The 60,948-nt window shown below is 37.4% G+C and overlaps 3 protein-coding genes across 3 annotated transcripts; all 3 read right to left on the bottom strand.

Moving 5' to 3' along the window:
* Positions 1-5,237: 5,237 nt before the first annotated feature.
* bcl2l10 (BCL2 like 10) lies at positions 5,238-11,241 on the bottom strand. Its single transcript, XM_081373063.1, has 3 exons — positions 11,053-11,241; positions 9,374-9,784; positions 5,238-6,140 (listed from the first exon to the last, which is right to left on the bottom strand). Exons 2-3 carry the CDS (start codon positions 9,779-9,781, stop codon positions 6,018-6,020), a joined length of 531 nt encoding a protein of 176 aa, XP_081229189.1. The 5' UTR covers positions 9,782-9,784; positions 11,053-11,241; the 3' UTR covers positions 5,238-6,017.
* Positions 11,242-12,420: 1,179 nt separating this feature from the next.
* gnb5b (guanine nucleotide binding protein (G protein), beta 5b) lies at positions 12,421-34,352 on the bottom strand. The gene is made up of 13 exons (XM_081372186.1): positions 34,223-34,352; positions 32,034-32,183; positions 28,884-28,995; positions 27,330-27,466; positions 27,113-27,154; positions 25,484-25,560; positions 25,098-25,230; positions 22,816-22,959; positions 22,310-22,401; positions 15,583-15,631; positions 15,061-15,157; positions 13,051-13,217; positions 12,421-12,703 (listed from the first exon to the last, which is right to left on the bottom strand). The coding sequence occupies exons 2-13, from the start codon at positions 32,157-32,159 to the stop codon at positions 12,692-12,694; spliced, it is 1,188 nt and encodes a 395-aa protein (XP_081228312.1). The 5' UTR covers positions 32,160-32,183; positions 34,223-34,352; the 3' UTR covers positions 12,421-12,691.
* An 18,291-nt stretch (positions 34,353-52,643) lies between these two features.
* Positions 52,644-57,561, bottom strand: LOC308694842 (trypsin-2-like). Its single transcript, XM_081372607.1, has 5 exons — positions 57,475-57,561; positions 56,109-56,259; positions 55,520-55,770; positions 55,278-55,414; positions 52,644-55,182 (listed from the first exon to the last, which is right to left on the bottom strand). The coding sequence occupies exons 1-5, from the start codon at positions 57,512-57,514 to the stop codon at positions 55,033-55,035; spliced, it is 729 nt and encodes a 242-aa protein (XP_081228733.1). The 5' UTR covers positions 57,515-57,561; the 3' UTR covers positions 52,644-55,032.
* Between the last annotated feature and the right edge of the window lie 3,387 nt (positions 57,562-60,948).

Here is a 60,948-nt window from a genome sequence, read left to right as displayed (position 1 = left end):
TTGAAGCATGATGCGGAACGATACACAACTGAATAAGGATGAATGCTTTGATGAGGGAGAGTTCTGCAAGAGTATGCAGACAAGCTATGAGCAATATATGTATATATATACACATATATATATATATATGTAAGGGATAATGTAGAGCGAGGCGGTTGTTATAGCGAATACAACCCCGACAGGCTGATCAGGACTTGAATCAGCCTGAAAGGGGTTTTATTCGCTATAACAACCGCCTCGCTCTACATTATCCCGCTTATTACATGGCTACATACCAAATAAATCAATAATTTGACACAAAATATTGATTTAAAAAGTAGTTTATTGATTTAAAAAGGAGTTTATTGATTTAGAAACGATTGTATTGCTTCCGCTAAAGAAAATAGTCTGTTCCGTCTCTACGGTTAGAATCCTGCGTCCATAGCAACGCTCTGTTTTTCATGGCAACGGTGTGTTATACTTAGCAGCGGTCTGCTATCAAGAAATAACAGACCGCATTCTACATTAGAATTCAAACAAGCCATGTAATAAATATATATATATATATATATATAAATATATATATATATATATATATATATATATATATATATATATATATATATATATACACTCACCTAAAGGATTATTAGGAACACCATACTAATACTGTGTTTGACCCCCTTTCGCCTTCAGAACTGCCTTAATTCTACGTGGCATTGATTCAACAAGGTGCTGAAAGCATTCTTTAGAAATGTTGGCCCATATTGATAGGATAGCATCTTGCAGTTGATGGAGATTTGTGGGATGCACATCCAGGGCACGAAGCTCCCGTTCCACCACATCCCAAGGATGCTCTATTGGGTTGAGATCTGGTGACTGTGGGGGCCATTTTCGTACAGTGAACTCATTGTCATGTTCAAGAAACCAATTTGAAATGATTCGAGCTTTGTGACATGGTGCATTATCCTGCTGGAAGTAGCCATCAGAGGACGGGTACATGGTGGTCATAAAGGGAAGGACATGGTCAGAAACAATGCTCAGGTAGGCCGTGGCATTTAAACGATGCCCAATTGGCACTAAGGGGCCTAAAGTGTGCCAAGAAAACATCCCCCACACCATTACACCACCACCACCAGCCTGCACAGTGGTAACAAGGCATGATGGATCCATGTTCTCATTCTGTTTACGCCAAATTCTGACTCTACCATCTGAATGTCTCAACAGTATCGAGACTCATCAGACCAGGCAACATTTTTCCAGTCTTCAACTGTCCAATTTTGGTGAGCTTGTGCAAATTGTAGCCTCTTTTTCCTATTTGTAGTGGAGATGAGTGGTACCCGGTGGGGTCTTCTGCTGTTGTAGCCCATCCGCCTTAAGGTTTGTCCGTGTTGTGGCTTCACAAATGCTTTGCTGCATACCTCGGTTGTAACGAGTGGTTATTTCAGTCAAAGTTGCTCTTCTATCAGCTTGAATCAGTCGGCCCATTCTCCTCTGACTTCTAGCATCAACAAGGCATTTTCGCCCACAGGACTGCCGCATACTGGATGTTTTTCCCTTTTCACACCATTCTTTGTAAACCCTAGAAATGGTTGTGCGTGAAAATCCTAGTAACTGAGCAGATTGTGAAATACTCAGACCGGCCCGTCTGGCACCAACAACCATGCCACGCTCAAAATTGTTTAAATCACCTTTCTTTCCCATTCTGACATTCAGTTTGGAGTTCAGGAGATTGTCTTGACCAGGACCACACCCCTAAATGCATTGAAGCAACTGCCATGTGATTGGTTGATTAGATAATTGCATTAATGAGAAATTGAACAGGTGTTCCTAATAATCCTTTAGGTGAGTATATATATATATATATATATATATATATATATATATATATATATATATATATATATATATATATATATACTGTGAAACTCATGAAACTCTTCCGAGCAGCTGTTTGGTTCTCTTAAAGCTGATCGTTCTTTATGTTTTTTTTTATATCGGAACAATTCAGTGCAGTGCTCAATGGGAATTTTGCTAGCCCTCCACCTTCCCTAGCACCACCTGCCTAGATCTGCCAAGGGGGTTCACTCTACTTTCCTTGCAGCAGCTCAAATTCTATTCACCGTATTCATGTGCATCTTTTGGCAGAATCCTTCACTCATGCAGCAGGAGCAGCTACGAAGCAGTAGCTAGTCCGCCAAGATTAAGCCTAAATACATTCCATGCTTATTAATAAATGCTGTTTAAATATATTCTCAGAGCTGTCATGATTCAAATTTTTATTAATTCTTATTTGTTGTCCATGCTACCTGCAAAACAAATTCTTTTTTAAAATTTTGTTTCACTATGCTGATATTGCAGAATAACATACTAAATGTCTAATTGTGAACTGTTGTTTCTTGGAGCCCAGCCGAAGAGCAGTGTAGTATACAAAAAAGATAAAGAGCAGGATAAAGTCTAGACCAGCTGTGAATGAAGAAAATACATCTTTGTTCTAGTTCCCACATCAGATCTGTGAATGAGGGATAAGGCCTAAATCGGAAGAGCGCATGCAAAACACTGACAAATTCAGCCCATCAATGCAAACTAAAGGAGTGAGATAATGTAAATACAGACACGTCATGTTTTAGACAGGGCTGTGTGGCATTCAGAAATGAATTGAGAAAGTCTTTACCATTGCTAACTTTAAACTGCAGCTCTATTATGGAATGGATGATGACATTACTGTTTCCTGCAGAGCTGCATCATTTGAGGTTATTTCTTAATTGATGAACACACAACATTTGAAGTATTAACAGAAATCTGCTCATAAAAAATTTAGTTAAACTGAATAAATGAACATTTAAATTAACGTTTGCTGAAAAATAACGAAGATGCAGTTCAGTCAATTCCTCTTCCTGCCATTCCAATTCTGTAGGACGTGGACAAATCAATCGAACTCAAGAACTAAAAAAGAGTAGAACATTTGTTTCTGTATTTCTCTTTTGTAACGTCAGCATCTGGTAATTGGAATAGCCAGAATGTACTGCTGAGTCAGATGTACTGGAAACCAACATAGCTGGGTTTAAAAGAGCAGAAAGAGAAAGGAAAACATGTAATCTTGACCGTAACAATGTGTTTTGCTCTGTTGGCAGATACATTTCTGCACAACATTTCTGCTCACAGATGAGCTCTAAATGTTCCTGACCTACACTGAACAGTCCTATATAAAATGTTTCTCCGAAACCTTGTTGTGAGCTAATGGAGATATTTGCAAAAGTCCTCTACTTCTCAGATGCACGTTCTGAAGAAAAAGGACTCAAGTAATCTCGCATGAATATCTTTCAGAAGAAATCTCAAAAAGATTTGCCAATATCAAATTCTGCGAATCAAAAGTCAGAGTTTTCACAATGTACACAAACATTTCTCTTCAAATGTTTGGTTCTTCCAAAGACCAAAAAGATCAGAGCTGTGACATCCACATGAATTGTATAGCTCTATAAAGTGAATACATTTTAGGAGAAACATCTAAGGCAATGTTGATACTAACTTGATTGAGAACTCTAGTAAGACTCCCAAGCAATCTGAGCAAAAACTTTTTCCACTGTGATGCTGCATTCTTTCAGACTATATGACATCTGCTACCAGCATTGGCTTCTCTTTCAAAACATTTCATGTATGATCGCAGCTGTACACTAAACGCTCACCAGAATTTGACTCTCGCAGCTTGTGTGCTGCAGAAGGGTTCACAACATGTTTGGAAATATGATAATCAGTGGAATGTTGTTGTTCAGTGGGAGAAATGTGTTTGTTTTTAATAGTTTTTTTTTTTTTTTTTAAAGTACTTTACGAAAGTATTCAAAGGCAGACATGAACGCTAGACCAATGTATTGCAAGTGGGCAGTCACGTTTTTTCGTTTCTGAAGCAGTAACAAGGGGAGGCAAATGAATTACAAACTGAAGAGGATGTTGAATTATTCAGGTAGCAAGCTATAAACAATGTCAACAAGTGTTGACCTGGGAGCAGTGCTGGGTAGTAGCTGAATACATGTAATCTCGATTACGTAATCAGATTCCAAAAATGATATACTTGTAATTATATAATATTCTAAAATACCCGTAATCAGACTACAGTTACTTTATTGATTACATGTAGGGTTGGGAATCAAAAATCGATTCCAATTCTGGAATCGGGTATTTGTAATACAATTTTAATTTTGATTCTGCTTATCGGTTTCTGTGTGCATTTTAATGTGATTTCAAACCCTTTTCAAATACAAGACGCGAAAGAGAACTCAGTTCGTTTTTTTTATTAGTTAGTCCAGTTGTTTTTGCTGTGGTATTTTTGTTAAAACCATTGGAAAATGTCTGTTCTTTAGGCTGCTGATTTTTTTCATGGAAATCAACTCTTGCGGTACTTTGACCTCAAACACCGATCGGTCTGCACAGCGCTGCTTCAACTCGAACACACCTAACCTGTTCTGGTTTCAGGGTTAGTTTACATCAGAGGTATTCAGTGCTTGCATGTGTGGCCCTATTTATGAAGCTTCAGTGAGTGACATTTTTCCTTCATTTTAAAGCATTGTTGCAAATTTGTACAATAAAAAAACCACATGTGATACATCTCACAAGAAAAAATACTAAAAACATTAATACTTTCACAACCATATTTGCGAGCAGTTTTCTTTAGAATTTCAAAACAAACAATATAATTCTTGTTTACTAAAGATTAAAAAAACTGATTTTATATGTATGTATGTATGTATGTATGTAATGATACAAATGTAAACATATCATTATTCAAGTTGAAACACAAAATGTACATTTAAACGTGTAATCCGGCAATTGCTCACATAAAATATTCGTCTCTGATGCCGCGATGAATTTTGGGGTAGGGTAGGACGTAAAGGATCGATCTATTGCATCCTTCATTTCACAGGAAACGAAGGATGCATTTCGAGTCGGGACAGCCTTCGTTGCGCCGCGGCGACACAATCGCCCTTCGAAGAACGCAGCCTCTGAATTGGGATGCAGATTTTGAATGTTTCCTTTGTCTGACACACTCAATTCAGTTCATGTAGCTCTTTTCTAACAAGTTGATAATCTGAATCATGTGTTAAATGAAGATGACATACAAAATGTGCAGAACCATGGGTCCCCAGGGCCAGAGTTAAGAACTGCTGGTTTGATTTGAATTGTGCTCTGAAATTTTTGGTCACAATGAGCCGTGGCCACTTACACAGAGGAGCAATCAGAAATATTCGACATCTGATACAGTCTTCACAGTAAAATTATTTTATTAAGAAAGAAGTCAATAAATAAAACAATGCAAAAATATAATGTTTTGTCAATTGTTGGGAATTGCCTAAATAGTAATAATTTGTTCTTAAGAGGTAAATAAATAAATTTACAACGTAAACTTACAAGTGGGCAGAATATCACATCCTTGGAATTAAACAAGCTAGCACCTTTAAAACAAACAATTTCCAGGATGAAACAGAGACATTGGAAAGGTGTAAATGATCAAAAGTAAACCACTAGTAAAGGCAAAAAGTGGTCCAAAAAAGAAAAGAAAAAAAGACTCATGAATAACTGTCATTACAAAATATTTGCACTTTGTCTCTTTTGCGTTCCAATGGTTTCTGACACAACTGCGATCGGTGAAGCGTCATGTTTTCGGGCGGAAAGAAACATTACAAACAATAAACTGTGGTTTCATATCATTTTCACAAAATAAACTGTAAATACTAACTAAACTAACAAGATTTACACAAGGACAAGTGACAAAAGCAATTATAAAATAAAAAGCACCATGTTAGATATGCAAAGAATTAGAACTTCCATCCTTTTTCTCCAGAAGGCCATGTGAAGAGTGTACAATCAACAGGAATGACTGTTTGCTGTAATTACAGGCAAGGACATGGAACGAAGTGTGCAAAAACGTTCGGCTGAGAACGCAAAGACCAGTTAAGAATGGTTTTGACTTAGCCTTATGACAGAAAACAGAGAGCAGGTGTGTTGTGTGTGAAAGAGAAAAAGAGCGAGAGAATCTAAAATCATCAGCGTACTAAGAGAAAGGTTAGACCAGCTAAACCCACTCCTGCTGCTGCAAACAGTGCCGTCTTCATCGAGGACTCTTGGTTCAGCTGTTTTGCGTTGTGGAAAAACCTGCAGAACCCCTCCTACAAAAGACAGGACAAATCAAGATAAGATTCACATTTTGTTCCCTACGCCCATATGATTCAGTTAGAGCAGTATTTCAGACCTTATTAGTCACAGTAGCTAAAATATCAACAATGAACAGAGGTATTACATAATAGCACACCCTACTTACTCACTTTGAACATATGAGAGGATGACATAACCCTGCCCTCAGGAGGAACGGCACATACATCTTTAACAATAACTCAAATGAAATAATCCTCTGAGCTGTGGAGTAATGGATAACGTATGCTTGATACTCACGTTTGCTCGGCTCAAAATCTAATGATCTGCCAACCAAGCAAGCATATAGTTTGGGCCAAATTCAGAGTTAATTTAGAGTATTTCTGAGAAGCTGTTCTATCCAATTAAAAATAAGAGTTAATATAATTAGAAATCAAACTTTTCTTAATCTTTTGACATATAAGATGTTTTGTACCATTCAAAAATGGCTTTGACGAACACTAGCATTCAGTCAACACCCCGGCCAATAGCATTCAGTTGCTTAACGGCTACCATGGGTCTAAAAGTGAATAGAGTATACAGCCGCCTTTTCTGACGTACTCTGACGTGTTTGAGCCACTCCTGACTACAGGACAAATTAGAAGAGTACAATTTTTCGCTTCTGTTCAGCCTTCAGAAGGACCCCAACATTAGGAGCAAATGGATGGTTATTTTTAAAGGGTTCCCAGTCCCAATCACATTGGATGATTATGTTTGTTTGGAGCATTTGACTGCAGATTGTTTAGTAAACGAAGCACAGTAATAGAGAGTTAAAAAAACTTTTGTTGAAAGATGAAGCAGCCAACTGTATCGGACCTGACAGCAGCAAACATTAAGTAAACAATTTTATAATGCTTTGTAAATGACGATTTTATATGGATGTTTTCAAAACACTTGCAGTAGTGAGGGGGCACTGATACTTTTGCCTATACAATAAATGACGTTAGCCAATCATAACAGTGGCCGTTTACGGACAACCCTTAAAGAAGCTGGCCCCTTAAAACCGAATCATTTTAGACGGAGGGTTGAAAATAAATATATGTATATATCATTTTTAGTACAAGTATGCATTTTTGTGCCTAAAACTTTATTAACGCAAGTCAACCTTGAAGATTATATTAAAATAATGCCATGACCCCTTTAAATTTGGGCTTTCTGTGACGAAGTGTGCAGGTTTCAGGATCTAACTGACATTTTAAGGGTTAAATGTAGATATGACAATTTCAGAAGCAGCAGGCAAAAGGCACAGGCAGCCGTAACCGCCCGAGGACCCGAACAAACAGCAGAAGGCTTGAGGAGTCGGGCAGAGCAGCTGTCTTCAGACAGACACCTGCTGTACTGGTCAGAGTGAGTCCAGGTGCTCTAGCCCACAATCATATGCTGCACAAACTCTGAGTGAAGCATAGAGATCAACCGTGTGGTAAACACAATACACTAAATGGCTGACTGGCCTTCGGCTCTGCTTTCAACAGCTGCCAAATAAAAGAGAAAGAGAAAATAGGGAGAGAGAAAAGACTGCAGCAGGCCTCTCAAACTCTTTATTCATGCAAATACAAGCTGCTATTTGCCTCAAGCCAGAAGTGACCGGATTTTTGATTTTAAAACTTAGCAATAAATGGCACTAATGATGTTATAAAAGTGTAAATTAGACAAGTTTTTTTCAATTCTGGTCCCGGGGACTCACCACTCTGCACATTTTCTCTGTCTCTCTAATCTGACACTCTCAGTTCAGTTCATGGAGCTCTTTCGTAATCAGCTGATGATCATAATCAGGTGTGTTAAATAAAGGAGACATACAAAATTTACAAAGCGTTGGGTCACTAGGAACAAAATTGAAAACCACTGAATTAGACCAACATGAAACTAACTTGGTTTCAAGGGCCAGTTCTTCCTTTCTGTCATTTACTATTTGGAACGCCCTTGTGACGTTCCAAATCCACGTGACTTTCCTTTGCTGAACACAAAAGGAGAAGTCCAGCAGGTACTTCTTTTTCGATAGTCTGATTTACTCGGATGTACGATTCAATTGAGAAAAGATCTGCAATTACTTCAGTTTGGTATTTTTTAAGCCATTGGAAGTACATTCATTAGAAATGAATCTTTTAAACAAAAGTTCAGTGATGAAGGCCTGGCCACAATTCAATGGGAGCTACAGCTTAAACATTTGCATTTGACTGTTGACTAACATGTTCCTCAAAATCCCGTGTGTAATTACAGCAGATATCAGTCTGCATAAGTAAACAATGTCTCCTGGGGTTACTTAGGGTATTTAGAGTTGGAAAAAGTATTGCTTTCATAGGTCATTGCCTGGGAGACTGAAAAACTGGATGCCCACACAGAAAAAGTCCTTGGTGAGACATTTGAGAGCCTGTTTAAAAGCGTTTTCCCCACAAGCATTCCTAGGATTCTTTGGCTTGTGTCACTCTCTAATTGACAAAAATAGGGCAGCCACAAGAAGGTATACGCTGCTCTACTCCAAAAACTAGACCAGCATATCACTGCAGTGCAGTATGTACCTTCCAATTACACTTCAAAAGGTGCACATTGAAGTATACAGGTAGGAAAGACTCAAAGAGATTGAGGCATCAAACACTGTGCAAAATAGGCTGGCTTTCTGAGAGCACACATGAAGGATCAAACACGATGTACTTTGAGCACCCACGCAGTTTCATATCAACCAGAACTGGTCTGGAAAAACCCCTCACTTAACACTCAAGTTGAAACCTGACGTTTAGAAAAGGTGCTCCTACTACTCACACGTCAAGGGTCTACCGCACAAGCACAATGGCTATAAAACCATCATTCACCAGCTTATAGGCCGAAATGTGATGTTATATCGAAAGTCCTTTTGGTTTTCTTTTTTAAAGGTCGGAGTTTCCCAGAGCAAACTTTTTCTAAAAAAGTTTGAGCCAATTGGTAAACAAATTCGAACAATCAATGCTCCGTGGCGATTACGTAATCGTTAGCTTGGCTGTGCTCTCATGCGTGTCGCCTTCTTGAGATGAAGCCCGCAGCACATAATTAGATATTCATCTAATCATCGCTTCTCAGCAGCATTGGCATTTTTGGGGGATGTTCGCTAACAGTATACTGCAGCAAAAGTATTTCGAACTTCTTTTTACCCCTAAACGAAGAACACAAAAGTACTTTGTAGTAGCCTATATCAGGGCCTTAAATGTCATCTGTACCAGTCTACATTGCCAATGCTTACCCATCCTCCATTTTCCACCAGCCAGTCTTGCTTTTCCCCTCCTAGGTAGTCAGCTATGGTCTCAGCCAGTCTCTTGGGGCACTCAGAGTTCTCTCCTCTGGACAGTAGCTCACTGGTCAGCACTCCAGTGAAAGTAAAGATGGAGACCACCCTTCCCCAGTTCAGTTTTCCATCTCCAACCAGTTCCCTCATGACGCTCTGCAGACACTTGCTGGGATCGGATCTACAGGTGTCCAGGAACTCCTGGGAGAGGGATCGGAATTTGGTTCTGTGCTGTTGTTCCATCTCTTTGGCCAGGTATCTCATGGCCTCTGCTGACTCGCTGGGAGGCGTCTGTTGGATCCCGCTGCAGAAACTGATGTAATCTTCTGCCAGCAACAAAGTCTGTTCCCTCAACCAACAGGACATTTTCTAAATGAAAAAGTCAAGGTCAAAATACTTTATAGGGTTTATATAGAAAATCAACTTTTATCTAGGCTAATTCTTGTTTAATTCTTGTTAACATTATTAACTCTTTGCCCAACCTTGACATAATTTCGTCATTTATGAGACCACGCTTCCTCGCATTTTGCTATTTTGCTTTTTATTTTATTTATACACCTTACCCACATCCAAGTATTGATAAAAAAAGAATGCATGAATGCATATTAAAAGCAGAGGCTCTGTTCTTTCTTTTCATACATTGCACGTTCAGATATTCATACAACAAAATATTCTGGGGGCCAAAACGATCATAAATGCTGGCGGTGGCTGGAAACATTTTTTTTAAACACTGGCGGAAAGGAGTTAAGAAACTATATATAATAGAATATTTGCATTTTTGAAATAAATTTGTCACACTGCATTATTTAAATGAACTGCAAAGCTAAAGCTAAATTAAGAAAATGTAACATCTAAAATAATCATTAGCATTCTAACCTATAGACAAATAAAAGTTTTCTTTTTTGTCCATGTTTTGACAACTACCCTTAACGTTACATGGTTTGATGTAATCATCCCTACAAAAAAAAAAGACCATGGTAACAGCTATTTCCAACTAAACATGGTGTCAAATCATAATTACTACATTGTATATTGTATTTATCATTCAGGGTAATGAGAGCTCAGTATGTGTTAATTTGTATTTTCTTGTGAAGTCAGATACAAGTAAAATCAAGTTACCACCGTTTTTATTATTCATGTCACTTCATCTCAACTGTATGGTATTTTAGGCTAGTTCAAGCAAGCGTCTTTGTTGTATGTCTATGCAGCTAACACAGAACTGAACGCAGATCAGCCCATAAATGGGTTAATGATTCATAACGGCTTGTTATAATCAGCGGCTGTTTCTCTAGGTCCAGGCCTTATATTAAATAATGACATTCAGATTCAACAATGTCGAGCGTCAACCTGCTTAAGTCTATTTTGCTGGTAGTATGAACATATGCTCCAGATATGAATGAGCTTCATTGGATAAAACACAGCAGCATAGAGAAATGAAAGCTAGTGTAAGCTATGCTGCGAAACACAAAGCCGGTTGCGCCATTGCTCAGGAGAACACAAAGACGCCAACCAACCGCACGCGTTTCAAATATACGTATTCATTAATATATGTATATAAAAAATAGGATTTGACAGCCATTTTAGAAATAAAATGAACAGTTTCTAAACATAAAAGTGAAAATAATAAAGCAACTCACCCTCCCAGCGATGTCAGACTGCGCTCTCCACCGACAGTTGCGAAAACAGCAGTCAGTAATATATCTCTCGTAGCAGAGCAGACCGACCTTCCGTCACTCCTTATCAACGTAAAGCACGCTACACGCCCCTTCACTAACGTCTCCTGCGTCAGCATGACGCGTTGGCATTGTGTGTAATCCTTCAAGTGTAAGTTTTCGAACAAAAAGCCCCTTTTTCTCAGTATTCCTTAAATAATTTTAAAATTACTTTTCTACTCTTCAATCTAGTAATAATGGAAAAGCTATTAAGACTGTTCATTTGTGTACTGTCTTCAAAATCTTTGATTGATACAAAGGTCTTGTCTTTTTGTGATTTATTATAGTTTTGATGACTGGAAAAAGAAATAATTCTGCATTTATTTTATCATTGTATTTACTCAAAATGACATTTTGGAATGTAAAAATCAATACATTATGCAACGATTTATTTTATAAAAAGAAGTGGGCTTCTTGAAAACCAAATGCCTTACATTTTATAAATGATTTAAAATTATATATAAACCTCTAGGAACCAGCTAAAAACCAAAAAGCACTGAAAACATGTAATGTTAACATTTTGTATAAGCACTGACAATTATGTAAATTATTTATCTTCTTTTTCTGGCAGCATTAATATTAATGTGACTGTTTAACACCTCTCGTTTTTGTGGCATTGAATGATAATAATACAAAAGTGGATCAATTGAATCAAAATGGATCATTATACTCAAATAATAATAATAATAATTAGATTTATAAATAAATGTAATAATCAGATTTACATTTTTGACTAGATTTTCTAGTTGTTTTGATGTATTTTTTGATGTATACATGTATTTATTTATATATATATATATATATATATATATATATATATATATATATATATATATATATATATATATATATATAAACGGTTGTTCACACATTTTGACATTTTAACCACCTCTACCACACAGTATAAACACAAAGACAGGAAATTACCTTTAATTCTCCTAAATAAAGAGACAATCAACAGTAAACAGAGTGTATATTAATGTACAATACTGATGTGGACAGACAAAGAAATCAGCTAATTGTGATCAGCTTCTGATTTGATCAACTACATAACACTCTAGATGAAAAACACTTAGGCTACATTAAACACTTGTCTACATTTTTGACATTCTAGTGCAAGCAAAACTCATTCATGATAATATATATATATATATATATATATATATACATATATATATATATTATAAATAAATTTCAAATTTCTAGATATATACCTGTTTGATAAGCCAGATGCACAAGCAATGAAATCAACTGTTCAAATCATTACCATAAAATATATACCTACAAAAGTATGGCTGCTTATATTAAAACACTTAGGTTTTTAATATTAAAAAAATATTTTACAAACTAATACTTGAACAGCAATCCTTTTCAAATTGTGTATTGTATATATTATTATTGTATATATTTTGGTGAGAAGCCAAGAAAGAGAGACATTTAATTGCGCTAAGATAATAGAAAAGTCAGGAAGTCTAGATAAGAATCCCTACAGTCCCACTGTGTGCTGTGATATTGAGAAGCAGAAGTACAAATATATCTTCTCATACTGGTTCAGGACAACTCCTCAAGCCCAGATCTGCAACAAAGAAATGAGATGAAATTAGGAGATAAACGAGTTCTTTATTTATTCAAAATACAAACCAAGATGATCCTCACAACATATGCGAATTCACAAAAGAGGAACAAAGAAGTTTCTTATCTTTACTTCTTATTAAGGATAGAAAGAGTACAGATCACAAGAAACCTATAACCTTTGTTGCGTAATTCCCCTGTTCCTCTCAGGGGACAGACCCCACAGAAGGATGTGAAACACCTATAACCACTACCAGTCCCTTTACTATAATCTAAAGGCAGTCCCTGATGCCAGTAAAGGGCAAAGCCAAAAAAGTCACTTTCCCTAAATGACCTGAAGCGGACACTCACCCGCAAAGTGTTATCCCATGACCCCGAGCAGAACGCGGTGCCATCTGGGGACACTCTGACAGTGCTGACCCGGTTTTCATGGCCAAAGAGAATTGCCACTCTGGTACCTTTCAGGACGTCCCAGACGTTAATGGTATAGTCATTGTGTCCTGCAAACAGCAATCGCCCTGTGGAAAAGAGTGAAATATGGATGCGATTATTGTTTGGTACGATATTATGAAGTCAAGTCTAGTCACATTTGTTTATATAGTGCTTTATACAATACAGACTGATTCATAGCAGCTTCACAGTAATAAACAGGAAACAAAATTAATCAATTTCAGCTGTCTTTCATGTATTTAATTGTGTATTTAGTATAATGTTGTTCAGTATAAATGGATGTTTTACTTGTCTGAGATCACAGATACATTTATTAATTTAGCTGACGCTTTTATCCAAAGCGACTTACAATTGCTATACATGTCAGAGGTCGCACGCCTCTGGAGCAACTAGGGGTTAAGTGTCTTGCTCAGGGACACATTGGTGTCTCACAGTGGATTCGAACCCGGGTCTCTCCCGCCAAAGGCACGTGTCTTATTCACTGCGCCATCACCACCCACCAGATAGTTTTAATCTTCTTTCAATCACTCTTGTTTGTTATTCGAAAGCTATAACACAGGGGCATTTTATCAAAAAATAAGTGAAATGTGTCTAATTGTGCTTGTCACTGTCCATCCCCTTTCGTTGGATGACAAAAAGAGATTTGGCTAAACTTCTCCTTTTGGGTTCCACAGAAGAAAGAAATACAGGTTTGGAGCAACATGAAAGTGATGATGACACAATTGTTCAAATCTTCATTTGTCAGCAGCACTGAGCATTATCTAGTAAACTTATCCAGTATAGGCCTATAGTACATTATCAATAATACTAATCTTTAGCAATATAACTGCCACAGGTCTGTATTCACTAGTGATGCACAAGCTATCATGGTAAGTGTGGGCGTCACAGCTGTGACATTTGCCTGTTCTGTCATCTGATTCCTTTAACCCTGGGTTTAATTACAGCAGATATCTGTCAGTATTAACCATGTGGCCTGTACACCAAAATAAGAAGCGAAACTTCTGTCATCATTTACTCACCCTCATGCTGTTTCAAACCAGCACGACTTTCTTTCATGAATCACAAAAGGAGAATTGTGGCTCTCTAAAAATAAATGCCATTTCTAGCTTTAAAAAAGCACAAAAAGTACCATAAATGTATCAGTTAAGAATAGGCCCTATATAAGTATTATGGTGACATATTATAGCTTTTAAATCTCATTCTCAGAAATTCAATTATATTGCACAAAACATGCCACATCGTGTTTGGCATCAATGGCGAAACACTCAACAATGTCTGATATCAAACCTGGCATGACATTTTAAACGGATAGTTTACTTCCTTTATGATTTTCTTCTGTGGAACACAAATATTTTGAGGAACTGTTTTTGCCTACTGTATACAATGGAAGTCAATGGGGTCCAAAACAATATGGTATCCCACTGACTTGTATGGAGGATAAAAGCATTATTTTTCATCTTTCATCTCATGTATTCAAAGAAAGGCATACAGCTTTGGATTGTTATAATGGTGCGTAAATGATGACAACATTTACATTTTTGTGTGAACTATCCCTTTAACGCATCATATTTAAAAGTACACATCCACAAATGAGATTTGAGAGTTGTAAAGATTTTCATTGAATGATTATCTAGTTTTGGTCTGTCACCACACAAAGCAAAGATATGGCTTTAAATGGCATGGAAGAGCACATTTATAATACTTCTGTGATTTATTTTTTTATGGTGAAGTACACATTTTCTTTCACTGTATGGAAAAGAACACATGGGACATTCTACTGAATGTCTCCTTTTATGTTCAATGGAGAGAAAAATTTTAATTGGAAAGACATGCTAATATCTGACATATGATTACATTTATTGATATATATTTTCATCACTCTGCTTGAAGGGTCAAAGCCTACTTTCTTACCACTGAGGGAAAAGTCCACACTAGAGGCTCCAAAAATGATACTTTCTTTGGAATAAATGGCCACCTCACGGTCAGCTCGCAGGTCAAACAGACGACACTGAAATAACAAGAAAGGTCACGGTGAGATGGAGCTCAGTATGGACTCGCAGAGTTTGACACATCGCATTTCATTGATCATTGGGTGATTTGAAGACAAAGACACATTGCATGGACCTTGACCAGGAATAAACATTAACAACATTAGATAAACTAAATACACACATACACTTAAAATTCTAATATACTCTCACACATAATCAGCCAACTGAGCTAACTAAACCTAATTTCATCAACTCAACATTATTAAAACATCATTAACTCAAGAGGGTGTTAGTGTTTTTGAAGGGGTGTATTAATCAGGGCAACAGGTTTTACATTATTGATTGTGACTCTATTGGCAATCCTTTGTAATCTTCGAGAAGCCTATTGACTGTTTTAAAATAACATGGGGTAACTGGTGTGTTGTAATGTGGAAAAACTTACCGTAGCGTCATCAGATCCAGATGCAAAAGCATCTCCGCTGGGGTAATACCTGCATTCAGATATAAGGTTAAAATTTCCATAGACACTTCGAACATATAGACATACTGGTTACGTTCACAGAGCAAATTCAAATTCCAACTCTCTGTTAAGATCTGATTTGTTTGTGGGGTCACATGACATTTAACCATTTTATCATCAAAGTATATACAGTCCATACATGGCCAAAATGATGTTGACATTCCTTTCCAATAAACAGGTTTGACTATTTCAGCTTCGAACATTTTTAAAAGGTATCAGGCATATAGGCATACCCTCTCCCAATACAAGCATTTTAAGTACAATTGGAACATATTGTGTTCCAGTATGACATTGGTCAGCTGACATGTCCTCAATAAGGGAGCTCGATTTAAAAATTCGATTTAAAAAAAGTAATTTTTTAAAAATTACAATAAGGTCCCATTTATTTATTAGTAACGTTAGTAAAAAAAAAATTCAACTGTTCATGTTTACTTCATGTTAGCTCAAGTCCATTAAATAATAACAGATACAACTTTTGATTTTAATAATGTAAATGTTGAAAATAACATTCACTAAGTATTTATTTGTATTTATTTCTGAACACAGCCACTGCAACGTCACCAGCTGGAGTGCCCTTGACAGCCACCAGAGGGCACTCCACATCAGACTATTGTCATTCCCTCACAAACTACATTTCCCATAACTCACTGCCCAGACTCATCATCCCTGATTGCATCCACCTGTGTCTCATTACCTTGTCAGTCTAATTTAATTTAAACCATGTACACATATTCATTCCCTGCGAAGTCTTGTATGTTGTTGTGCTTCATGTATGAGCATTTCTCTGGTTCCATGTATTTCGGTTTTTGGATTCTCTGCCTGCCTTTGGATTACCCGTTTGCATTGTTCCCAACCTTGTGTGTTTTGTTTGTTTGGACTGCCTACCTTGTGTTTTGACCTGTTGCCTGTGCATTGGATTACGTGTCTGGATTGTCCCATTATTAAAAGCTGCATTTGGGTCTCAACCTTGTCTCAGAGCAGTTCGTAACAACCACATACGCATACCCAATTACAAAAAGCACTACTCAGAGTGGGATTTGAACAGAGGTGGGTAGAGTTTATTTAAGTTCAGTAATTTCACTTTAATGACAATTAAAGGAGAACTCCGGTCAATTTTAACATTGAGCTCATTTTTTTGTACATTTGGAGTGCTGTCAATACAGAGAACAACGACAAAAATCGGTGTTGAAAATGAAAATGATGTTATTTAAGCCAGTGCAAATACCTCTAGTATTTGCGCTGGCTTAAATAACATCATTTTTATACATTTCTTTCACATCTACTGCAGTCAGATTCACTCGTGTTCACTCTGAAGGAATCACTCACATGGCTGGGCACTTGTAATGACACATCAAGGATGTTAAGAGGCTAAAAGCAGGTTTAGTACTTGCCCCATTGAAGTCAAAAGGGTGCACATTTTTAAAATAGAATAACTCGGTGTAGGCAACACCGATTTTTGTCGTTGTTCTCTGTATTGACAGCACTCCAAATGTACAAAAAAATGAGCTCAATGTTAAAATTGACCGGAGTTCTCCTTAAATAGGTAGGCTACTTTTCATTGCCATTTAAGTGTGAACATAAACATACAAGCTTGATTAAAAATGCTCTTTTAGAAGAAAATTTCAGATGGTACTTAGAGGCTTTTGCCTCTGAAGTCGTCATATATATAAAATGATATTATTTAGATTTTGTTTATTTAAATTACTATTATTATCAGCTATCTTTGCAACAAAAACAGAAGAGAGTATTATTTCTGCCATCTGTATAGCTCGAAAATCATTGCCTGTCCTCTGGTTTGTATAATAGTAACTTATACAACTACATTTGGATTATTAGACAATGTCGAAATAAAGTGAATCTGCAGAGTGTTGCATTCAAAGGTATTTACAGAGAAGAGTTAAAAACTTCACATACGTACGCGCTCTCGACTGCTACTGAACATCTGAACACACACACACACACACACACACACACACACACACACACACACACACACACACACAAAAAAAAGTACATCGACGGTTCTTCTTCTGACTGTTCTCCAAAATATAATCAAATGCAGGGCCGTGCACAGACCTTTTGAGGGGCATGTGCTGAAACTGAAAAAGGGCACCCCCCTCCCTTTTTTATATCAAGATTATTTAGTAAGCCTACATAAAAGGAAGAAATGGTCACATCTTCCTGACAAATTCAATAACACAAAATAATAGTCTCAAAAGCTTTAGATTTATTCACGATTAATAACAACCATAATTCAGCTTTGATCACAGAAATAAATTACATTTTAAAATATATTTAAATAGAGAACAGTTATTTTAAATTGTTAAAATATTTCACAATATTACTGTTTTTGCTGTATTTTGGATCAAATAAATGAAGCCTTGGAATTAATTAAATCATGAATTACATTCTGCATGATAAAATATAAAGATTTCAGTGATCTTCAGTTTTTAGTTACTACTACAACATTACTGTAGTAAAACTATGTTTACTACATTTTATACATGTGAGGACGAGCGGAGAGTATAGAATACTATAGATTAAAAAAATAGCTAAGTTCCAGTACGAAACAGCGCGGGGGCGCACCTGTTATGATTTTCCGATGGTAAAAACAAATTATATGTTGTCGTATTACTTATCAATATATAGTTTTTGACCAGCGAATGTGTGCAAATGTGCTTTTTTTTGTCCGTCATTAAAACGGCGCCGGCGACTGCCGGCATCACATTACATTTTCATCAACAGGTTACAAACTAGTTTGTTGTAGCTATATAGGCGGGGCGCTCAGTTTTTCCTGTTGTAAAATACATTTGGCCAAAATCGCATTTTATAAAAGATGAAATGCTAAGTGTAGGCTATGTATTGCCTATGAGATGGCAAATGCTAGCCTAGACCTCTCTCAGGCGACGTCCCACATGTCTCAGTCAGTGAGTCAGACATCAAATAAATAAAATATGAGCCTTTATAGACATAGTGTTTAGTAGTACTTATTCAAACAACAAGATATTTATTTACCCTTCGCAAAACTTCGTTTAGCTGCTGTCTTCTGTGCGGCTGCTGGGGAACTTCAGTTGATTCGGTGAATAGAGGGGGCGGAGTTATCAGCTTACTGACAGCTTGAGAATCGAATAAGATTTACACAAGCTAATTTTAAGAACTTTCATTGCCTAGATATTTGTATAACAGACAGACGTAAAGGGTGACCAATAGCATTGAGCAAAAAAAAAAAAAAAAAAAAAACACCACCAAAAAAAGGGCACTTCGGAGTGTATGGGCAAAAAGGGCATGTGCTCTGCACAGGTTGAGCCCTACCTGTGCACGTGCCTGATCAAATGTACATTTCTGCAAGCATGTTTAAACTGGTTAACTGTGTCTACGGCAGGCAAAGGCATTCGTTTACAAGTCGAGTTCGCACGCCACTGCACAACAATACACACAAACTACCGCGGGATGGCGGGTGTTCATAAACTGTGAACAATGGTAGCTTTATTTAATGTAAATTAATTTATATGTCCAAAAAACGGGTAATGTCATACTTTCTAGTATCGTGGCGTAGTAATCTGTTTGGTTGTAAAATGTATTACCTGAGTGAAATGAAATCGAATATCGTCCTGACTCCTGTGGAATCATTAATTCACAGACAGCTTACGAAGATGTTCAAGTTCAACTAATAAAGATCTTCATCGCTGGCAAAAAAAAAAATGATGCATTTGAAGATTTGCTCTCACTTGACTGTACTAGGTCCACTGCCACTTCATCCAACGCTCTTGATGTCCTTAAATCTTCCTTTTACGACTCCGAGTCGTGTAAATTGAAAGGATCATTCAAACTGATTCGCGAACCGATTTAGACAGATCTGCCAACTTGTTTGATGAAGTCTTTGAACAGAATCGACTCAAGAGTCACTCATTTGTGAATTGAGCATCGCTCAAGTCCAGAAAAAATATACAGCACGCTTGGAATAAACTACGCATTTAACAGTATATTGCATTAAAATAAAGTAATGAGAGGAACGTCGCCCAATGTAACGAAGTAAAAGTACAGTTTTTTTCATTAGAAATGTACTCGAGTAAAAGTAGTAAGTACCCACATTCAAATCTACTCTTAAAAGTACAATTTTTCTAAAAAAGTACTCAAGTAAATGTAACGAAGTAAATGTACTTCGTTACTACCCACCTCTGGATTTGAACCTGTGTTTCCAGCATGGGAGGTGAAAGGTGTCACTTTGCTTTTCAGTGGCATTGAATTGGTTGTCATTTTTAAATTAAACGTGAAAAAGTTCTAATATGATTTGTCTTTGTTTAATTTTCTACATTACAAAAACCAGCTGTTTTAACTGGGATGTGTAGTCTTTCTATATTCACTGTAATTGACAAATAAAATTATTGTAAGATGTTACCAGAAATGCTTTACTGAATCTGATGTGGAAGAGCTGGCCTGCACATAACCCAGACCTGAACACCGATGGTATAAACTGAAATGGCAACTGAGCCTAAACTCATCCTCCAACATCAGCGCCTGACCTCACTAATACTCTTGAGTAGGAGCAAATCCCTTACAGGCATGATGCAACATCTAGTGGAAATCCTTCCCAGATGAGTGGAAGCTGTTATAGCAGCAGAAGGAGGACCAACTGGTGCCAACGGTTTTAAAATAAAATGAACAACACTCATATGGATGTATTGTTTGGATGTCAACAACACAGAATCTATATTTCAATTGCATTGTGTGTTTGCTGCTTACTTGCAGTTTCCCAACGTTCTTTTCACTCACATTTGTAGAAATGACTTTGTTTTAAGTGAAGTGATTTAAATAAATACAATTATATTACATTGTTTATTAAATTTATGTAATTACATACTTTATATTTTAAAATGTAATTTGTTCCTGTCATGGTAAAGCTGAATTTTCAGCATCATTACTCCAGTCTTCAGTGTCACATGATCCTTCAGAAATCATTCTAATATGCTGATTTGGTGCTCAGTTATTATCAATTAGTATTGGAGCTCAATTATTGATGGCTCTTATTATTATCAAATTTGAAAACAGTTTTTGCAGCTTAATATATTTTTTTGGAAACAGTGATACATTTTTATTTTTAACTTTTCTTTGATGACTATAAAGTTCAGCATTTATTTGAAATGGAAATCTTTTGTAACATTATAAATGTCTTTACTGTCAATTTTGGACAACTTAATGTTTTTTTTTTGTTGTTGAATAAAAGTTAAAAATAAAATAAAACAAACAAGCCTTTGAATGGTAGTGCGCAGCACAACTGTTTTCAACATTGATAATAATAAATGTTTTCTGAGCAACAAGTCAGCATTTTAGAATGATTTCTGAAGGATCATGTGACACTAAGACTGGAGTAATAATGATGAAAATTCAGCTTTTGCAACCTTGCTGAGCATAAGAGACTTCTTAAAAACTTTTGACAGGTCCGGTAGAGTACATATACAGTATACAGTATATGAATGTCCTAGCCTGGGTGCCAGCCCGAACCCCGCCCACAACATATTTTGGTCGGGAAGTTCGGTCTGGACTCGATCCATTGAGGAGTAGTTATGCTCGGCTCCTAGAAGGCCGAGCCAATCAAATTGCCAGGGCGGGCTTTAATCGATGATGGACAGATGGTCTGCGGTTACGTCACCAAAGAGCGCTTTATTTGAATTAGTTTACAACAAAGACGACTGCAGCTGGAGAATTGAGATTTCACGAGTTCACATTTACAAATAAGTCAGATAGAATAAATGCGTAGGCTATATGAGATGTCAATGAGTTCACACAAATAAGTAAGATAGAATAAATGCGTATATGACGTGCTGTCCGAGAGGGCTGTGGGCTCGGTAGCCATACTCCCAATCCCCCCGTGTTCCTGGTTGTGAGAGAACCAGACAAGAGTGAGGATTCGGGGTGGTGGAGGGACCGTGGGATGCTGAAAAACTGTCAAGGAGTGTTAGGTAAGTTGACAGAGTGAATATGCTTCCTCGGTAACGTTAGACATGGTATTGTTTGATGACAAGTTGATATTGGATTGATTATTTGTACGTGCTCCTCCCGAACTTTGTTTATGAAACATCATGTGTAGATTCCGCCATCGCGTCTGTTATAGAAGATATCGACAGCGCATTCATTTTAAAAGAGGAACAGAGAGCCGCGGCCGCAACATTTTGTTGGTTGAAAATATGAATGAAGGACATGAGTCATTTACTCCGTTGCTCTGATTGGTTGTAGGTCTATCCAATTGAGTGCAGAGTTTTTTTTTTTCCTAGTTCGGTTGAGACACGCCCCATAATCAAATCTCTATGGAGCGGTATCAGACTCACATTCTGACTAGAATATGAGTATGACGAAGTCAGGCTATGAATGTGCCTAACTATATAACAACTCAACATCGTGCCAATGGCTGTTTTGTTGCCCTTAAGCTTCTTCATGCTAAGTGAGCAATTACAATGAATGTCATTAGATTGACAAAAATCATGTGGACTCTAACCTGACTGTATACACTGAAGTCAGATTGTGAACATTTTTACATTTTTGATGTTCACAATGTCATGCAGTGAGGGAAAATAATTGAATTTGGGCAACATTTAACTGTATTGTGAACGTAACTTCATTATCAGCAAATGCCAGGCTGTGGCTCACTCACTTCACACTGTTGATGTCAGACTCATGGGTCTCAAAGGACTGAACATTCTGTCCCGAGCGCATGTCCCACACATTCGCCTTCTTATCACAGCCCTGAAACACACACACACACACACACACACACACACACACACACACACACACACACACACACACACACACACACACACACACACAGCACTTTAGAGACCTGCGGAACAACACTCGCTTACAACAGGGTGAATCTCAGGAGAATGATGTCCTAAAAATAGTTGCACATAACCCGAAACTGACATTGTGACTGAACAACATCCTAACAGGTCAAATCAATCAACATGAGTAATGACTTTAGGAAATTATTTTTTAATCCAGTGCTTTCTTTCACCTTTATAAAATGAAATGAGTATTTCGCTGATTCAGCTGTAATGATAGTAATCTCACGTGTTACAGTGAACACGAGAGTGAGGTTGGGATGTGTGCGTGTCAAATTGGTGAGTATATGTGGAAATGATGTTTTGAGGATCTGACCCCTGATACAAAGGTGTTTCCTGTCTCAGAGGGGGCGAGGTCCAATGTGAGAACATCAGCCGAGTGACCATGGAAACTCTGCAGCAGCTGCCCACTCTCAACATCCCATAATGCACATGTCCCATCACCACTTGATGTCAGAATCTGAAACACACACACATAAAGGTTCCAAAAGGGAGGTCTGCAGCAATGCCATAAATGAACCATTTTTGGCTCCCCAAAGAACTATGAAATGAATTCATTTTAACATTTTAAAAACCTTTTTCCACAATAAAGAAACGTTTGTGCAATAGAAAGGTTCCAATAGGATGCCAATAAAGAACCTTTGTTTTTAAGAGAGTAACCAAGTACAAATCACATTAAATTCGTCCAGACATTTTACATTGACCTAGAAGACTGATTAAAATTCACAGAGAGAAATATAACCCCTGTATCACCCTCTAGTGGAGGTATTGATCATTAGCTCATTATGGAAGTAAAGTAATGCCAAATGTATTTCAAACAAAAATAAATTGCACTAATTGAAAAAAAATTATGCATTGCATTAAACGTGCTTGCATTTTAATGCATTGCATTTTTAGGGCTTCAATTTTTATGGGCTGAAATTCAACATGGTTGAACATTTAAGCTGTGAATACTTCAATTCAAAACATTTCACACACATTTTCATTATTAAAAATTCAATAATCCATATTCACCTTTCAGATTTCACTTCCAAAATGTTCATTCTGTTTAAAAATACAACCTATAATATTCGACAGGCAATTTTCGGGCCATTTTATTTCACTTTACAAATTCGCTTCCACAAATTCAGTGGTTCAAATTCGATAAAAAATTCAATATTTCACATGATCCGGGAACAGCAGGAATGTCAATAGATTGGCGATTCATAATCTCTATCTGCTGTTAGAGTCAGCAAATAACAGTCTGTTATTTGCAGAAATGGAGCAAGCGGTATGTACTTGTGAATTATAAGGGCCAGTAGCTATATATGGAAAAGCTGATAAAGACAGAAAAGCTAAGTTTACATTATATCAAAAAAGTCGTCACTGTTGTTTGTACATGCAAGCAGCCTTCTCTGCTGTGAACGAGATTATAATGTTATTCCCCGATGCTGACGTATAGATCAAACATTAAATCTGTACCACAGAATTTTCACTTTCCATGCTCTATTAATAGATGTGTTGAATCCCCTGCCTTGACGTAACAAAATCTTTCACTTCATCTTTTTCAATCTTTATTGTCACTGACAGGAACATAATCAAGAAAGAGGAACAATCTGTGATGTGATGGAGCAGAGAGGGAAAACCCCGACCCTTTTCTCAAAACACACTAATGATACACACAAACCCGGTCAGGAAACTGTAGAGATTATTTTTCTTAAATTATTATTGACTGTTACACTCACAGAACAGACCAATACACAGGATTCATTCTGAAAAGGTACACAAATTTGCATTCAATAAAGAAAAAAGCTTTTGAATAACAAGGTTATTTTTAAAAGCATAAATCCCATCAGGGGAACTTCAGGGGGACTGCTGTGATATTTGCTCACGAGTAATGTGTGTGTGTTCTATAAATATCAGCCGAATCATTACAGATTCATCACTGCCACAGACACACTGAATTAATAAACTATGAATTAATACAATTTGACCATCTCCACACACAGCGCACTGCAGTGTCTACACTCAGCTGTACTGATCCCAGCAGATAAAATAAAAATGTCAATGCAACATCACACAGTGTCTGATGCCAATGCAGAAACAGTCTGTTTAGCACTAAAATGAATGCATTAGGAATGAACACAGCACTCACTATAAATAGAAACTATTTATGTTGTATATTTCCTACATAGATGATGGTAAGTTCTGACCAGGTTTGGGTCCAAATACCATCATTGAGCTGTCTAGTACATATATACATGATATACTGATATTATGTACATATGATGTACTGATATATACTAAATACTGATATATTTTTATATTTTCTGGAGAAAAGAATCTTAAAATAAACAAGTAGCTGAAATAAAATAAATTTAATTTTTTTTATTTTTGGTTAACGTTCACACACACTGTATAGTTGCAATAGTAATCAGGATATTTGTTAAACTAGTTTTAAAAATAGTGAGGTACACTTCAAATTTCCTCACAGGTTGGTGTTTGACATGTTTTCCTATATTTGCGAGGGTTTTTCTAAATCAAAGCCTTCTCAAGCACAACCAAACCTGCGCACACACACGCACGCACGCACGTACGTACGCACACACACACACACACCTGCATATCAGAGTTGGTGAAGCTGCAGGAAGACACATAATTGGTGTGCATGGCCACAGATTTCTTCTTAGATGACAAGTTCTCGTTTTTATCCAAAGAGAGTGGATAAACGGAGCATTTATTATCCAAACCACTGAATGGAAGACAAAGAGAGATTTGACCACTTTGCACAAATGCACAGCAAATAATAAGTTATATTTTGACTAGATATATCAATTTCATTACAATCTCAGAGCTGCACTTTAGTTGCTTTTAATTATTACCTGAAGAGAGGACTCTGTTTAGGACTCTCATATAATACAGTATACAACAGTAATACAATCTATTCTCAGTTAAGATCAGAGTTGACCAATCATTATTACACTGATGAAACTCTCATGACTTACCCACAAGCCACAGCACAGCCAGAGGGGGCATAAGCACAGGCCATGACCCAGGTGCAGGGCATAGTGACCGCATGCTCCTGCACAGTACACAACACATCACAAAAAAATCATTACAAATCTGACCAAAAAATTGAGGATGCATTAATCTGCCACTTCAATATAGTGAACTCATTGTCATGTTAAAGAAACCAGTTTGAGATGATCTGAGCTTTGTGACATGGCGTGTTATCCTGCTAGCCATCAGATGTCAACTGTGGTCATAAAGCAACAATATTCAGGTAGGCTGTGGCGTTTAAACAAAACTCAATTGGCACTAGGGGCCCAAAGTGTGCCAAGAAAATTTCCCCAACATCATTACAACCACCAGCAGCAACCTGAACTGTTGAGACAAGGCAGGATGGATCCATGCTTTCATGTTGTTATTGCCAAATTCTGACCCTACCATCTGAATGTCACAGCAGAAGTCGAGACTCATCAGACCAGGCAACATTTTTCCAATCTCATTTTGTCTAATTTTGGTGAGCCAATGCAAAATGTAGCCTGTTTCTTGTTTTCAGCTGACAGGAGTGGCACTCGGTTGGAAGTGCGTTCAGAGATGCTCTTCTGCGGACTTCGGTTGTAATGAGTGGTGGTTTGAGTTGCCGTTGCCTTTCTATCAGCTCCGACCAGTCTGGCCGTTCTCCTTTGACCTCTGGCATCAACAAAGCATTTTCACCCACATAACTGCCATTTTCTGGATATGTTCTCTTTGTCTGACAGTTCTCTGTAAACACTATAGATGGTTGTGCTTTAAAATCCTAGTAGAACTGCAGTTTCTGAAATACTCAGACCAGCCCGTCTGGCACCAACAACCATGCCATGTTCAAAGTCACTTAAATCCCATTTCTTCCCCATTCTGATGCTCAGTTTGATCTTCAGCAAATCATCTTAACTACTGTATGTGTGCATCTCAATCATCTCCCAAGCTCCCTAGGTTGTGAGTCAGTATGTCACACGAATTCGGGCACTGGTAAGGACAGGAAGGACCCTGACTCACTACACATTGGGACACTGACGGTGACATGACAATGTCCTATTTATGAACAATAGCATAACTAATATTTTTCTGACATTTATTTTTTATGTTATTTAAAGTATATTATAATAAATACTTTGATTAGTACATATACCTGCAACATTTAAATTGTAAATGAATTATAAGTGTTAGCTAGATTATGTTCAGTACCTGTCTGAGAATGTGTTTCTATGCTGAAATATAACATAGACATACATCATTTGAACGGGTGCCCCTTTACAAAGTTTTGCTAAGGGCCCCCAGAAGTGTAGGACCGGCACCGCATTCACCACACTCATACACACAAACATGCTATGAAAATGCAGGTTATCAAAACACACACACACACACACGTCTGATTATTTAAATTGTCTTGTACACAGAAGAACACATTCTGCATGGCTGATGTGTTAATGTGTGTGTTTATGTTGCTGTCGGATTAGTTTGTCACTAATACTCTGGGTTTCCATTAGAGTGCATTACAACTGTAAAACATGCAGATTATTATTTTAAATCGCTGTAGCACTGCAAAACATCCGTCTAGAAAACCGTTTGACACAGATAGAAAGATTTACCTTATTGGTTGTATATGCATCCCACACAATGACTTTTCCATCCTATAGGAGAGATTCAACATTTCGGTAAAGACTTATACATTATTAATATAATAAAGATTGTGTATAACTGATCTATTTCAGCTTCTAACTCTTATAGCCAACAGATGACATTTACTAAAAAAAATGTCTATCTTTTACAGCAGTGGTTAGAAACAGTGATGATACGTCCTGTTACCTGAGAGGAGCTGACGATTCTTCTCTTGTCCCGGCACCAGTCCATGCACAGCACTTTATTTCCATGTCCTTTTAAAGTTCTCCGGGTTTTCATGACAAACTGACCCAGAGCTTCCATCTTCTCCGCCACCTGATGCACTGCAGTCAGAAAGACAAATCTGCATGAACCACACGACCACCTGCAGAACTTGAAACTGAACCAGAACTGAAAACACATCTCAGCATCAGGAAGATGTAACATGATTGATGATGAGCTCTATTATATTTGGACAGATATATGACTGTACCAAATTGCCATTTTTTTATTTTATTTATTTAACAATACAATTACATTTATAACAGTAATTATTATAAGTAAACGATATAATCCTCCATTGCAACTGTAATGTTTTGCTATTACAGCATACATTGCAGCATGATTAAATTACATTTTTACTAGCCTACTCGGTGATGTATATCTGCATCTTAGTTCCTGCTTTTTAACTGCTGTGAAAGAAACTGCATAAATTAGCCCCCAGAACATAACATCATACTGTAATTTTACAAATACAGGCCATGCTACTGTAAAATTGACTGTACAGTGTGACATTTTTACTGACACATTTTATAATAACACAACTCACAAATACATATAACCAAACTTCATTGCGATGTTGGATCCTACAATAGTGAAATACCCATAATCCTTTGTGTTTTTGCTTGGGCAAACATGGGGATCATTTAATATTGAGTGTTCCTGTAGTTCAATTGGCAAAACATGATGCTAACAATGCTCAAGGGGGGTCTCAGGGGGGACTGAATCCAGGAAGTGAATTTCAAGGGGAGACAGAGAGAGTTCCAGTTCAAAATGTAGAGGATTACAGCAGTCACCCCCTTCCAACAAAGCATTAAATCAAAGGGCTAATATCAGGATAGAAAATGTACTTTATTCCAAATTAGACAATATTAGGTGTAACAATCATAAGTGCACCTCAAGAAACATTATATAAAAAAAACAAAACAGAATGCAGTCCATGGTTTCCTTTAATATGGCATATTAGTTTATTTCATAAAATATGAATTAGTAACTACCCCATGTGCTTTGGATCTGTATCATTTTCATTTACTGGTTACAGGTTCTTTAACCTTCGAAGAATTAAGAACTTCATGACTTAGCTGTACATTTTGTCACAAACTTCTATTTTTTAAACAATACTAAATTATTTTAAATGTTTAATATAGTCTATTTATATACAGGCCTAAATGTAGTTAAAATCTAAAGGTTAAACTTTATCAAAATAAACAAAATCTTGACCTGGGCCTCATAATATTAAAAGCGTCCACCTGATTTCGTGTGTGTTACTTGAACATACTCAGATCGCTATAGAGGACATCGAAGAAATGTATTAATCTCTTACATTTAGGTCGTGTTTGGCAGATATTGGTATTTCAAATCGAGCTGCCTACGGATACGGCATGTTTTGGCATCTCGCGCATTACCTGTGATATCCATGAATGCAGTCTAGCTAGGCAGCTCGCTAGGTTTTGACACACAACCACTGAGTGTTTTACTCACGCTCGACGTCGTGTAGTTTGGCTCTCTCCTCTTCTAGTTTGGCTTTCAAAGACTCAGACTCCGCTTTCAGTGAATGGATGGTTTCGCCCTTCGTAAGTCCCTGACAGGCCATCTTTAATAAAACACAGATGGATGACGGATGGGTCAGAAAATATGCTCTTTATCATGAGCCGAGACTGATACTGCACAGTCTTCACAGCTGATGATGCTCTGACGTTAGCGCAAACGTCACGTGACACATCACCACCATCAGCATCACATTTATTTCTGGTGCTCACTGACTGAAGCCCAAAATCACATTTATATCTGATTTATATCGTTTCACTCAGTCTGGGAAAAAAAGTTTGTTTCTAAATCACGTAGTCTCCCATCAAAATAATTTCAAATTTAAATCGTCAGTTGTCATTTTTATGTAACTTCTGTTCTGACTGAGTGCGTTCACGCTGGTATTTGTAGCCTATTTAAATTGGTTTTTGGTGACTTTTGTAATACAACACAAATACATGTTGGTATTGGTGGTCTAAATAACAGTGCTGTTCTCTCAGAGCCTGTGTGTTTTCAGAGAGCTCTAGATAAAGCACTTTACACACGTGTTATGTGTAAGTGATGACATGAGAATGTGTTTTGGAGTATCCTTCACCTCTGTGAAACAAATACTCTGAGCCATTAAATCAACAGGACAAAAGTATCACAGCGAAAATCACAATGTAACAGTTAAACAGTTAAAAATTCATCTTAGATCAAACAAATATGCTGAAGCAATACATTTTTGCTTTGAGATTTACCTTCAACTGTATGTTACCAAAACAATGTTGCCATAAAATTCTCTAAAAATGCTGGTTTGTTTTAATGGACAAAGCCAAACGTTGGGTTAAAATTTTTTATTTAAATTTTAACCCAACGGCTGGGTTCGTCCATATTTGACCCAAACTAGGGTTTAAACAACCCAGCATTTTACTAACTACTCTTCACAAATCCCTCATAAAAATAAATATAAAATAAATCCACAGATCAGTATTATCAACTGACAAAAAAACTGTCCAGATTGATAAATCTCACAAATGTTAATATTCCGATAAAAAGATCAATAAGAGCATAAACATTCAATAAATGTGTGACATCTAAAAGAAAATGACATATTTCTCCAGAAGTAATGCATCTTGATACAGTTTTACTTTATTAACACAATCAATGATTTTTAAGTCAATACAAAAAGCATTGCTTTAAGCAGTTGTGTTGGATTAATGGATTTTTAAAATAATTTAAATAGGTCTGACTGTGGGAAAAATGGGTTTGTGTTTCAGGGTGTTTTCACATTTGGTCCGTTTCAAGGGGCTGAGCGCGGTTCATGAGATGTTTGGCCCATATGTGAACGCTTCAAATGATCTCAGACCCCTTAAAAGTGAACCGAACTGAACCGAGACCATCTCGAGAGGAGGTCTGAGTAGGTTCACATTCAGCTAATGGTACGAATGCAACAGTATAAACTAGGGCTGTCAATCGATTAAAATTTTTAATCGCGATTAATCGCATGGTTGTCATGAGTTAACTCGCGATTAATCGCATTTAATCGCACATTTTTTATTTGTTCTAAATATACCTTAAATTAATACTTTTCAAGTTTGTAATACTCTAATCAACGTGGGCATTGATAAATATAGATGCTTTATGCAAATGTATGTTTATTATTGAAACCATAGTCAATATAGCATGAAGACGAGACATGTTTCAAAGGTCATAGATGTTTTTCAAAGAACTTGTTCATGTCTATTAGACACATGTAGAAAGAAAAAAGAAATACCAGGTTCCCATTACTTCTCTTTCTTTGCACTGAGCAATTTACTAACACAAACATGTTTAGATTTTTGCATGACAGGGCAGCTCTTCTGAAAATGCTAAATGTACATTTAGCATTTATTATTACATTGTAGTTTGTCTCTCTCTGTGCCCATTTTGATGAAGCTAAATTCTCAATACATTCTCAATAAAACGTATATTTTACTGTTTCTGTTGTCAAACAACGGAATGAATTTGAAATGGTGACTGAAACGCGACCAAATAAACATAACCAGCTCTCCCTTCCAAGACGTTAATCTGCACAAAAATTCTGATAATCGAGCCGTCGTCTGGTGAAATCAAATACACATAAGCTAAAGACAATATCCGTGCTCTGATTTCGGCTATATTTGTAAAATTAGAGAAGCAACATAATATCTGTGTTTAACTGAATTAAAGCGCTGCTCCTCCGCGTGAGACGCAGAGAGGGAGAGCGAGAGAGAGAGAGATAGAGAGAGAGAGAGCGAGAGAGAGAGAGGCGCGCGCGCGTGCTGGGAGAGCAGTACCGGCGGTACCGGTATATTCTCAGAAACTAAATAAGGTTTGGGCGCTTTGTTGAAGGGAAAAAAATCGCTAAAGGGGTCTGCAATGTGGCTAAGTTAGCAACACTGTGTATCTGCATTTCTCCAACTAGGTTTTGGGCCACGGGTCAAACAGAAAATACGCGCTGCGTTAATCGTCCGTTAAAAAAATTAGTGCCGTTAATATGATTTTGCGTTAACGCGTTATTAACGCGCTAAATTTGACAGCCCTAGTATAAACACAAAGAAGTCTGAGACCACATATACTTTAGGTGGACCAAAAAAGTGTCTGAGTCCTATAGGGACAGAGACAGTGTGAACGTGAAGAGAACTGGTTCCTTTTTCACTTTCACCTCTTGATCCACTTAAAGGAGACTGAGTTCAGTTCTTTTAAAGAGGACCTGAGTGTGAAAACACCCTCAGTCCCATATTACCCTCCTCCCATTTTCATTTATATTACTGTTGTTGGTGTCACGTTGTTGTGATGTCAAGATGTGTTTGGTCATATACTTATAATTGTTGCTGTGTTCCATAAAGTGTTGAGGACTGTGTGTGGCATAAAGTGATATTTCATGAGTGTTTTTTTTTTGACCTCATAAGCATGCATGTCAGTCTGAATCTTTTCAGTTTTATTTTTTAACAATGATGGTTGATTATAAGTCATGCAACCGAATAAATAAGTTTACAGTGTGGATGCAGCATGCAGAAATCATGTTCTGAGAGACTAAAGTTTTAAAATAAGCATTGTGTTGTTGAACTGATCCTGGAGCAGCTGAAGTGTGTGATAACATACCAGCTCCACACACAGCGAGCAGTAGTTGATGGGCTCATTCTTCAGATAAATATTCATCAGAGGTTTGTTCTGAGTGCAGTTATCACACGGGCCAAACGTGATGGCCAAAAATGTCTGGTCACACATCTTTGCGTCTGGTTGAGGCTGGACCTGTACACATGAAGAAGGAAAAAAAAAAAACATGTATTCACAATAACCAAAAGCCAGACACACACTGACAGACCACACTTTTCTGAGTCCATGTTTGAGGTCGTCAATATATTAGTCTACTCCTGAAAGCTGCTAAAATAAACTTATACAGGTTACATCAGGGGCTAAAGGAAAATCTTCTTTTACTCCCATTAAAAGTATATTTTTACTGAACATTGATGAAACAACACATTTTGTGGAGAGAAATTATAAAAGTAGATTGTTTTATTTAAAAATCATATATGTACATCACAAAAAGGCCCCAGTATACAAATACTAAGTTAGCTAAATAAATACATTTAGAAAAAGTAATATGTTTTGTGTAATATCTAAATTAATACTTGTTCAAAACAATAACTTCGGAAAATCTTGCTAAATAAAATAATTTTCATTTACTTTTGTTCAACAAATTCATTTAAATATGTTATTTTTTTAAAAAAATACAGAAAATTTCAATAATAATAAAAAAAAGATTCTGAAAGCTTTTTACACTGCTTGAAGGAGATCCCATTATTTAATGTCCTAGTAACAATAAATAGGATTTTATTATATTGTATGATGATTAATTTCATATTTTAAATATGATGGTTTCATTATAAATATGGTGGTTATCTCTAAGGTGGACACCCAAATTAATAAATAATATTGACCAGTTGAATTTAATGTAATGTCAACAAATGAAAGAGTCAATCAAATCACGTCAAATTTGGCTCCAACAGTAGGGGTGCTTTTTACCCCAAATACCAGTTATCAGATATTATATTGTTCAGAACGGTTCATTTAATTAGCTTTAAAACTTTAAATTATTATTAAGACCTTTGTCTCAAAATATATTTGGTTATAGCCTATATTTGATTATACAGAATTGACTTCGCACTGCTGCCTGCTAGTATCACATCAGCTCAAATTCCATGTGCGCGGATGTTTAGGAAAAAGTGCCGCAGTGTGTTTTTTATGCCATCTAGTGGTTTAGAGAAAAATACAATCAAATGCACCTTTTACCCAATATTAAGCAACTGCAGAACCGCAGAACCATACGTCATAGCAGTGTGTGGATTACAGCGCCAGCCTAACAGTCTGATGAGGGAAGTGGGCGGGGTAAAAGCATCTAAAGGGGTGGAGATGGGTAGGTTTAGGGGTGGGTTTAGGGGTCAGGGGGTGGAGATGGGTAGGTTTAGGTATGGTATATGTAAGGTGGATATGTATGGTATCCACTTCCGGCACCAGACTGTTAGGCTGGCGCTGTCGTCCTCACACTGCTATGACGTATGGTTCTGCGGTTCTGCAGTCAGACCTATCTCCTTTTACCAGGTCAGGGGTGTCCAAACTCAGTCCTGGAGGGCCACTGTCCTGCAGAGTTTAGCTCTAGCCTGCCTCAAAACTCCTACCTGGAAGATTCTAGAATGCCTAGTTCAGGTGTGTTTAATTGGGGTTGGAGCTAAACTCTGCAGGACAGTGGCCCTCCAGAAGCAAGATTGGACATCCCTGCCCTAAAGAGACATGATGAAGGGGACAAAATGAGATGGGAGGAAAAATCATGTCAATCACGTCACTTCGCAAATATTTTGCGTTCCCCCGATAAACTTTGCCTTGGGTCGCAAAATGTTTGCGTTCCCCCGAGAAACTTTGCATTCACTCACAAAGGACACAAAAGTTTTGCGAAAAAATGCAAAAGCAGCGACTTATTTTTCCTCCCATCTGATTTTTTTTCCACCACCATGTCCCCTTAGGGGCTCCGTACTATGTATGTATACACATTTAAAATGTACAGCTTTTCTCTTCTGGGTAAACTCTTCTGCACTCAGGTGCAGATTTGTATCCAAGAAAATGCTCTCTATATGATAACGTTTCACCCTCTTAGAAGAAAATGTGCTATATAGGCCTGGGTATAATTCATTCTCCGCATTCCACTCCGTCTCACGCACAGTCATGTCCGCACAGCTTTCAAAGTACACTCAGAGTGGATAAACAAGTTGAACAAGTTGCTTTTTATACTCTACCAGACATTAGAGGGCAGCACTGAGTCATGTCATGTACAGGGCATTTGCTCAGAAGGATAAAAGAAGAAGAGTAGCGGATCCGCCAGTGAATGTAGTTTAGAACAAGAACCATAGACAGTATATAAACTGGACACAGCGACCCCATAGGTTTCAACGGAGAGAAGTGAAGCACATTAGAAGCCCTCATTTCCTGATTGCCAAGCGTACTGCGCAGACTCAAACTGAGCTTGACGACGTGGATGTGACGTGAGCAGCCTGCCTGACAGTTGTAAGTTTTCTAGTAGCTGTGCCAAACGAAATCTGAACCATTCCCTTCCGAATCTTGCAGAGACGGAAAGCGTGAGTAGGATCTGTTCATGAGCTAGGAGCAGGAGCAACGTCATGACTCTCTATGGCCTTCTCCCTTGACTTTATCGGACTTTATGCCTCCACGTCCCCCCGATTGCATGCGAGCTTCTCTTCCTGTCTCTACGGTAATTTCCAGAGAGTCGCGTGGTTATGACGCAATCGTTAGCCTACTTTTACAAAAACTGCTTCTACGGGGGCATAACGTAAGATACAAGGTAATGGAGCCTTTTATACATTGTCGTGTTTCTTTAGAAATAAACCATGGACAAATGGAGTCTTTAAACGCCTCAGATGTAAAGTTATTCGCTGTCAAAGTGACGCCAAAATGAATGGGAGTCAATGGGATGCTAACAGCAGGTGAAGGCTTGTTAGCCAATGGCGGCTCCCGGGGGTACCTTCAAAGTAATATGAAACGCTTACCCACTGACAAGAACCAAAACAAAAATGATAGAGAGACGAATATGCTGCTTTGTGTACTGTTGTTATCGCTCTTTCCACACTGTTCTTTGACTACTGCACAGTACATCACAACTGTGCATATAGCCACCTAGTGGACTCTTCTGTATCAACAATCACCTTGCGCATGTGCCCGCCATTCTATAGTGCACGGTCAGCATAAAGTGCTCTTTAAAACTGATTCAATAATGCTAGGGTTCTATTTAGAACCCAATTTAACCTGCCTCCTACTAGCAATAGCAAGTAGCAAATCATAGTTGTAACACTATAAAAAAATAGTAAAAAATGACACACTCTTCGATATGACCTGACCAAACTTCCTGTTTCAATAGGTAATGCATCAACACCGAGAAGAAAACTGTGCTTGTCAAGCCATTTCATGGGGTCTTTAAATGTTTATTTCTGTCATGGTTTGTGCAATGGAAATAAGACAAAATCAGCAGTTAAAATGAGCGTAAAACGTTTAGTATCTTGGTTTCAGTGTTCCATCCAAGTGTTGTAAAATGTTGATCCCATGCAATACCAGCTAATATGTAAGTCAATAATTACATAGATAGAAACAGAACAGAAATTTAAATTTTACCAGATACTATTCGACAGTCAAAGTCACTAACACAATATATTTACCAAAACAGAGCCATAGACTGCATAGACACCATCAGATCACTCATAACATTCTCAAAATTCACTTTATATGTTAAAAAGAATCAATTTATTTAAACTTACCTTTCAAAAGATTTTTGTGGCAGGTGTGTGCTTGCAGTCTTAAGAGGGAGGAGAAAGGGACTGAGCCTGAGAGAGGCAAGCGATAAGCTCCTTACAGTAGCATTAGGGTTTTAACCCTGGAGAAGTTTTACCAGCAGAAATAGTAGCCAGTCAGAGACAGACACAAATAGTACTGCTTAAGCTCGCTGAAGCTGATAATTCATCAGTAAAACAGCAGTAAAGAAAAAAAAGTGTGATCTTCAAATAGCCATTTAGAACTTAAATGGATAGTTCATCCAAAAATGAAAATTCTGTCTCTCCCTCGTGTTGTTCCAAACCCGTAAGACTTCGAATCTTCGGAACACAAATGAGGATCTTTTTGATGAAATCTGAGAGCTTTCTGTCCTTCCATTGACAGCTACGCAACTACCACTTTGACGCTTCAAAAAGTTCATAAAGAGATCGTAAAACGGATCCATATGAATTGAGTGGTTTTAGTCAACATTTTCTGTAGAGACTTGATCGCTTTATATTGAATTTAGGCTTTTATTCACATATTCATATTCATCAACTCACACATCAGTTATGGTAAATGGAAGCTCAAGCATGTTTGTTTGACATGTGAGAAGAACCAATGAGATTCATTCTTGTGTGTTACGCAGTACGTTTGAACTGCCGCAAGAACAAGAACAATGAGGTTTGTCCAAACAGGTTTGGATGAGCTTCTGTTTATGTCGCTGATCAATGTTTAAATGTGGAAGTCTTTTCAGAAAATTTGGACTAAACCGCTCAATTCACATGGATTCGTTTTACGATCTCTTTATGAACTTTTTGAAGCATCAAAGTTTCAGTTGTGTAGCTGTCAATGGAGGGATTAGAAAGCTCCCAGATTTAATCAAAGTATCTTCATTTGTGTTCAGAAAATAAATGAAAGTCTTACGGTTTGGAACGACAGGAGGGTAAGTAATTAATGACAGAATTTTCATTTTTGGGTGAACTATCTCTTTAACTTTGACAGAATTCACACAAAAAAATTATATTGATATACAGTAGCTGCCTTAGTGCTTTCCCCTTTATTTTTTGTGATGTCATCATGAGCCAACCTAATTTCCTATTCCGTCTCCTCTTCTTCCCTTTTGCATCATAACTGAATGGAAGCAGATGATTTTTGACTTATCTGATATATCATTAAATATGATATTAAGACTTTTTTAAAAGGTTGCCTGGTGCATGCAAGCACAGAGTTATAGCACCGATAGCCAAACCAGGAAAGGATCATTATCAGACCAATATCCCTGACATCAAATATATGCAAACTTGTGGAACGGATGGTTATGAACAGATTGCCATATGTTATAGAGAGCAAGAACCTTTTGTCTCCTTATCAGAGTGGAGTTCGAAAGGGGAGAAATACTATGGATTCAGTTTTATGTCTGGAAAATGAAATAAGAAAGGCCCAAGTTAGAAAAGAAGAAGTAATAAGAGTGTTTTCGACGTTGAAAAGGTGTATGATATGTTGTGGAAGGAGGGCATATTAATGAAATTAGATTGTATGGGGATAAAAGGGAAAAAATACAATTAAACTTTTTTTTGGGGGGGAGAACAATTCAAGTAAGAGTGGGGTCCACATATTCTCAGACTTAACCTATACGGTACTCCCCAAGGAAGTGTAAGTAGTCCTGTTCTTTTTAACTTAATGATAAATTACATTTTTAACTATATTGATGTGGGAGTAAGTCATTGTATACCGATGACGGAGCATTATGGGGAAGGGGACGAAAGGTTCCATGTGAAGAAAAGAAAATGCAAAATGATGAGGTTGAGAATTGGGCTAAGAAATGGGGTTTTAGATTTTCTCTGGCAAAAACTCAGGTAATATGTTTTTTTGAACAAGATAATTAATACCACTATTAATATTAAAATGTATGGGCATCAGTTGGAACAAGTAAATGTAAATGTCAGATTTCTTGGAATGTGGATGGATTTAAAATTAATATTCAGAATGCATATTCCGAACCTGATAGAAAAATGTAAAAAAGGGATATTAAGTAGCAGGAGTTGAATGGGGAGTAAGGAGTCAGTGAGTGCAAACTTAGAAGAAAATGAGAGTATATGTTTAGAAAATTATAATAGAATGTTGGGACTATGAATATAAAGAAATAAGTTTTGTTTGGACTGTCGGGAGGAAGGATGCACAGAGTATGGGACTGAATGATTTTGATATTGCACCTTCAGTGGCAATTTTGGCAATACCTCCCTGGTTGTTCCCAATGCCACTAGTTGATCTACATATTCATAAAGAGATTAGTAACAAGGAAATTAACATACCAACAGTGGTACAACAATACATAAATCAAACATGTATTATTCAGTATTGCAGACATGATAGATCTAACTGGAAGTACAGCAGCGGCAGTATATGTATACCTACATTCAAAATCAAAATTGCAAAAAGAATATCAGAACATATTTCAGTATTTTCTACTAAATTATTATCAAAATGTCTAGCTCTACAGTGGATTGAAGAGGTACAACCTAATACATCGACATGTACAGATTCAATGGCTGCCCTTACAAGTTTACAGAGTGGAAAATCTGAAGCATGACAAGACATTCTATATGACATATTGCAATGTTTGTACAGAAGGGTTATGATATTGGTATATTTCCTTTGAATGCCGGATCATGTAGGTGTGGAAGGGAACAATGAAGTGGATCAGCTGGCAAAAAAGGCCCTAAAACAGTCGCAAAGTTGAATTTAAGGTATCAATAAGTAAAGCTGAAATTAAGCTACTAATAATGATATAAATAAGAAAGAAATGGCCAAATTGTGTTGGGGTAATGAAAAAAAGAGAAGACATTTATATCAGGTTCAGGTATGGCAATAGAAGGAAGCAGGATATTATGAGACTGAGAATAGGGCATACAGCATTAAATTACAGTTTGCATAGGGAAACACTAAATTAATTGTGACAAATGTGGACTCCCAGAAACGGAGCATATTCTTTTAAAAATGTGTTGCAAATGAAAGAGAAAGATTGCAGCTATCTCAAGAAAAAGAACATATATAAGAATTAATCATATATCTCTGCAGGTGCTATTAGGAAATGGGTTAATGCAATCAGAGGTATATGAGGAATTGTTGAAGTATCTAAAAAAGACAGGAATAATGGATAGAATATAAACGTTTTTTTTCTTTTCTATCAATTACTATTCCTCTTATCCCTTGTCATTACTCTTAGATAGTTGTACCAATGTACGCTCCACATTCCAGACCAGTATGTGGACATGGACCTTTAAAATTGGTTTGCCATACCTCCAAAAATTTGAGAAGAAGATTTTCGACTTCTGATTATCTTATTTAATCTTATTGCTTATTGCTTGTAATTATTGCTAAATATTTTCGCTCCAATTCGTGTGTGTAATGTTATTTTACTTACCTGTGTGATTGCATTTTCTCATTTTGTCACTTTTGAGTTATATTTTTGTCTCCTGCTAAATATGTGGAAATGAGAGCACATGGTGATGTGTACGTCATATTTATTTTATAGAGAACGTTAAGGGCAGTTTACTCAGAGGCTGCTTATGTGTTCTCTAGATCAGGTATATATTCTTGTTTAATGTAATTTTCATTTTTGCGTTGTAACTGAATGGAAGAGAGAACGTTCTGTTAAGTGTAATTCACTCAGAGGCTGCTTATGTGTTCTCTATCAGAGGAGGAAAAAAAGATCCAGCGAAACTGCCACCCACTGTCCCGTTTCTAACTACAAAATACACACAGTGCAGACAACAAACCAGTTACACACATAATGCTGCACAGATTAAGAGAGAAAGGCAGAGGAGAGGAGATGAGTCATAGGCTTTCTCTGTCTGTGACATTTTAGTTTTAAGTCACTAGAGGGAGCTGTCTTAAGACCCTCTCCAACCTAAAGTGGCATCAAACATGTGATCTGCTCAATGCTTCCCTCTGCTGTTTTCTAGGTTGAATTAAGCCAACACATGTTGCTGTTACTTCTATCAGGCATAACCATAATAATATTATTTTTTCTGGCCCAACATTTTTGGGTGAGTGTAAGTTTACCCCTATATATATATATATATATATATATATATATATATATTTTAGGCTTTTATTCACCTATGAACACAAAACATGTAGCGCATCACATATGGTAAACACGGAAGCTTGTGTGTATAAAGCTATTGTATCTCTTCACAAGGCTTGGATTAAACCACTCGATTAACATGGATTCATTTTACAACATTTTTAGAGCCTTTTTTTATACTTCTGAGTTCTGATTAGCCTACTTGGAGGGACAGAAACCTCACAGGTTTCATTAATCATTTGTGTTTCAAAGATGAACCAAAGTCTTATGGGTTTAGAAGAGTGAGTAAACTGTATTTTCATTTGGGGGTGAACTATCACTTTAATTATTAATGTTACAGTCAGTACTATATTTCCAGACAAGTATAAAAAAAGTGCTTCACAGGGTTTAAAATGACTGTTAACGTAATCTTTTCGTGGGTCGTTAGAGATAGTAAATGTTTTTCAATTTAGCTTATTGTGGTGTGTGGAAAATTGCCAGCAGATGGCAATCTAATCTAACCTTTCTCCAAATGCAGCACCACACTGCTAGTAATCAGTGTGACAAGTTCATACAAAAAAGTGGCTGCATCTGAAATCGCATAGGCCTACTTCCCAAGGCATAGTAGGCGAAAAACGGTATGTGACAAAAGAAGTGTCTGAATTTACAGTAGCCTATAAGAGAGTAGGCAAAAATAATCTTTTTTCCGGCAAGATTCTGGACTGTGCATATTATGGACCCTTTGCAATCCCATGAGGCCTCGGGAGAGGATTTGTGAATGGCAGTGAAGCGACACAAGTGGCGGTGCTAGGTCACGTGATAATGACAAGATGACGAATGTAGTATGTCCAGATTACATTAAGATTACTATAAGAATGTACTTTTTTATTGGTCACAAAGTAATTGCTTATTCCAAATAGGTATACCTACTCAAGAGATTTCGGATGCAGCCAGGACACAATGATGTCAATATATTTAATTTCATTACTGCATCTGCATAGAACTGACTACATGGAGAACCATAATCGGTGGTTTTAACACACAACACATACTTAAAAAAAAAACAAACAAAAAAAAACATGCTATTAAAATAGTTTCTGGTTTGAATATACACAGAGACAAATCAAAATCAAAGATTAGAAATGATTGAAGGAATGAAAATTAATTGATATTAATAACTTAAAGCAGCTATAAGTAGAATTCATCCTTATTATTAGAGACACCGGTGGTCGTTGAGTGAACTGCAGCCAGCAACTTATTTATTGCTCGTGCTCGCACTCCTGCAGTGCACACACAAGAGACTGAACGTGATTCAATACACCCCGATAAACTCAAGGCGAAGTTCTTTTTCGTTCTAAGTAAAAAGAAGTTGGAAACACTTTTGCAGCTATACTGTTAAAGGGACACTAAGTGGGATTTTCTCCCATCTAGTGGTGAAATTGTATTTTGCAATCAAATGAATAGTGCCAGAGCCCGTCTACGGAGAGCCTTGGCACTCCCTATTCAGCCCCATTGTATTGATTTTGGTTGCAGTTCCATTAGAATTCCACTGGGGGTGATCGCGAGCGAGTGCAGACTGAATGGGAGTCAATGGGGCTATACGGCTAAATGTGTCTCTTTCACCCAAATGCCGTTGAGAAATCTCAGATTTTATTGTAGGTTTTGCAAGTTCAACATGGGTTATAGGTCGAAAGTTGAATGAACGAGTACTTATTTCTTTTCTATTTCTTACAGGTTGAGTTGTTGTTGCCCATAACACGCTAGCATTCTGCTAATGACGTCAGCATTCTGACGTCATTGACATTTTAAAAGACTTTTTAAACCAAATAAGTGACTCTAAAAAAATCGAACACCCAGCAATGTGTAATTTCTTTGCATCTCCTTTCGAATACAACATTCAAATTACTAGACAAAAAATTATATCCTGAGAAAAGTGGGTTTTGAGGGGTATTTCGCCATAGACCTCCATTCATTCTGCACTCGCGAGCGAGCGCCCCCGCATGGACAGAGACGTGTTACTGCAACCAATCCAGAACCCGGAAGTAAGCAGAGAGTGCCAATTCTCTTCCTATTAGACATTCTCTGATAGTGCTCTCTAGCGCCTCGCATTTTCAAATGTGTGTTGCATCTACGGTAGCCATTATGTACCAAAAAGCTATGACAGGATGTCCTCTAATAGCACTTTATCGAGTTTTGCTTCGGATGAACTGGTCTGTTATTTCAAACAAACTACAACTTGACACAACGAACAAACAAATGTTACAGTTTTGAACAAACAAAACTTACAACCTTGTTCATAGGGCCTTCTCTACTTTACTCAATAGTAGAGATACTACTTTGATACTATACCTTGAAATGTGCTGGGGTTTTTTTATTTAATTTTTGATGTGCACAAATAAATGACAGGTACCATAAGATTATCTTCTTCCTGTTCCTTTTTTTGTTCTTCGTTCATGCATGTTACAAATGCATGAATGAATGAATGAATGAATGAATGAATGAATGAATGAAACATTTATGTATGACTTGAGCAATAAATAAATAAATAAATAAATAAATAAATAAATAAATAAATAAATAAATAAATAAATAAATAAATAAATCAATTTTCAATACCACAGGGAAGAACTTATAGGCCTACTGTCATATAGATATTTTTGTTTTCTTATTTTTTTTTGTCCATCCATTTAAAATCTAGGAAATAATTATTTTCTTCTGAAGAGATCACTTTACATAATGACATATTCAATTAAGGCTTTTTATTCATATATCATTCACCTAAATGTTTGCTCACTCAGTGTATGGGATAATTATTGGGATAATAATTGGGATAATGTGATAATTATTGGGATAATTTTGTTATAATTGCACAAGATAGCTTGTTTTTACTATATTTTATGTAGCCTAATAATTTCACAGTAAATCTCCAAATTAATGTAGAAACATCATAAAGACAGTAGCCTATATTTCAAATAATTGTTTAATGGCATATTTTTATGAATGAAGTGTTATTTGATTCTGATGTCAATGCTGCACTGTCACATGTGAGTGGATCCCACACGCGTCCCATTTTCTCACAACTCTTAACGTTCATTTAAGACTTTATTTAACTAATTTAAGACTGCTCTTATGAGGACACTCAAAGCGAAAGCTCGAAACAGAAGTCGATTCTGGCGCGCGTCTTGTCAGCATTACAGACAGCGCATTCTCTTTTGTATTTTCTCGCTTGCATGATTAGAAGCATTTGCATGAAGAAGAACGTGATTATATAATGTAACGCTAGCCAAAGGATGACAGAAAAAAAATGCTGCTTTAATTGCGTTAAATATTTTTAACATGTTAAAGTGAAAAACATTAATCGCACGCATTGCGTAGACAGCAGCACGGACATAACCGATGTGTTTATGTGAATACGCGGCAAGACGGACGTTGTGACAATGTTTTCGTGTGTATTTGACTGTAAGCGCATCAATGAAAAATAGGCAGCTTTATGTGGACGCATTGGGAATAAGGCACAGGAATAAAATCACACGCAAGCGCAACCTCCGCAATTCAACGCCGAAAACTTATGATTTGCATTTTTATTATAAATTTGTGCGCATTATTTGTTGTTATTAGAGACTTCCGACGATCCGAGATTGATGGTATTTTTTTTTTTTTTACACAGCACCCCTGCTCTCGCCAGAAGCAGGGGGAACCCTGGGTGCCGCGTCACCCCGCTGGGAAACGCTGGTCTAGCCTATATCTTTTTACAGTCAATGGTCTATATAGGCTAATAAAAAAATAAAAATAAAAAGCCTGTAATTAAGACCTTACCTGTCGACTTACCTGTCGAGAAGAAAGCAGGCAACTGCAGCGTCTCTTTTGAAAGCTTTCTCCTGCATTAGCTATCCCGACATTATTGTTTTTGTAATCTCCGATCACGTTTCCTTTTACGGTCTTATTGTGGACTTTTTCGACGAAGAGGACTCGTTATCCTGTGACTTAACCGTGCAGTGCAGCCTTTTAAACTTGCCGGGGCAGTGACAAAAGCGCCTCTCACTGCTCTGCTCCGTTTCTGCTGGTTTCAGTCACGTGACGCGGGCTCTGAACGAAAACGCGTTGTGGAAACGCGTTGGCCTAGTACTTTTTGTCCCTCTCTGCTATTATAGTTTTTCAAGATGGCGGAACTACATGGAAGCCTCCGTGGACCTACCCGTCCTATGTATATAAAGATAATAAATTCTTCGTTTACGAGGATAAGTCAGATCATTGGCAGAGGTATTTGTACACCATTGAGGACATATTTATGAATAAAAATATTGATTTTAGATAATAAAATACCTAAAAAGTTTCTTATTGTCCCTTTAAAGGGGCATTTCACCCATTTGAACATTGCTTTTTATTTAAAGTGGGTCATATATGTAGTCGAAATGTAAAAGAAATTTTGAATTTGGTGCCTTTGTGACCGAGAAAAGACAAAAAATAACTTCAGGACGCATTTGTATGAAAGACAACAACTCCCACAATGCACCACATTGCACAGCTCCGCAAGCCACTCCCACTAATCCAGAAAGCGCATATCTGCCTATAAGAGAAATCACTCTTCCGTCTACAAGTCTAGCTACCACCAGAGCTTGAAATTAATTTCGCATTCACACAAAATGTCTAGATAGTTGGCGAACTCATTAGTGTATTACTCCTCGTTTGTATTTCTTTCGAAAAGGTGAATTATTGCATGGTACCTGGATGTTCAGTCAGAACATATGCGGTGCGAAACTAGGAAACTTGTTCACAACACAAACGTCCGTGTCCTCGTCTGATTCAGAGATTTCGTCCAGGAGAAATTGTCATCGTTGAAATTCTTTGCCGCAGACGGACTCTATCTCTGTGTTCATAGCGGTTCGTAGCTGCATAGTGAGATCACCGGCGCCACCGGTCCGCCCTAACCCGAGCCAGTCCGGGCTCCTCGTCCGCGGCAGGCAGGTCTTCTGCCTCGGCTGCTCTTCGCTATAATGCGGCTTGTAAAGGTAGCCACAAACACCTGATTCAAGCATCAGACTTCCGAAATCCTCTTCCTCTAGTCTATATCATATTGAGCACTCTCCTCCGCTATTGTCATAACTTTACATCTGTCTCCACAGCGCCTGTTAGCTTAGCTTCAAACAAGATGGAGGATATTGCTTTCAGTTTCAGAGCGTAAAGTCCCACCCACTGATCTGTAATAGGTCTGTAGCGTGAGCGGGTCCCGCCCCCTGGGAGAGATGAGGAACTAGTGCTTGTAGTCTCAACAGAAATCCCCCCCACTTACACTTCCTCCTACAATGACGCAAAATGACGATTTTTGCGTCATTGTAGGAGGAAGTGTAAGAGGTAAATAACAGATTTCTCCCATCTCAGGGGAAAATGAGAGAGTGTTGCACGACCATTCAATAGTATGACTGGGTTTCTAACAATGCAAAGCTTAATGCAAATGGGTGAAGTGTCCCTTTAAGGAACATCCTGAGGCTGCACGCTGCTGAGAGAGGCATTTAGATAGTAGTAAATGTGTGCTGCGCGCTTTCCTCTCAATAACAAAATAAACACAACAATAAAATGACAGCAGTGATAAAGCAGCAGTTAAGAAAGCATCTGATCATAGTGATGTGGATATGATTGCAGCTCTGCAATTCACTGGCATCATGTCGACAGATGAGATAATTAATATTACACTGTTAAAGTATATTTGAGAGTAGACAATAGATCTGCTAATGTGAGACTATAGTTTGAAATAATCCCTTTTCTTTATATGACGCATTATTATTACAGCACTGCAATGCTTTTTTGCCGTTATCTTAAACATTGTAAGCATTCGTTTTATGTGTCATTGAACGAAAGAGAGGCGCACCAGAACACACCTTCACAAAAAAATTCAGTCTACAACAGAGGTGCCAATCCTTTTCCTGGACAACTACCTAGTACCTGCATAGTACAGCTCCAACCCTGATCAAACACATCTGAGCCAGCTAATTAAGATCATCAAACACTTGATCACAGACAGGTGTGTTGGATCAGGTTTGGATACGATCTCTGCAGGTAGGAACTAGGGGTGCTTCTTAATATACTCAAAATGATGTATCCTCCCACCTCCGTCCTCCAGCCCATGACCCGGAAACCGATCAAACTCAGCCATCTTGAAGGACATCTCAGTTCTCTTGCTGGGTCCCAATTCAGAGGGTGCATCCTTCAAAGGGAGTATTTGAAACCCGATTGAACCGCCCCGGCGCGATGGAGGCTGTCCCAATTCAAAGGTTCCTTCAAATGCTTGTTATTGTGATGTTGTTTATACCCATAGATTGTAGCTTTCCACAATGACGTTTTTAAAGTTTTGTTACAAGCTCACACATTGGCAATACAAAAACAATTAGTACATGGAAATTCTTACATATCTTAATCGCATGACACAGCTGGTCATTTCATAGCAATACTGAAATTAAGATTGTGACTTGTGCGTTGCTAAATAAAATTGCTTTGCTGTTATCTAAACAAATTACTGTCTAAAAGTCAGTTTGTAAATGTAGGCCTATTCGTCTAACTAGAAAGTGTTGATTTATAAAGAGTACCACACAAGCAACAGAGACTGCGAATGACACTGACTTGTCTTGCCCCAAACATTAACAAAGATTTTATTGTTCACTGATACCTAATTCATATGGCTATAATCTACCTTAGACATACAAAAATATAGAAATACCAAAATAATCCATCATGTTTATACTGACACATTTCCAATACAAAAAGCGCTTTTCACACAATAGTTAACCCTAGGTCATTCTAAACCCCGGGTAAACCGAATCCTGGGTTATCTTGCTTCACGTTGCTCATAATTTACCCAGGATTAACAATTAATGCGTATTTATGAATCACTGCTTCACACTGTACATTCTTATACACTGTGCATATATTGACTGTAGGCTATCAAGTTTATACTGAATGGACTTTTAAGACTATAAAAGTAAGAATGAAATGGTATCTTCTCCAATTGTCATGTTTTCTGTCACCATTTGACATTTTTCCCTTCAGACGCTTCCATGACTGTACAAAGCAAGTGAATATGAGGCAACAGATGCGATTGGCTGTCTGCTGCAAAGCACCTAGCAGTAACTTTCTAACACTGCTTAGTTTTACATTTGGCTGTGATGTTGCAAATATTTTTTTAGAGTGGCGGCTGCTGGTCTTTCAAAGAGGGGAAGCTCATTTTCGGCCTACATCATAAAAATTTATTTATACGTAAATTCTGCCCAACGTTCCTTTTCAAGAAAATGCTCTGTGACCCTATATCGTTCCAACTAGGCGTCTTTTCCAGTGACTTGACCAGTGTCCTCTCAATGGCCAGCAGAGTTAGCTATAATTGTATAAATGTAATAATATAATAAAGGTATAAATAATAATATAATAAAGTATAATAATAATAATACAACTAATAATATATAGGCTATTTTTAATTATTTTAATAATTATTGTTTTAATTATTACTAATAATATTATACAAAATATAATAGGATAAGTAATAATATAATAAAGGTATAAATGTATAATTGTGTGAAATGTATTATGAAAAATGGCTAGCAATTTCGACAAGCAAATACCAAGAAAGAGGTAGCAGCAGTTTGTCTTTTGACTATCACTTGAAAAATCCGCGATGGGACTGAGCTCGAATAGCTTCAGCGGCAGTGACTTTTTATTGGATGAAATCGCTGTCAATCAAAAGGAGATGCAGCCCCTCCAATCATCACGCGGAAGCCCGGAGTCCGGGCCGGGCCACTCCTCATTCACCCCCAGAGACGCTGAGCGTCCGTGGGCGGGACATAATCGCAGCATTTATCCAATGACCGTCTAGTTTCGAAGCGCTGAAAAAAAACTGTTCAAAGCAGCCCCATTGAAGTCAACGGACGCTGGGCTTCAACAGGGAAATGCCCTGTCTGTGACGCTACGGGAATGTATGAGAAGTAAATCGAGTCAGCCGACCTGCTGTATGTAGCTGATTCTGAACGAACTCGTCTTTGAGATGAACGTTTTCTAACGCATTTTTAGTCAATAAAATGTTAACACAATAGTACATATTTGACCATTAATTTTTTTTGACATTATAGGGGAAGCCGAGCTTCCCTTGCAGTCTTAAAGAAATCCCCACTGCAAACAGGAATTTTATTCCACTTGCTACTGTGTGTTAGAAATGACATCTGATGGAGGTCACGTGATGCGAAGCAGGTAGGAGCGCTTAAACAGGGCTGCCCAAATTGATGACATTTTGTGAAATATAAAGACAGCTAACTGCGACTAAACATATGAACCAAAGAGGGTAATGTCTCTGCCGGATATTTGGGCGAAGGAGAAGCCGGACAAATCTCGAGTTTTGCGCCAGAAATCAAAAAAATCTCAGCCGGCTGTGGGGACCGAGGCCTCGGGTAGGAAAAACATGGCTGACGACAGCGACGACAAGCTGGAAAGTTTAGTTGCTAAGATAAGTGACAGTCTGTACGATAAGCTCAGCGCCAGTATGGATACGAAACTTGACAAGATTGTCCAATCTGTCAACACGGCATGCGAGCAAATAACAAATCTGGAGAAAAGAATGTACAATGCTGAACAAAGAATCTCCGACACGGAAGATAACAACGCTGAGTTATTAGCAAGATTGGAGAACGCTGAGACCCGCCTGGAAGACGCCATGAGTCGGCTGGAGGATCAGGAGAACCGGTCGCGTCGTAATAACGTCAAAATTATTAATTTAAAAGAGAAAACTGAAGGGACCAACCCTAAAGATTTCTTTGAGACATGGCTACCTGAAGTCCTGAACATGAAGGTGAAGAACGATAGGATCAAAGTGGACAGATGCCACCGCACCCCAGCTCAGCCTCGCACCGGCTCCACTAGACCGAGAGTGGTTTACCTACGCCTTCACAACTTCGCGGACAAACAGCTAATCATGCAGAGTGCTCGGAACTTGGGAGAAATAGTGGTCGCCGGGAGCCGTATTCACTTCTTTGAAGATTTCTCACCAGCGCTGGAGAAGAAGCGCCGTGACTTTACAGAGGTGAAGAAGACTTTCCGCGCACTTGGGATTCCTTACAGGATGATTTACCCAGCGGTGCTACGAGTCAACGCCGAGGACAAGGTCCATCTTTTCAAAACTCCGGCAGAGGCGCAGAGGTATGCAGACGGCGTGAGCAGAGTTACTTAATGGACAGTAATATACATTTTTCAATGCAGTCAAGGTAAAGTTTTGTTCTTCCATAATATGGGCAAATGCATATGGTTAATAGTTTTTTTGGTTTGACAAATGCAGCTCTACGCCATTGGTATAAAGGTTAGCGCATTCAATGTTGTGATATTAGTCAGCAGTTATTATTGTATTCAACAACATTTAAAAAAAAAAAAAAAAAAAAAAAAAAAGAGAAAGCAGGACTGTTTGGGGAAGCCCTGTCTCATCCTAGTTTGGTTTAAAGACATCCTTAGTTGGGAAGTGTTGTAGAGCCAATGTGTCACATGCGCCTTATCAGGGAGGCTTGGTTACAGCAGAGATGTTTCCTTTTTTGTGTTAATAGTTCAGGGTTTTCAAGTTTGTTTTGCTTGTTTGTGTGTGTTTTTTTTTTTTTTTTTTTTTTTTTTTTTTTTATATTGCATCACCACCACCAAGGGAAGTGTCATTTCACATATGCCACACACTGGTCCGAATATATGATAAAATAATTATATGTTGGCTATGAATGCTGTTAAATTTTGTACATTTAATGTAAAGGGCATCCACCACCCTATAAAACGCAAGAAAATATTAAGCACTTTAAAAAAAGAAAGGGTACACATTGCATTCTTACAGGAAACGCATCTGGTGGATAAAGAGCATGCCAAGCTAAAAAGGGACTGGGTGGGTCAAGCTCACTACTCATCATTTTCGTCCAACAGTAGAGGGGTAGCTATTCTTATACACAAATCTATTCCATTCGTACTGGGCACTTGCAAAAAAGATTCTGAGGGTAGATATATTTTGTTACACGGTACCATTCATGGTACCCCACTAACTATGATGAATATCTATGCACCCACTCCACCGCTATCGTCATTTTGGACTAGAATCGGATCTGAACTTGCAGAGTTTAAATGCGGTCTTACACTGTTGGGGGGGGATTTTAATTGTGCATTAGACAAGTTATTGGATAGATCACCAACATCTAGCAACATTCAGCATAATTCTGGGGGTCCTCTTGTGAAAATGTTGGAAGAAATTAATATGATGGATGTTTGGCGAACCCTGCACCCCTCAGTGAAAGACTTTACATTTTATTCTAATCCGCATAACTCTTATTCCCGAATCGACTATTTTTTTTTTTACCACCAGAGTCATTAGGACAAGTAAACACGTGTAATATAGGATCTATATATTTAAGTGACCATGCTCCGGTCTATTTAGATTTTAACATATGCGATACAACAACCAAAGCAACAAAATGGCGGTTTCCATCCTATATTCTAAATGATAAGGAATTTAAGAAAAAGATGGAGGAGGAGCTTGATTTGTATTTTGATAAAAATGACAATGAGGACACAAATCCTGAGTTTTTGTGGGAAGCTGCCAAGGCATATATTCGGGGATTCACGATCTCATATATGTCGCACAAAAAAAAAAGAGCTAATGAGGAAACAGACCCAACTGGAAAAGGATTTAAAAGCAGCAGAGACAGCCCACAAATCTAATGCTACAAGAGCTAATTTTATTAAGGTGCAATCAGTAAGAGCAGCTCTCAATTCAGTTCTTAATGAAAAAGCCTCCAGGTCATTGTTTTATCAAAAACAATGGTTATATGAATAGGGCAACAAACCCAGTAAGTATTTGGCTCGTTTGCTTAGCCACAGGGAAACTAACAATACCATAGGGTCAATTAGAGATTCTAAAGGGATAAGACATTTTGATAGAAACCGTATTAGTTCTGTTTTTGTCTCCTTTTATGAGTCTCTATAAGTCTGAAAATATTAGTACCAAGGAAGATCTTGAAAAGTACTTCTCACAGATTAAATTACCCACATTAACAGAAGAACAACAGGAGATCCTAGGCAGGCCCATAGATGAAAAGGAAATTTTGAAAGCACTGTCCTTGATGAACAATGGAAAAGCCCCCGGCCCGGATGGGCTCCCTGTAGAATGGTTTAAAGCATTTAAAGAAAAGATTGTTTCCTATTTATTAAGAACATTTAACTATAGTTTTACCACAACTCAACATTTACCAGAAACAATGACACATGCAAATATCTGTCTTATCTTAAAAAAGGATAAGGATCCAGAGGACCCAGCATCCTATAGACCAATCTCACTAATTAATGTTGATGCCAAAATACTGGCAAAAATTTTAAGCCTAAGACTAGAATCTTTGATAAGATTATTAATCAAACGCGATCAATCAGGGTTTATAAAAGGGAGGAACTCGTTTCATAACATACGCAGACTCCTAAACATCATACAATGTGCTAACAATAAAAACATCAAGGGCTTGATAGTGTCCTTGGACTCACTAAAAGCATTTGACAGAGTCGAATGGTCATATTTATTTTATGCGATGGATAGATTCCAACTGGGCGATTAATTTAAAGATTGGGTAAAACTGTTGTATTCATCCCCTAAAGCAGCTGTGATTACCAACTCTCATTGTTCAAATATCTTTCCTCTGGAGCGTGGTACGCGACAGGGATGCCCTCTGAGTCCTCTCTTGTTCGCGTTAGCCATTGAACCCTTCGCAGAGCTTATCAGAACTTCCTCCGAGATAAAGGGGTTTTCTATCGAGGATGCAGAGCACAGGATCTCATTATACGCAGATGATGTGTTGCTGTATCTGACTGAAATAGATGGCAGCATTCCCAAATTACTTGAATATATAAAACAATTTGGACACATATCTGGCTTTAAAGTAAACTTATTAAAAACAGAAGCAATGCCAATAGGCGCCCTGACAGGCTCAGATCCACCCATGGGATTTCCTTTTCGGTGGGCACCCAAAGAAATAACTTATCTTGGTATAAAAGTGAGCCCTTGTCTAAAAAAATTGTTTAAATTGAATTTAGACCCAGTGCTGGCGCGTATAGGAGAGGACTTAGATAGGTGGAAAATGCTACCTGTATCCTGGTTGGGACGTATAAGCATACTCAACATGAATATACTCCCTAGACTCATGTATCCCTTACAAATGTTACCAAACTCGGTTCCAAACTCTTGGTTTTCAAGGCTGGAAAAACTATTTACTCAGTACATCTGGCAGGGGAAAAAAGTAAGAATGAAAATGAGTAAATTACAGAGAAATAGAGATCAGGCAGGTTTAGCTGTTCCAAATATTCGTTTCTATTATTGGGCTGTACAATTGCGGTATATATATGAATGGGTGAATCCTGATGCTTCAAATACATGGATTGATATAGAATCCAGTTGTTGTGGTCTTGTATCATTAAAATACTGTCCTTTCATATCCTATAAAAAGACTAAATTAGAATTGCAGAACAACTTCATTGTGTCGAACACTATTAAAACATGGCACAAAATGTTGTTGTTTTTTAAACTGAAAGATCACTTTTCGCTACTGGCCCCAACATATCAAAATCCAGACTTTATTCCATCATGTCAAGACTCTGTGTTTAAACTTTGGTATGAGAGAGGTTTGGACCAGCTTGTCAAACTGTATGAAGGAGAGTCATTGGAGTCATTTGAGGCTTTAAAAAACAGGTATTCTTTACACTCGTCTCATTTTTTCCGTTACCTACAAATTAGACATTATATCCCAAAATCAATACAACCCCCAAATCTGACATTCTTGGAGCGCATTTTTACAGATAATAAACCAAAGAGATTTATTTCCCATGTATATAAAACATTTTCATCAAATATTACATATACAACAGATCATCTTAATAGGCAATGGCAAACTGATTTAGGGATAGAAATAAATGAAGAGAAATGGTCTTTGCTGATAAAAAACACACTCAAGATTTTGAGGTGCAACTCTGACCGAGAAACACAATTTAAAATATTACACAGACTCCACTTTACACCTTTGTTAAGAGGCAAGCTGGGCCTTAGTTCACCATACTGCTGTAAATGCAATATTGAAATAGGGACATATGCACATATGTTTTGGAAGTGTGTTAAAATCCAAAAATATTGGACTGATGTTAAAAATGAAGTGAGCACGCTATTGGGATATAATTTAGAACTTTCACCGTTTCATTGTGTTCTTGCTGCTAAAGTGGACAATGCAAGGGACAAGCATAACGCAAAAACTGATGGAAATTCTTCTTCATGTAGCAAGAAAGACTATTTTGAAATTTTGGATTTCCAGTGACTGTCCTACAATTGAGGACTGGTACACCGAGGTCTTGAGGATACTCCCTCTGGAGAGACTTACATATTTTCTACATGATAACAATGACGGATTTCTGGACATCTGGCGACCGGTTCTTCATATAACTAACCTTGCATGACCACATAATTGCTAACAATGTACCTGTGATGGTGTGGATTGTTCTGAAAATGGAACTTTAACACTTCAATGGATCTAGTGGTGATGACACTTGTATGTGAGACATGATTTTTATTTATTTTTTTTATTTTTTTTAATGCATTGCTGTTGATTACTTGTATTATTTTATTTTATTTGTTTGTTTTTTGTTAATGTAAAAAAAAAAAAAAAGGGGGGGGGGTTAAAACGTATTCTACTTGAATGTAATATGCTCTATGACCCCAAATAAAAAGAAATGAAAAAAAAAAGAAAAAAAAAAGAAATGACATCTGATGGTCTAGTTGTCGATATTCTAAGGCTATATCCATGTGACATTGCACACTCATATGGTGTGGTAGGCTACTTCATTTTGCCATTCTGCTGTAGTCAAGTCAAGTCATCTTCATTTATATAGCGCTTTTAACAATGTAGATTGTTCCAAAGCGGCTTTACAGAGATACAAGGATAGTTTAAAGTAACAGAGATTGTTTTGGCTTTATAGCAGTTCTTGAAGAAAGTTATTTTCCAGCTAAAGTTAATTTGACTGATTCACTTCGGTCGCAACGATCATTAGTTATCAACTTAGGGGCCGCTAACTCAACACCGTTTTAACAGGAAACTCTACACAGACTTTAAACGCGAAACCTGTGAGAACGCTGATGGCGTGCACATGCGTATTACGAGTTCAGTCTATTAGCACGTTTGAATATATGTGTGCAGGTTTGTAATTCCCTACAAACCAAGCCTTAAAAAACTACTTGTCTGGCCTTAACATTTTGATACAGAATTTTATCACTTCGGGGTAGATCCGCGAACCGAATTTTCCCGACAACGCTTTATCTGTAGAGTGGTAAAGGGATAATCCATAAGGAGAAACTAGTTGGCACTTTAGCACCCCGCTATGACATGTAGCAGCTCAGTGTAATGGGTGGGGAGCAACCATGATTAAATAATTCTTAAAAACAATGTCCATATAAAAATAAAAGATACACGTACACGTTTTAAACTGAATTTAATTACAGATTATCAGGGAAATTAACTGGTAAAGGCCCGACCAGGGGTGTGTTTCCCGTACTCGCTGCTTCACTACCATAGTATGATGCATCGTTGAAGAAATCAACTAGCTAGTCACGACTGTTTCCCAAAACCACATTGTCGCAAATTGGTCGTTCAACCACATTGGTTAATGATGTCATGCAGGTGGTGAAGTAAAAACTACTTTTAATTAATCTGTTTGCGATCGAATTAATGCTAGACGTTTTGCTGTAAATTACGAACATGGCATCCGAGGACTATTTAAAAATTTTCTAAGTTATTTTGCTTTTGTTTATTTTTGCTATTCAATCATAGGTTCGTTTTTACGTACTAGAGCACGTTTGCACATGCACACTCTTCAAAAATGGTACTTTAAATCTCTTGACAAACTAACAGACGTAAATGACATTTGTATATATTTTAAATAAAAGATACAGATTATATTGAATGTCAGCTTGCTTATTTTGTTTTCACATAAGGATTTATTGTCATGCAAATAATAAACTCTGCTTCTAACCACAGGTCGAGAGTAGTCGTTCCAACCACGACAGCTGTTTGCGAACGTTTGTTGGAACTATGGTTTCGGGAAACACCAACTTGTTGAACTATGCTGATAACAACGGAACTTGCGACCATAGTTGGCTAACGATGCTTTTGGGAAACACACGCCTGAATGAACAAAGAGCTAGTTATTAGCTATGATGGATTTGATCCAGTCAGTGTATCGACACACCTCATTATAAACCCCAGGAAAGCCTGGCTTAGCACAGCCTGCACCCCAGGAAACAACACCTTTCAATTCCCTATTACACACCACAGGGCCACCAGAATCCCCCTGAGAAGAAAATTGGAAAATGAAAAGGACAAAATTGCGTGTTTGTATAAAAATATAAAACTCATACAAAAAGGAAGACTGAGTCAATAACATACCTGACACGAGTCTTTGCCTCCCTCCATGAATCCAGCACAGAACATGTTTTTAGTTATTTGTGCACCATATGCTCCCCTACACTGCGCACTTGAGAGTACAGGCAATTTCAAACACTGCAGGACAGAAGCAGTGCGAACTGGAAAAAGAATATGAACAGTGCTAAAGTTGTATAATGACTGAATGCACGTTTAATATCTAACCATATATAAGTATAAGAAGATTTTAATTATTCAACCAGCACCTCCAGTGTTTCCCCATCCAGAAACCAAGCACTGCTCCCCTGCAGAAGAGCAGCTGGTTGCCAGACGGATCGGCTTTACATACTTGTTGAAGATGGCAGGCTTTCTCAGCTTGATCAGCATGATATCATTGTTAAGAGTCTGATCATTATAGTTTGGATGACGAATCTCCTTCTCTGCATCGATCCGCTGCTCTGTGCCTTCAGTAACAGACAAGTTGTGCTTTCCCAGGTAGACGTTGAGATAAAAAGGTCTATTTGATAAGGAGTATTTTGCTCAGCTCTAATATAATATTTATTCTATTAGACTATTGCCAAATTTCAGTGTACACGTTTAGAAAGTGGAAAGCAGACGTCGAGATAAAGAGGTGTATTTGACAAGGAATATTTTGCTCAGCTCTAATATATTTATTCTATTAGAATATTGCCAAATTTCAGTGTACACATTTAGAAAGAGGAAGCAGCAACAACCAGTTACTAATCAATTCCTTAAAAAAATACTTTTTAAAGAAAAAGGAATGTTTCATGGGGAAGTAGGTTTAACATGAAACAAAAACAAAAAATACAACTTAAAAAGGGAGATTATACTCACATGAAACTGCAGTGAGCTGCAGACACAACCCATCTTTTATCAATCAAAGATCCTCCACACTTGGATTGCCCATCCCTAAGGTGTACTTGCCAGGGCTGGGAGTGGGGCGGACATTCATAACCTCCAATGATTTTATCACCTGTGCTGTAAACTTTATTAAAAAATGAATTGCTCTTTTATTTATGCAAAATCAATCAATCAATCAACTTTTATTTATACAGCTCAATAAAAGCAACAGTAGTTGGCCAATGTGCTGTAAAACAGGATACATATCTAAAATGATAAAGGGAGATAACATTGAAAACACCAATCAAAACATTCAACATTAAAATCAAGGACAGTTGTAAGCCTGTGAAAAGAGGTAGGAAAACAGACTCTGTGGATACTAGTCTTAGGGGTAGAGTAAGACTATTCCACAATTTTGGACCAACAATAGAAAAAGCACGATCACCCCTTGTCTTAAGTCTAGATCTCTGAACCATCAGCAGTCTTTGTTGAGATGACCTTAATGATCTAGCAGAGTTATTTAATTTCAAAAGATCAGAGAGATATTTTGGAGCTAATCCGTTCATGGCTTTAAAATCAAAAAGCAGAATTTTAAAATCAGTTCTGTAACAAACTGGCAGCCAGTGCAACGAACGTAGTATTGGGGAAATATGATTACATTTCCTTGTACATTTCCATATACAACGAGAACAGAACAGGGGCCGAATGGAGCCTTAAGGGACTCCATAATCCAAAACAGAAACAGAAGTAGAGAACCCGTCAAGACAAACAGAAAACATTCTAGCATTCAGATAGGGCTTAAACCAATCTAGAGTGCAACCTTCAATACCCACACATTGTTCAAGCCGTGAGATAAGAATTTTGTGGTTCACAGTATCAAAGGCAGCACTTAATTCCAAGAGTAAGAGTATCACAGAAGTAAGAGTCAACAGACAATAAAATATCATTAAAAACTTTTAATAAAGCTGACACAGTACTGTGATATTTTCTAAACCCAGATTGGAATTATTCAAAAACACTATTTAACTCCAAATGACTCTGCAGTTGTTCCAAACAACTTTCTCTAAGATTTTAGAAATAAATGATACATTTGAAATAGGTCTATAATTGGAAAGTATGGTTGGGTCATGATTGGGTTTTTAAGGGGTTTAACGGTTGCATGTTTTACAGTAGGTATTTAGGAACAACACCTGTGAGAAGGGACTTATTTATTATATCTAAAATAAAGAGACAATCTATAATAAATAATAATAATAAAACTATCTACTGTATAATAGTCTTTCTAAAGACTATCTATAGGCTAAGTGTAGGCATTAACTAACAATTTTCATGAATCATGACGAATAAGAGATCTACATACCCACAGCCACAACCAGCAAAGTGAACACAACAGTCTTCATTGCAGTAAAGGAGAGAAGGACTGCTCACAGCTTTAGAGCACTTCTGCAAAGTTCAAGATTAGAATTCCTGCTTTTAAGCGATCGATTTAACACACCTACAGAATCTACAGAACAGCCAATAAGATCACAACAAATGATTCGGAAGTAAAAATATATGTGGGACAACATTTATCTGAAGCTTATAAAAAAAAGATGTTGTTTTACTTTTTGTGTGACACAATTTAAGACAGTGAAGACTTTTTACTATGTATGTTTATTGTTTACTTAACTGTTCAATTAATACAAGAGAAATTCTCTAATTAATAGCACATACTGATGGCCTGACTCAACAACACAAAATAACAATCTGAATAATTAAGTAACACTTCAGTTTATAGTAAAAACAACATTAACTATTCTGTAAGAAAACAATAGACCCAAATTGAACGAACCAATATTCTCATGATATGAAAATGACAAGGTTATTTCTAGCTAGCTTAAAACAGTGATTAATGTTAGTCATCAGATATTAATGCTTAATAAACCAAGTCCTCTCAAATAACAATGTGTCTAAAATACACCTCGACTCCACAAGGGGTCCACAGGAAAATAAGCCAAATCAGGCAATCCACTGATTAAACCAACATGATCAAACTTTTAAAAAATTGTTTAAAAGTAAATCCCACACCCGTTTGGTATTGTCGATGGACTGTTCTTACTGAGACAGTCTGATCAGATCACATCCCGCATCTTACTATATTATCTACTTAAAGAGTTGCTCTGTTTTGTATAAGCACTTAAACAATAACCTAGCGTATTGCCTTAAAGTACACAATGTTTAATCTAAACTTATACTTCCAAAGCTTTAGGCTGCGACTTTACCACACCATTAGAAGAAAGGGAAATGGGATAACAGAGACTGGTCGATTAAACTTGAATTACTTCTAAATGTTTCATTTTTACTTCTAATATTTGTTAAACGAGTCTAAATGTAGGCAATATTGTATACATGTTAAAACGGTATAAAATATGCTGTACTCATTGAAAATAAAGGACATTATCGTGTCAGGGTCGTTGCTAGAACGTATAGAATATTTTTTATGATCTGAGAAACTTTCACCACAATAACATCCTGTATTTATTATTACTGATATAGACCAAGTTCTATATTAACAAAACACAAGATAGTCCATCCTACAAACTACACCAAAACTCCTTTGCATTATGCCTCGTAAACAGAGGCACAAAAGCTTTTCAGTTACTATAACAACACAATAATAAAAACAATAGATACCAAATAGCAATCAATCTCTAGCATATTGATGTGTAACAAAGACTTTGAGTGTACTCTCGCCATTAAAATAGTTGAAGGTGACAGGTTGTCGAGAGATAGTCATTTAGAAATATAGCCTAATTATGTGTCAAGTTCTGTTTTGTGTAATTATGCATTATATATACATTTTCTGATCATCGGCAGAGGGTGAACCAACTCCAGGGTAAGCCTTAAAACACATTTAACTCTTTTGTCTTGTCAACATTCAATAAAAAAAATTCATCACAAGAGTTAAAAATTATTCAATCTCTTTTTTTTTTTTGTAGGCCAGGTCATTGCTTTAAGTAGACCCAAAAGTGCAGTAATATCTGAAAACTTTTGTAGTTGACAAGACAATCAGATTCAGCAGTATAAAGGGTCAATAAAAAGGGGGAAAATATGGGCTCCTGTTTTGGTTAAGATGATGCCAGACAATTTATTATTAAGTCTGACAGTGAGATTTAGATGATATAATCTGGGATCCATGCAATAGCTGAGTTGTACAATTTAAAATTCAGTATTAGCTAAAAGATGAAGAATGAAGTACACCTTACAGCTACAATGTTAGTACAGTCACAATCTCTGTTGTCCCTGAAACCGCCAGTGTGGATTACACATCGATTGCAACAAAACAACTCTTAGCTTCTGAGAAAACTTTAGTCCAATCTCTTCAGACCGTTTGGTATTTGGTGGTGTGGAGTTTAGAGAAGTGAAAAAAGAAGTAGATATGTTCACACACACACACACACACACACTCACACACACACACACACACACACACACACACACACACACACACACACACACACACACACTGTCACGGCGGCTCGCAAGCTGCAACAAAGGAGGAGACAACACGTTGGATAATGATCAAAAGGAATAACATCTATTAAAGTAAGAAGAATTAAAGTGTAAGTTGCAGGTTAACCACCACAGCCAATTAATGTGTACATTAAAGTGCTCTATATGTATATATTTAATTATTTCTGTCTTAAAATGCGTTAAAATAACATTTATTAGGGTTTCTTCAAACGTAGCGTGTTTTTCAGTTACTGGGTGATGACGTCACAAGAGGAACTCGCAACCCATACTCTGCTAGATTCCTACTGTATTATGGCTATTTGGAGAACGACTGAGGATGTGGGAAACCATCAAATTCTTTATGGACCACAGCCCTACAATTTTTAACTGGTCAGGCGTGAGAGAGGGGAGCCATGGCACTCAAAGAGTTATTAATGCTTGGTGTGAGGAGAATGAGTGGAGGGTTAGCCAGGTGTCCCGGTGAGTAACGTTAGCTACGTTAGAGCAAGTCTAGCCTGGTGCAAACTTAACCCGGATAATATAACAGAACAAGCAAGTCTTTTCAAAATATTGCCGTCATGTAGAATAGCAAGGAGGGACAACGACTGAAGACATTATTTACTTACAGTAACGTTAAGTCAGTCCAAATCAGAGCTGCACGTTAGAGATGCACGTCAGGCGCAATCGCTAGTCTCATCGACGCCTCAAACGTCATGTAATACCCTTCCTCAGTCCACGCGTTATCAATTTCTCACGATTTAATTAGCGATGTTTATTGTCAGAAAAGAAAAAGAGAGATCGATGTCCCCATCACTGTGTGTGTGTGGGCTATCAGCAGTGGAGAGTGTGTGCTGCCGTGAGGTGAACGCGTTTAGTTTAGTGGAGCAGCTCGACCCGCGACCGGCTGATCTGACGTGCCTGAACCCGTTTGTTTTGCGAATAGCTTATTCTCATTTCAGGCAGGATCACGGTCCCCTTGAAGTCAGCACACACGAGTATGTTAACAGTTGAGTTATTTTATCCATAATTTTTTTATCAAATAAAACATACAACCAACTTGTCTGTAGTTATGTAAGGCATCTATAGCTATGACTATGCCGGTAACTCTACTAGTGAGTTCCTCTTGTGACGTCACGCTCCATCTAGTGGAAGGGAGCGGGAGCGGTTAAAACCACTGTTAAAAGTGCCAACTTTTCATATTATATCAGCATTTTGGTATAAAAAACAATGGTGGGCAGTTCTTATCTTTATGTTTAATAAACACATTGCATTATCTTCGTGAAAAATTTAACCTGCAACTTACACTTTAAATAGGAAAAAGATGAAACGAAAAGAAAACAAC

This window comes from Scardinius erythrophthalmus (genome assembly GCF_964197995.2).
Source record: "Scardinius erythrophthalmus genome assembly, chromosome: 8".
NCBI lineage: Eukaryota > Metazoa > Chordata > Actinopteri > Cypriniformes > Leuciscidae > Scardinius > Scardinius erythrophthalmus.
The sequence above is the reverse complement of the archived record's forward strand: the minus strand, read 5'-3'. Positions and strand labels throughout refer to the sequence as shown.

Bases quoted from the DNA above. Each gene is read 5' to 3' on its own strand.
- LOC308694842 (XM_081372607.1), bottom strand. From the start codon at position 57,514: ATGAAGACTGTTGTGTTCACTTTGCTGGTTGTGGCTGTGG. The intron at 56,260-57,474 runs GTATGTAGATCT...TTTTTAATAAAG, and splicing joins TTTGCTGGTTGTGGCTGTGG to TTTACAGCACAGGTGATAAA. The intron at 55,415-55,519 runs GTGCTGGTTGAA...TTCTTTTTCCAG, and splicing joins TGGATGGGGAAACACTGGAG to TTCGCACTGCTTCTGTCCTG.
- bcl2l10 (XM_081373063.1), bottom strand. From the start codon at position 9,781: ATGTCCTGTTGGTTGAGGGAACAGACTTTGTTGCTGGCAGAAGATTAC. The intron at 6,141-9,373 runs GTAAGCATTGGC...TGTCTTTTGTAG, and splicing joins TGGTGGAAAATGGAGGATGG to GAGGGGTTCTGCAGGTTTTT.
- gnb5b (XM_081372186.1), bottom strand. From the start codon at position 32,159: ATGTGTGACCAGACATTTTTGGCCATCACGTTTGGCCCGTGTGATAAC. The intron at 27,155-27,329 runs GTAACAGGACGT...TCTCTCCTATAG, and splicing joins GAATCGTCAGCTCCTCTCAG to GATGGAAAAGTCATTGTGTG. The intron at 22,960-25,097 runs GTGTGTGTGTGT...TGTGTGTTTCAG, and splicing joins TCACCAACTCTGATATGCAG to ATTCTGACATCAAGTGGTGA.